The 68,197-nt window shown below is 33.3% G+C and overlaps 1 protein-coding gene across 1 annotated transcript; it reads right to left on the bottom strand.

Moving 5' to 3' along the window:
* Positions 1 to 29,053: 29,053 nt before the first annotated feature.
* LOC131064299 (MYB-like transcription factor EOBI) lies at positions 29,054 to 62,648 on the bottom strand. The gene is made up of 5 exons (XM_057998404.2): positions 62,558 to 62,648; positions 30,742 to 30,782; positions 30,535 to 30,643; positions 29,668 to 29,797; positions 29,054 to 29,576 (listed from the first exon to the last, which is right to left on the bottom strand). Exons 1-5 carry the CDS (start codon positions 62,646 to 62,648, stop codon positions 29,054 to 29,056), a joined length of 894 nt encoding a protein of 297 aa, XP_057854387.2.
* Positions 62,649 to 68,197: the final 5,549 nt, after the last annotated feature.

The following is a 68,197-nucleotide window of genomic DNA, read 5'->3' as shown; positions in this document are numbered from 1 at the left end:
ATACCCTTATCAGAATGAATAACCTAGTTAATATCAGAGTTATCCCTGATAATGTGCCTATCCCACTCCCCCCTGTCGGCTCTACATCATCCAAGCCAGAAAACTCTAGATCCAAGCGTTCCCATAGGCTAGGCAAGACAAGCTAAAGCTCCTTCGGATGGCATGTTTCGAGGTTTCTGTTGGGTTATCAAAGAACTTCCTTTTTTATTGTGAGTAGTAACAGAACTTTTCATATGGACAAATTTCACTTAGTTTATAAAACTCTGATAGATATATCTCATAAATATGGTTATGCTCGGCTAAGACTTTCTTGGTGATCTTCAGGCAGTATAGCCTTGTTGCCGCTTCTTAAGATTGTTATATTTTGAACATATATAGACATAAAGCCATATATCCATAATTCATATAGATATATGTATATATGCTTATATATTTAAAAATGTCCATCTTTCATATTTCTGTTTCAATGATGATCTTCTCTATTATTGACAGGTTTTCCATACTAGGCTAGCTTAGATGGCTCTTTTGTCATCCATGCTTTTTTGGGCATGGTAGGATCTCTGTTTAATTCAAAATCTATAATGAATGATAGCCCATTGCGCTATTTATGCTAGAAGGACTAAAGATCCCTCTGGAAGGTTAGCAGCTTGGTCTCTGCATTTGGGGATATTATGAGTAGTTTTGATCTTTCTTGATGTTTTGTCTATTGTTTTGTTCTTAAGAAGCTGTCAGGCTTTAATGTCTCTAGGTTGCTTTAACTTAGCTTCGTAATTTTGTTAAGTTGTCTATATGCTTTGCGTCATCCTCTTCCTTGTGTATGATCGGCCCTAGCCACCTTCAGGCTTTCTAGGCCTTCCATGGTAGCAATATATATATATATATATATATATATATATATATACACACACACACACACACATACATATATATATATATATATGATTATATATATGTATGTGTATATATATATATATATATTTGTATTTATATTTTAATATATATTTATCATCATTCACATTATATATTAGGATTTTGTTCAAACTCACATCTATGTAATCATATTCATATATAGTTTCCTATTTTCCTACCTGTTCTCTCAGTTTTAAGTTAAATCAGTCTCAGATGCATATGTCAATTTCTCCCTTTCTTCCCAGTAATCTCCAGCATCATATTATTAGATTAAGGGTTGACCTGATAAAATTTTATCTCACTTAAAGCTTTCCCATGACACTCAATTAGGGCCTGGAAGGCTCTCGAACCATATTCTTTAAGATGGTAGCTCCCCGCAATCTCTTTGCAGGAATATTTATGGAATTTTACTCATTAATATTTATTGAGTTTATGCTCTTCGATGTGTAATAACTCTCGCATTATGTTTCTGGAGATTTTTTTTAGACTAATATTTTGAGCTGTGTATCCTAACAGGGTGACCATCCAGGCAGGTATGATATATTGTATAAGTTGACTTATTCAGCTTTCCTTTTCCTAACATTCTGGTGAGAGATTTTCTCAAGATTTTGTGCAACATAAGGAGCAGAGCATGCTTAACCCTGTGTTTCAGGAATAGCAAGAACTGTCGCCCACAAATGGCAGCATCACCCCAAGAGATGGGTAATCTGTTGCTCAACTTTACACAGAGGATTTCTACATACAATCTTCATTATTTTGGACAAGTTCCCTTTGTGATCTTGTATCTCCATTTTGTATCACATTCTTAATTTTTTCTGATCCTTGAGGGATCTGGGCTAGACCGAAGGTTTTCTTCCCTCCATTCTTTCCTACCCATGCCCACATCGAATGGAGGTGTAAATGTAAATCTATCTATTTTTTAAATTAATAAAATTCTTTGGCCTCAGCCTTTTATCGATCAAAAAAAAATATTAAGCAAATTAGGAGACTCCAAAACAATGGTGAAATGTTTTCTCAAATGCTTTAATTTGATTTCTTCTAAAGTGCTTTTTTAATATGTCAATTGTAAAATTTGATGTATGTCAAATTGATTCATCAAGGTTCATTTTCATAATTTACTAAATTGAGTTTTGATCGACGTACATGTTATAGCATTGAACAAGCTCAAAACTCCATCCATCTATCTATCTATCTATCTACACATACTTTAATTCGATAAATAGAAAGATAATTTACAAATAAAAAAATGACATATCAATAAGCATATCATTTTTAGAAACCTTTTAAGCACAAACTAATTATAAAAAAATGTCTTTGTTTTCTATAGATGATACAACCTTGTCTAGAAAGCCAATTTATCTCAATGATAGATAACATTTTACTTGTCATTCTTTTTTGAATAAAATATAATTTTTAAAAATTTTAATATTTTTAATGATAAAATTATGGGTATCCATATTCAAACTCTTCAACAAGAAATGAACCTCGATTAATTAAATAAGATAACTAATTAAAAAAATAATTTAGACATATGAGTAGGGATTAGAATTAGCAAATAAAATTAATTGAATTTCAATAAATATTAAGCTATCTTTTGAAGATAATATAATTATGACAAAATGCCAAAAACTAATATGTATTAATACTTTAATTTCATTGTCCAATCTAAAAATATTTTAAAATTTATAAACTACTTATGTGTGTACTATATTTAGATATTGAAACATTCATAGAACTAATTATTGTGCATATATAAATTATTGAGCATATGCATACCTAAACTTTTAACCATGTGAATGGATTGAAATCTTTTTTGTGTATATATAGTAATGATTTTTATGAACAATTTTGGGGAATATATTAAATTGCAATATTCATTTTGTTCTAAGTTGGACCAACTTAATGGATTCTCAACAAGGATTGATAATAACAATTAGACATGCAATGAAAATTGGATGATGCAACTATTTGAAATAAGTGTTATTTGGTTATTCTTCTCTCTCCTTCTACATGTCCTACATTAATCTAGCATGATATTATGTGAATAGAAGAACGCATTTAAATATAACAATATGGCATACAAATCAATACAAACCAATGCATATATTACCAATGCATATCACCAGTGCATATATTTAATTTTGTCTATTTAAAAGACTGTAGCCTCAAATCTATAAATAAAAAAATACCCTAAAATGATCTAGGGTTTCATATGACTGATCCAGAAATAATGACCAATATATTGAGTTGAGTGATGATAGGAATAGGAAAGTATGATTTCATGAGTAAAAACGATGCAAAAATGAATCGATTCGGCACCAAAATAGCTTTGATGTGCAATCAAAGTACTATATGAGTCCATTGGAAAGTTAAATGAATCGTTAACATAAGAAGAGAATATTTGTCAAATATTGGGTAACCTGTATATTAATGTTCAAGGTGGATGTGATAGTAGAATTGTACAATGATAAATGTTATATTAAAATCATTTACCAAATTATGGGATGTGGTAAAAAAAAATTGTCATATTAAATATTAAGATTTAAATAATTAATCGATATATTTTATAGTGATATCATGAAATTGTATGTATTATATTTAAAGATTCTATTTATTTTCAATATAAAGTATCATAATATTTTTTTTCTCTATACATAATATTATAATATATATATATTAGTGAAATGATATATTCTAAAATATATTTATATAAAATTTATTGAATGTTTATATTTATTTTACATATTAAGAAGTCATATTATCATAATTTATATTAGTGAAAAATAAATAAATAAATTTTCTAAAACAATAAAATAGTTTTAAAGTAAATATAGTACTTTTTAGATAAATGCATGAATCTAAATAAATAATGTAAATGAATTAATTTTGAAACAAATAAAATAAAAAACATATTAAGTTAAATAATTTTTAAGTAAAATAAAATGTTTTGATTAATAAAAGTGGGATAAGCCCATGGCATTACATAGCTATAGCTACAGAGAGATAACAGAACCAACAAAGCAAAAGAGAGCTACACTAAAAGACCAACAAAACATAGAAGAACCAAACCAACCACAAAACTATGAATTGGTACACATATTTTTGAATTGGTACAAATATTACTTTCTAACTTTTTGTTGTTTAAGTAAACAAAAAAGTTAGAAAGTAATATTTGCACCAATTCAAAGACATGTGTATAACTTCATAGTTCTTAAAATATTATAACAACAATAAATGTAAAGGATCAATATGTTGAAACATGAATCAAATATAGTTTAATTTCAAATTGTATAGTTTTTCAATATATTATAGGTGTTCTATGTTGCCATGGAGGGATTTATAAGATTGTGGGAGAAACATGTAGCCAAACAAAGATGTAGACGTAGTAAACATAGGGAGTACGAATAGTTTATAAGAAAAAAATCATTCATAGAAAGAATCAATAAATGAGAATCCACTTACCTAGCTATTAAACATTTGCTTTCCTTTAAATACTCAATCTCACACAAATAAAACGAACTGGTAAAATAAAACCATGTGCTTCAAAATTATGAGAATACGGAACTATTGACTCCTTATTTAAGATTGGGCACTAAGTTTTCACTTTAGGAAATATCTTTTCTCAAATATTAGTTAATTATTCTATTTTTCCACACACGTAATATAGCTAACCTAACATTATAATACAACTTTACAAGTGCTCCCCAAACAATTATATATTGTGAGAAAACAAATTTCCTAAGTGTACTATAGCTAAATAATTATTTAATTGTAACATTATAATAAATCCATTTATGCAATAAATTTTTTTTGAGATAAAATAAAATAATTTTTAAATAAATTAATTAATTTGAAAGTTCATCATTATAATGTAAAATTGAATATGGCTAGCTTTGAGAAAAGAAGGATAATAAAAAGAATTGAATATATATAAATATATTGAAATTAAATAAGATTAAATTTGAGAAGAGGAAGATAAATAAAATGATTTAATATATACTAAAATTGAATAAAATGACAGATTAAAGTATACCATGGTGGTGGTCCCCCGCATATTGTTGAATTCAGTCCCACCACATGAAACACAATATCTCTGAAATCTTTTTGCCCCTGCACACTGAAAAGCATTTTTGCTTTTGATGTGATGTTGGGAAAAATCTTTGTGGCCCTCCACAATGAAAAGCATTTTTGCTTTTGATGGTGACGATGGGAAAAATCTTTGTGGCCCTCCACACTGAAAAAACTTTTTTGCTTTTGATGTGATGATGGGAAAAGCGATCATAAGCGACATCATGGAATTCAAATTTTGTTTGTTTCTTTTTTAAATCATTATCTTTCTTTTGTCAAAAAGAACAAGGAAAATGGTGATTAGTTCAACTATTGAGGGAATACCTTATCTTAGATTTCTAAATTTTATACGCCGTTAATTTGTTATCCCAGATTTCCTGTCTTCACGCTCAATCTCAATCGAACAATGAGTTATGAATGCCCAAACAAGTGAGTTAATTCAGTCTCTTTTTCTCTGTGAGTAATAGAGTATTCATTCTCCTTTTCTGTGTCATTCATATTTAGGATCCATAAGAAGAAGTTGGGAGATGAGTTCGAGATGGCCTGAGAAAGGGAATTTAAACAAAAAGCTATGGACATCTAAGGACGATAATCGTCTCCTACGTTATATTAAACTTCTTGATTGTCGCCTTTGGGACTCCCTAGCTAAGGCAGCTGTACTCCCTTCCTATTGCCAATATTTAGCCTATAGGCTTTAAGTGTGGGCTTTTGAGCTCGAAAAGTTCATTTTGTCGAAGTATTAGCCTGTTTGCTTGAGGCACCATTTGCAATGATTTGTTTTTTCCTTACATTTGTTTTTAGCCCCCTTCAGTTGAACTTTTTCTTGAGTTAATAATAAAGCACCAGGACTTCATTGTACATTACTGTTAACACTTTTACTTGGCATAGTTCCCACAAATTGTTGTTGCAAAACTCCATTCGTTTAAAAAATAAGAAGAGCACTTTCAATGCAAATGGAAAACAAAAAATCGTACATTTGGGGTTCGCAACATTACAACTAAAATAAGAGCTTCAATAACATTTCCAGCATCGCAAAGAAATTTGAGTAAATACTATCTGAAATCTAAGTAAAATCTATTTGATAAAAGTAGATAGACGTATATTGCTTAAAAGACACCTCTATCTTTTATGTGGGATCTGCAAAAGGCCAACTAAAATAAGAGCCTTAACAACACTCCCATCATTAAAATTAAATTGTACTAAAACTGGCTGATGAATGATAAGGCCTCTAACAACACTCTCATCAAAGAAATCTATGTTAAAAAAGGCTGGTAAAATGAGATAGATGTATATTGCTACAGAGGCACCTATTCACATGTATATGATACAAAACTAGAGATTTGGAAAAGGAAGAGATAGAACAACTCTTTTCTTTCCTGAGTTATAATTCAATACACTGGTAGCCATCATTATTTTTGCCATCATTCCATAAGACCAAAACATGTGAGTGTTAATTTCTCAACTAATTTTTATCATGGTTGAACAAGCCAACCAAACAACTATTTAAATAGTGATTGAAGCATGACAGAACATCATGTATTTCTCTACTCTCCCACTCTATGACAAGTAACAATGGAGTAAAATATATATATAATAAACATATGTGAATAGACAATCTCTCTCTCTATATATAATAAAACATATGTGAAAAGGGCACGCAAAGGTAAGTTACAGACAACACTGCCAATAAAAAATGATGTTGGGAGATTTGTAAATTTGGATTAAAAAGTTGGTTATTTATGCATACTGTCCTGATAGCACTGATTGCTTGGCTAACAATATTTCCCACTTATGTGTTGAAGGCATTCAATTTCTTTGAAATTCTTAAGCACAAATTTGGCCCTATGGTAGCTGCTGCAAGAATTAAAGGCCCTGTAGCTATGATCACCACGGTAAGCCTCCATCCCCTTATAAAAGCTGTCACAAATCTGTAGTTCTTTTGGAACACAAACAATAAAATCACATGCTGCTACAGAAAATATATATTCAATATAGATTTTGAAAATAGGAGATAAATAGAGACAATTACATAAAATAGAGTATGCATCATTGTTCTAACTTCTTTGCAACTCATTTTGCAACAAAATCCACTTAGAAATGTTCCACATAGTTGGAACATTTTACCAGCCTGCATGTATTCCTCGAAAAAAGGCACCATATCTATGTCCATAAAATGGCAGGGGATAAGTAAGGTCATAACACAGCTCTGCATTCTCTACTAGAAGAGAGAAATGATGAGCAAAGAATCAGAGCTCAACAACATGGTTTATTTGTAACTTTATGTTACAGGTATAAAATCTGTAATAATATGTGCTTTGTTTTGTAGATCTTCAAGAGCATTTAAAAACCCAAACCCTTCTTTTATTCAAAATTAAACAAAAATACAAGGATCCCTTTGGCCAACCTACCCTTTTTCCAACCACTTCACGAACATTTAGAAAGTCATCAGACATGGTTTCTATCGTCTCCTCGCCGAAATTTGTGTGTCCAAGAAGGATATGTCTTGGTGTTTGTTGGCAGTTACTGTTGGTTATTTGTCAGATTCTTTTTCTTTGTAGTTCCTTTGAGTCTATTACTTTCATTCATATCCTCAGGGAATGGAATAGTGTGGCTGATTGTGTTGCTAAGTGGGCTTCTGTCTTTATGGAGGGCTGGTCTATTGAGGATAGAGGACAACTTTCTCCGGAATTGGCTCATCAGTTGGATCAACTTGTTGATCAGGACAAGTCTTTGTAATCCTCTCTTTGCTGGGCTTTTCCTTTCTATTGTTGTATTTCTTCTGTTTTGAATAAATTCTTACCACTCTTTATTGTCTTGGTGAACAAGAAGCTTAAATATGACATGATTTCTATCATCTCCCCACTCGAAATTTGTATGTCAAGAAAGATATGTCTCAGTGTAACAAGGAGCTTAATATGTATGCCGCATTCTAGCTATCTATCTCTCTACTGTTACCCTCCCACATGCAACATCTGAAATCATATCAAATAGAAATATATACCTACCGAGCCGTCAAAAAAAAAAAAAGCATGCTTACAACTACTGCACGTACATGCACTATTGCATGCTACACAACAACAACCTCCTATGGCCACCACCGAGGAAATGATTGGTAATTACACGGACTTTATTCCGTTGTTTGTGCATTAAATTCATTTGTAGACATTCATGTTCTCAAACACGATATTTCGTATGTCGCTAACTTCACTTGGTATGCTATTAACTACAGATACACAAAACCTCTTGTTGACACAAATACTACAACCAATATGAAGGAAACAATTGGGTAATTACACAGACTTTATTCCATTGTTTGTACATTAAATTCATCTGTAAATATTCTTGTTCTCAAACACAACATTCCATGTGTGGCTAACTTCACTTGGTATACTGTTTATTACAGATACGTAAAACCTCAAGTAGGCTCAGATCACAACTTTGCACTATGAAGACCCTCAGTTGTACAATAATCATAATCACTATACTGATCGACATGATTCATAACTATAATATAGTTATTACATGTGATCATTATGATTCATAATTGTAATATAGTTATTACATGTTGAATCTATTACCATTACTCTAACTTTCTATGATATTTGACATTGAACTTCTCAAAAACTTCCCAGATTTCTAGAAATGAAATTTCAGATTGCAGACTTTAAAGCTTACTACCATTTCTCTTGATTGGATTAGATCAATGTTATTAAATCTATGGGTCACCCTTTTTACCATTATTTTCAACTACATTGATTGCAACCTTGTTTCAACTTTACCATCATGAATATCAATTTGGTTTAACTGATTCTATTGCTTATTCCAACTGGAACAACTGTACCATACAAATATGCTTTGATTTAAAGTAGTTTTTGCAATGTATGAAATTTGCAAACTGCATCTTAGTCTCTTTTTATGTTTCAACTTTACCATGCTGAATATCAATTTGTTTTAATTGATTCTATTGCTTATTACAATTTTGCATGTTTATCACTAGCATTTAACTAACAATGACTCAATTTTGCATACAAAGTTCAAGGTCTCATAATTTTCATCTTTGAAAGTGTTTCTCTGTGTCTGAAGTTATTACATTTATAGCAGGTGATATCATGTTGCAGAGTATGACAATTTCTCCTTATTTTGGTTCTACAATCCATAGCCCTATGATGAAAGTTTTTGCATATATAGTAGTGGGTACAAAAGGAATGAGAGATCATGGAATTATGTTTAGGAGGGATAAATGATTTCTTTCTCATTTAACTCTTTCTTTTTTCTTTCCTTCTACAATCAATAGTTTTATGACCAAACTTATTGTAATTGTACCAATGACCTTCAAAGGATTGATAATACTTGGGAGCAACAAATTGTCTAGGAGGAGGTCTCCTGAGATCTTTCTTCTAGTTACTGACATTTATGAAGTTATTCTTATTTCCTCCTGTCTTCTTAGGTTCCCCAGTATATGCCTTTTATTTATTGTTCTCAATCTTGTCTTTAGGAATATTTGTCTTTGAGCTCTCCGATTTTTCAAATCCAAGAACATCATTATCCTTTGGAGGTTTTTGACATCCAATTATCTCATCAAGAATATTGGTGCTCTTCTTGAAATGTACATTTTTGTCAACCAAACCCTTGCCTTTCTGTATTTTTTTCTTCAAGCTTAGTGCATTCAGTAGATTTGTCATTCAGCTTGGTATTCAAGAATTTTGCAACTTTCTTGCCTTCTTCAACTTGAACTTTCTAGTTGACAATTGTATCTTTTTCTCTTTGAGTTTGTTCTTATACTCTTTGCATTCTTTCCTTGGAACATTTGTGTTCTTATACTCTTTTGCATTCTTTCCTTCAGATACAACCATCCAACACTTCTGTCTAGTACAATCAACTGCAAATTTTTGGTGCCATGTTCGTGCCATGTTCCTTGTACAATCAACTACAATTTTTAGTGCCATATCATGTTCTTTTTTTTGTGATGTCATTCCAAATATAGCTTACTACTTTTGTTTAGCAACAAGGGAATTAGGACCTAAGTACCCAGGTCTTCCTTGAGGACAGTAGGCAGGTCTATTGTTATTCTAATGTCATGAAGGATTTGAGATCTGTAGGTTGTATTGATTAATCATACGATCTCATTTTCTCCAGAATATATTTATTTAATATTTTCATTTGACATGGAATAAATTAGATTTTCCTAAGTAACTTATCAAATTGTAGTTTCCTTAGAGATTTTAGAATCTATTTAAACCTTTTCCACATGCTAGTTTCTTAGGACAATTTGTACATGCTAGCTTCTTAGGACAATTTTATACAAATGTAATTGATTTTTTTGGTGGTTGATACAAGAGATAAGGAATTAATGGGGAATATACATTGTGGTAGAAATAATATATGATCATACATAGTTTGCTTGCAAAATATAATAAATAGAAACTCAAGATGAATGAATAATTAAATACATTAAAAGTATAATATTAATCAAATCGAAAATTAATGTTCACCGGCTCTTCACGAGAGGGCAAGAGTCCTTTTCTTTATGCATATTGATTGCCTCTTCGCTTCCGAAAGGACAAAGAGTCTTTTTCCTTCTGAAAGGCAGCGCACATCACACAGATATGTTGAATCAAGACAATTTTATTCAATAAAGAAGAAAATGCAATATGACTAGATGTTCCAAAGCATTACATCAGATTCACAATGTGAAATGGACATAAACTGAGGGTTCCAATACGGGAGGACCTAAATGGATTCCGAATTGTTATAAACAAAGTAAATAGTTATAAAATATAAATAAAACAGTTCTTAATCAAAATTTAAAATTTATTCATTTACATCTATTTCCAATAAATAATATATTGTAAATTTATATACAATAAATAATAAAGAATATAATTTAGTATGAAAAAAGATAAAACATATAAATATATGTTACATTTAAAACAAAACATATACATATATTTTCATTAAAGCAGTTGTGCAACTTTATTGGTAGTCATAGTGGGCATTTGTTAAGAAGTATTGGTTATTATTGAGGTGGTTGTAGTCTATAGTTCTTGAGGCATCTTTAAATAGTTATTTGGTGACACTTTGAAATGATCACTTTTGGATCCTTGCATGTTATGCATAACAGATCTCACAACAGGTGTAGTTTCTATAGAGAAGACAAAAACACAACAAAATTAGGTCACATACCTAGACAACCAAAAAATTTAAGAAAATCTGATATACCATTTAAAATTTATGAATGATCAAAATTAACTTCAACAACTAGAGACTCCTTCAGCTATTATATAAAAAATCCTGTTTTACTACAAGAATATTGCGTAAAGCAGTCCAGGAAGATTATGAAATAAGAGTTATTTTAATTGGCATTCATATCGGTTGCCAGCTAAGGATAAGGTTAAAATTCCTGAAAGTATTTGAATCCATTCTCATAAGGGAGGGCCACCAAGATTCATCCAGGCTGTTTGATTTTCTGCAATGATTTTTTTTGTTGTATGTGGCGGCAGTAAACACAGTAAGGCAATGGTATGGTGGGGATCGTCTCTCTTTTGTCAATTCTATTTGTATTTATAGGTTTAGTCTGTGTTTATCAAAGAGAATGACTTGACGAGGAAACAAAATTCGAATTCCCTGTGTCTGAAAACGGAGATAATTGGCGTTATTAGGCATAACAACATAAGAAAAGAATAAATATGGTTTCCAGTGTGGAGGGCCACCAAGATTCGTCCAGGCTATTTCATTTTCACCAAAGATTTTTTTTGTATGGTGCCGATCATCTGCAGGGTACACTTCAACCTTATCTTTTGTCAATTTTATTTATTTCCAGTTTTGCTCTATATTCATCTTTCTTCAATCTCTTCCATGTATCTTCTTTTGTTTATATACAATAAAATTAGATTTAAAAATAGATCAAATAATGTACATAAAATTGAACTCCAATATTCATCTATATCATTTATTTTCCTTTATCATGTTTCACATATCTATTTGTTTTTCTTTAATTATATAGACTTAAAATAAATTAAAAAATGCATCTAAGGATAATAAATTGAGTGAAAAAGAATGGTGAAATTTTAAATATTTATTTTTTTATTCTTTTTGATTAAATAAAAAGATTTTCTGAAAGGATTGTAGCCATTTTACAAAGCAACAAAAAATGGAGAAACAACAATCAACAATAGCGAGGGCAAAGGGGATCGCATGATAGGACCCATGAAAGGGTTTTCATAACATCAAAGTTAGAGAGTAGGGTCAAATCATACCTAGAGAGGGGATGGAGATAGGACACGCTAAAGTAGGAGCATGAACCTGATGTGTAAATTGGATTGGTTACAATTTACGATGTTGTAAGATTTGCATGGATCCTTGATGAAAATCCTCTCCCTCATTTTTGGAAGATTAGTTTTGATTAGGATATCTTCCATCTTTGGAAGAAGTATCCTTAGTGAGGATCTCATCTTTACGTGGTAGTCTGTTTCCCTACTGAGGACCCCATTCCCCTTGTTTGAAAAATGTATTCCTTACGAGGATATCGATCTTGTCCATAGGATACTAGAAAAAAAAATAGCCTAACATCTTTAAGGGGTCATAAGGCCTCCCTTTATTCGATTTATCATTAATGTGCATATTGAGTGGTGGTGTTGTGCTGCATAAAGCCCCCTTAGACGTGGTTATCCAAATCTATCTTTTGCAATTTTCATGATATATAAATCAACTAGAATAATACACCTTCCTACCAATGGCATTCAATGACTTAACTTGGCCACCTAGTATAATGTAGCTTACTAGTTTGATCATTGTTATTTATTCTCCTTGAGGTGTTGATCACCTAGTGTTGTGCGACATTCTCATTTAATCATTGATTTTGTTTACGCACCCTAAGATTTTAATTACCTAGTATTTCATGTCTTTCTAGTTTGATCATTATTGTTTCTTACAGTCCACGAGGCATTGATCACACAATATATTGTGGTTGGCTAGTTGTGATCATTTCGTTGTGATACATAGATTACCCAACATAACAAAAAATGTTGACTAGTGGAATTTATGTCATACATGTATCACACAACATAATATAACTCATTGGCCAATGGGCTCTATATCATATACATGAATCACCCATGATAAGATAATTTATAGGAAAGTAGTATTTGTATATCTTGAAATCTTCATTGACACCAAGCATAATATAACTTTCTATTTTTTGGACCATAGAACCTAATTTGAATGTTGTATACTCTTGTCACTCTCTAGAGGTCTTCTTATGTGTTTTCAATAATGTAGCATCCTAAAATTGAAACCCTTTGAAATTTTGACTACATTTGGGTCCTTGCCTTAGTGTTTACACCCCTTGGCCTATTGGGACCTAATTATGCTCATGCCCCTTCCATATTGCACCCCTTTTTGTATTTTGCACCCATTTTGTACTTGATCTATACCTAAAAAATAGTGGAGGACCAAGGTGTGGCACCCTAGTCCTTACTAGGACCATGGTGTGACATCATAGTCCCCCTCATTTTTGGGCCCCCTCTACCCATATTGGCATTTCAAATTTTAGCAGGATCCCCTTTTTCTTGTTGGGTCATTTCAAAAAATTAATCAGTTTTCCCGATGGGCAAATATATAAGGAGGATTTCCCCTCTAATTTGACATCCATCAATTAGAAAAGAGAACACATATGACATCAAGCAATCAAGAATTTTAGCATTAAGTAGTCTTCTTTCAATCCTTGGAGCAGCAATAAAGTCAAAATTTAAGCATTGAAGAACACATCATTCATCCATTTTTTTTTTTTGACTTCATAAAACCTAATTCCCTATGGTGGCAAGCAAAACTTCACAAGGGGGTATCACCATTCAATTTTCAGTCATAATTTAGCATTTCTCTTAAAAGGAGAATGTTTCATTATAGTCATTTCAATTATCTTTATTTCAATTTCATGGTTAATTCCAAAACTGGGGTTTGACCTAAGGCTATTCCCAACTTATTTCTCCTTCTTTTTATGTGCATGAAACATACATACAAAGCTGCGATCTTTAGAATATGCATTATTTGCTTAGACGATTCAACCCTTTTTGGCATGTGAAAAAGTAGGAGGGCCATGGTGCCCACCACTATGGTCCTGACATTTTTGGAGCTTTTTCGAGGATCAAATCCAAATTTGCATATACTACTCACATCCAAGTGCATGCAAAAAATCGCACGTTTGTAGCTCACTATTTTCTCAGTTTTACCTTCATTTTTCAGCACTTTACCTAATTTCAGCAATTCAATTTACCAAAGAGGATAAAATTATCACAAAATTAACCAAAAATCATTTCAATTTTCTCTCCTTGTCTGATTTGTGACTGAATCTAGTGGATTTCCTTTGCTCTTTTAAATTTCATATTCCCCAAGTGAAAAATTAGGGGTTTTCATCTCTCTTGGGTGGAAACCCTAAATTTTTCCATATTACAGGTGACACGATGTGAAGCATCCTTAATTCTTATTTATGTTTTCTGACTTGAGTGTCTATGCAATTTAAAATTCAAATTTTCATTTACAAGTTTGATTTCCTTGCAATTGTTTTAAATAATTATATGTTAATTTCACTAAAACCCTAATTTTTAAATTCAAAATTAATCTTATGAATTTCCTAATTTGGAGTAATTATTTCAGATTTGAGTGTTTTATTCAATTTAAAAATTCAAATTTTCATAGTAGTGGGCACAAAAGGACTGAGAGATCATGGAATTATGTTTAGGAGGGATAAATGATTTATTTCTCATTTAACTCTTTCTTTTTTCTTTCCTTCTACAATCAGTAGCTTTATGACCAAACTTATTGTAATTGTACCAATGACCTTCAAAGGATTGATAATACTTGGGAGCAACAAACTGTCTAGGAGGAGGTCTCTTGAGATCTTTCTTCTAGTTACTGACATTTATGAAATCAATCTTCTTTCCTCCTGTCTTCTTAGGTTACCCAGTATATGCCTTTTATTTATTGTTCTCAATCTTGTCTTTAGGAATATTTGTCTTTGAGCTCTCCGATTTTTCAAATCCAAGAACACCATTATTCTTTGGAGGTTTTTGGCATCCAATTATCTCATCAAGAATATTGGTGCCCTTCTTGAAATGTACGTTTTTGTCAACCAAACCCTTGCCTTTCTGTATTTTTTTCTTCAAGCTTAGTGCATTCAGTAGATTTGTCATTCAGCTTGGTATTCAAGAATTTTGCAACTTTCTTGCCTTCTTCAACATGAACTTTCTGGTTGACAATTGTATCTTTTTCCCTTTGAGTTTGTTCTTATACTCTTTGCAATCTTTCCTTGGAACATTTGTGTTCTTATACTCTTTTGCATTCTTTCCTTTAGATACAACCATCCAACACTTCTGTCTAGTACAATCAACTGCAAATTTTTGGTGCCATGTTCGTGCCATGTTCCTTGTACAATCAACTACAATTTTTAGTGCCATATCATGTTCTTTTTTTTGTGATGTCATTCCAAATATAGCTTACTACTTTTGTTTAGCAACAAGGGAATTAGGACCTAAGTACCCAGGTCTTCCTTGAGGATAGTAGGCAGGTCTATTTTTATTCTAATGTCATGAAGGATTTGAGATCTGTAGGTTGTATTGATTAATCATAGGATCTCATTTTCTCTAGAATATATTTATTTAATATTTTCATCTGACATGGAATAAATTAGATTTTCCTAAGTAACTTATCAAATTGTAGTTTCCTTAGAGATTTTAGAAATCTATTTAAACCTTTTCCACATGCTAGTTTCTTAGGAAAATTTGTACATGCTAGCTTCTTAGGACAATTTTATACAAATGTAATTGATTTTTTTGGTGGTTCATACAAGAGATAAGGAATTAATGGGGAATATACATTGTGGTAGAAATAATATATGATCATACATAGTTTGCTTGCAAAATATAATAAATAGAAACTCAGGATGAATGAATAATTAAATACATTAAAAGTATAATATTAATCAAATCGAAAAGAAAAATGTATGCAAAAAATCAAATATTCTAATTTGTAAATTGTAAATGAAATAAAATTCTAATGCATGATTTGTATAATTTCAGGTTCTATGTTTTTCATCGATATAAAACTTTTAGAAATTAAAATATGAAAAATATGAAAAATATATTTATAAATTTTTTAATTTCAAGTTAAATGTAAGGTTAGGAAATGACAGTAATCTAAACTTGCACATTAAAAACATAATGGTAAATTTAGAAATAAAGATTTTAATTGTTGTTTTTTATGAGCTGAAAATCAATGTTCACCAGCTCTTCACGAGAGGGCAAGTGTTTTTCCTTCTGAAAGGCAGCGCACATCACGCAGATATGTTGAATCAAGACAATTTTATTCAAGAAAGAAGAAAATGCAATATGACTAGATGTTCCAAAGCATTACATCAGATTCACAATGTGAAATGGACATAAACTGAGGGTTCCAATACGGGAGGACCTAAATGGATTCCGAATTGTTATAAACAAAGTAAATAGTTATAAAATATAAATAAAACAGTTCTTAAACAAAATTTAAAATTTATTCATTTACATCTATTTCCAATAAATAATATATTGTAAATTTATATACAATAAATAATAAAGAATATAATTTAGTATGAAAAAAGATAAAACATATAAACATATGTTACATTTAAAACAAAACATATACATATATTTTCATTAAAGCAGTTGTGCAACTTTATTGGTAGTCATAGTGGGCATTTGTTAAGAAGTATTGGTTATTATTGAGGTGGTTGTAGTCTATAGTTCTTGAGGCATCTTTAAATAGTTATTTGGTGACACTTTGAAATGATCACTTTTGGATCCTTGCATGTTATGCATAACAGATCTCACAACAGGTGTAGTTTCTATAGAGAAGACAAAAACACAACAAAATTAGGTCACATACCTAGACAACCAAAAAATTTAAGAAAATCTGATATACCATTTAGAATTTATGAATGATCAAAATTAACTTCAACAACTAGAGACTCCTTCAGCTATTATATAAAAAATCCTGTTTTACTACAAGAATATTGCGTAAAGCAGTCCAGGAAGATTATGAAATAAGAGTTATTTTAATTGGCATTCATATCGGTTGCCAGCTAAGGATAAGGTTAAAATTCCTGAAAGTATTTGAATCCATTCTCATAAGGGAGGGCCACCAAGATTCATCCAGGCTGTTTGATTTTCTGCAATGATTTTTTTTTGTTGTATGTGGCGGCAGTAAACACAGTAAGGCAATGGTATGGTGGGGATCGTCTCTCTTTTGTCAATTCTATTTGTATTTATAGTTTTAGTCTGCGTTTATCAAAGAGAATGACTTGACGAGGAAACAAAATTCGAATTCCCTGTGTCTGAAAACGGAGATAATTGGCCTTATTAGGCATAACAACATAAGAAAAGAATAAATATGGTTTCCAGTGTGTAGGGCCACCAAAATTCATCCAGGCTATTTCATTGTCACCAAAGATATTTTTTGTTCCATGTAGCAGCAATGGTATGGTGCCGATCATCTGCAGGGTACACTTCAACCTTATCTTTTGTCAATTTTATTTATTTCCAGTTTTGCTCTATATTCATCTTTCTTAAATCTCTTCCATGTATCTTCTTTTGTTTATATACAAACAAATTAGATTTAAAAATAGATCAAATAATGTACATAAAATTGAACTCCAATATTCATCTATATCATTTATTTTCCTTTATCATGTTTCACATATCTATTTGTTTTTCTTTAATTATATAGACTTAAAATAAATTTAAAAATGCATCTAATGATAATAAATTGAGTGAAAAATAATGGTGAAATTTTAAATATTTATTTTTTTATTCTTTTTGATTAAATAAAAAGATTTTTTGAAAGGATTGTAGCCATTTTACAAAGCAACAAAAAATGGAGAAACAACAATCAACAATAGCGAGGGCGGAGGGGATCGCATGATAGGACCCACGAAAGGGTTTTCATAACATCAAAGTTAGAGAGTAGGGTCAAATCATACCTAGAGAGGGGATGGAGATAGGACACGCTAAAGTAGGAGCATGAACCTGATGTGTAAATTGGATTGGTTACAATTTACGATGTTGTATGATGTACATGGATCCTTGATGAAAATCCTCTCCCTCATTTTTGGAAGATTAGTTTTGATTAGGATATCTTCCATCTTTGGAAGAAGTATCCTTAGTGAGGATCTCATCTTTGCGTGGTAGTGTGTTTCCCTAATGAGGACCCCCTTCCCCTTGTTTGAAAAATGTATCCCTTAAGAGGATATCAATCTTGTCCATAGGATACTAGAAAAAAAAATAGCCTAACATCTTTAAGGAGTCATAAGGCCTCCCTTTATTCGATTTATCATTAATGTGCATATTGAGTGGTGGTGTTGTGCTGCATAAAGCCCCCTTAGACGTGGTTATCCAAATCTATCTTTTGCAATTTTCATGATATATAAATCAACTAGAATAATACACCTTCCTACCAATGGCATTCAATGACTTAACTTGGCCACCTAGTATAATGTAGCTTACTGGTTTGATCATTGTTATTTATTCTCCTTGAGGTGTTGATCACCTAGTGTTGTGCGACATTCTCATTTAATCATTGATTTTGTTTACGCACCCTAAGATTTTAATTACCTAGTATTTCATGTCTTTCTAGTTTGATCATTATTGTTTCTTACAGTCCACAAGGCATTGATCACACAATATATTGTGGCTAGCTAGTTGTGATCATTTCGTTGTGATACATAGATTACCCAACATAACAAAAAATGTTGACTAGTGGAATTTATGTCATACATGTATCACACAACATAATATAACTCATTGGCCAATGGGCTCTATATCATATACATGAATCACCCATGATAAGATAATTTATAGGAAAGTAGTATTTGTATATCTTGAAATCTTCATTGACACCAAGCATAATATAACTTTCTATTTTTTGGACCATAGAACCTAATTTGAATGTTGTATACTCTTGTCACTCTCTAGAGGTCTTCTTATGTGTTTTCAATAATGTAGCATCCTAAAATTGAAACCCTTTGAAATTTTGACTACATTTGGGTCCTTGCCTTAGTGTTTACACCCCTTGGCCTATTGGGACCTAATTATGCTCATGCCCCTTCCATATTGCACCCCTTTTTGTATTTTGCACCCATTTTGTACTTGATCTATACCTAAAAAATAGTGGAGGACCAGGGTGTGGCACCCTAGTCCTTACTAGGACCATGGTGCGACATCATAGTCCCCCTCATTTTTGGGCCCCCTCTACCCATATTTGCATTTCAAATTTTAGCAGGATCCCCTTTTTCTTGTTGGGTCATGTCAAAAAATTAATCAATTTTCCCGATGGGCAAATATACAAGGAGGATTTCCCCTCTAATTTGACATCCATCAATTAGAAAAGAGAACACATATGACATCAAGCAATCAATAATTTTAGCATTAATCAGTCTTCCTTCAATCCTTGGAGTAGCAATAAAGTCAAAATTTAAGCATTGAAGAACACATCATTCATCCCCCCTTTTTTAAGACTTCATAAAACCTAATTCCTTATGGTGGCAAGAAAAACTTCACAAGGGGGTATCACCATTCAATTTTTAGTCATAATTTAGCATTTCTCTTAAAAGGAGAATGTTTCATTATAGTCATTTCAATTATCTTTATTTCAATTTCATGGTTAATTCCAAAACTGGGGTTTGACCTAAGGCTATTCCCAACTTATTTCTCCTTCTTTTTGTGTTCATGAAACATACATACAAAGCTGCGATCTACAGAATATGCATTATTTGCTTAGACGAATCAACCCTTTTTGGCATGTGAAAAGTAGGAGGGCCATGGTGCCCACCACTATGGTCTTGACATTTTTGGAGCTTTTTCGAGGATCAAATCCAAATCTGCATATAATACTCACATCCAAGTGCATGCAAAAAATCGCACATTTGTAGCTCACTATTTTCTCAGTTTTACCTTCATTTTTCAGCACTTTACCTAATTTCAGCAATTCAATTTACCAAAGAGGAATAAAATTATCACAAAATTAACCAAAAATCATTTCAATTTTCTGTCCTTGTCTGATTTGTGACTGAATCTAGTGGATTTCCTTTGCTCTTTTAAATATAATATTCCCCAAGTGAAAAATTAGGGGTTTTCATCTCTCTTGGGTGGAAACCCTAAATTTTTCCACATTACAGGTGACACGACGTGAAACATCCTTAATTCTGATTTATGTTTTCTGACTTGAGTGTCTATGCAATTTAAAATTCAAATTTTCATTTACAAGTTTGATTTCCTTGCAATTGTTTTAAATAATTAGATGTTAATTTCACTAAAACCCTAATTTTTAAATTCAAAATTAATCTTATGAATTTCTTAATTTGGAGTAATTATTTCAGATTTGAGTGTTTTTTTCAATTTAAAAATTCAAATTTTCATCTAGAATTTTATTTTCAAATTCAAATTTTAAAATTAAGTAGTTAATTTCAAAAACCCCAATTTTTAAATTGAGCTTGTGGGTTGTTTAAATTTTGAATTTCCCATTTTATAAATTTAACTAGAAGAACCCTAATTTTTTAAATTTAAATTAATGTTATGCATTTCCCAATTTTGCATTAATTATTTCAATTTTTAAAATTTCAACCTTAGATCTACTTTTAAATTTAAATTTTAAAATTAAGAGGTTCTTTATACAAAGCCCTAATTTTAATTTTAAATTTCTTTTGGATGGTTTTAAATTTAAAATTTATAATTAAGAGGTAATTTTCACACAACCCTAATTTTTAATTTCTTGTGGATGATTTCAAATTTAAATTTCCTAGAGGGTAATTTTAAATTTAAATTAAGAGGTTATTTTAGCAAAACCCTAATTTAAAATTTAAATTTCCTAGGGAGTTACATTATTGTTCTTTATTCTTTCAATCAATTTTTTCATTGAATAATCATTTTTCTAAAATTTTGCATTATTAAATTAGTTTTCAAGTTTCAAAGTTAGAATCCAAATTTCAAAATTCAAAATTCAATATTCAAATTTCAAATTTCAAATTTCAAGTTTCAAGTTTCAAATTTCTAATTTCCCTCTCTTAGTGCATGAGTTTTACTACTATTAGTCCAACCTATAATATCCCCATGAGAAGAAGTTGCAGAATTAAGGCTTCTCAATGTTTAATTACCGAGGAGATGGAGCCTAATTTGGATAACTTGTTCCATGAGGATGTTGGAGGTTCTTCCAATTCTACAAATAATATCTCTATTTATCCTCATTCTTTAAATACTTTTCATGATGTGGATGAATCACTAACTAGGGTTTTCATCGACTAATTGGCAAAGATTGACAATCAATTTTAAGATCTTCAACAATGGTTGAGTCAAAAATACCCAAAAAGTGAGGCTCTACCATTGACTTATGGATTAAAAAGAATGGTTCAAAGTGATAAACTCAGTGTTGATATCTTGTGTGGTGTTTCTCATATTTTTGTTCAACACTAATATTATGTCTATGAAGAGTTGTGTCAAAGTCCTTGGTTATATGCAACCTTCTAGTTAAGAAAATCAATCCATTCATATGACAACCCCTATGGCTAGTGGTCCCACTTTCACATTCAACATCATGGGTACCTCTACACAAAATGTCTACCTACAAGTGTTAGTCAAGGATGCAACTCCTCTAATAATAATTCTTTCATCCCTCCTCAAGTGAGTCTTCCATTTGTTACCCAATCATCTCCAATACCTAAATACAATAGTGTTCCACCTCCTTATTCTTAAGCTCCTCCATCCTTCAACAATGTTACTCCTTCTTCAATCAAGAATGCTACCCCTCCTCAATTCAACATCTCCAATTTCAATCATTCTACCAAAGCTATAATCAATAGTCTGGCTCAAACAATGTCTTCATTACAACAATAAATAAGTTCGATGATCCAATCTAAGTATAATTGGCCCACATTCAATGTAGCGAACCCATTATCCAATGACATTGTTCATGTTGTTTCTCCTAAACATGCAGAAGTCCCTCAATTGGAGATTTATAATGGAAAAGGTGATCCTTTGACTCGCGTTAAAACATTCCAAACTTTCTGTAGTGACTTTGCTCTTGATCAAAGATTGTTGGCTAAATTGTTTACTAGAACACTAAGGGATAAAGCTTTGCGATGGTATTGCTTTTTGCCTGCTTATTCTATTTTCTTTTCAACAACTGGTCAATTTTTTCATTCAACAATTTCACAAAAATATTGGTCCTAAGATTACTTTGATTGATGTGATGCATTGTAAGCAAGGTGTTAAAGAAAAAGTGACTGATTTTATTAGTAGATATAAACATCTAAATTCTCAAATTTCTTTTCTTATGACTGATTAAGATATTCAAATAATTTTCATTGCTAATTTGCAAAATGACATTAGGGATAAACTTATTTTTTCTGACTATACTTCCTTTACATAGTTGTGTGCAATACTTCACAATTATCACCTTATCGTGAGTCAATTGGAACAATCCTCTTCAATGGCTCATAATGAAAGAAGTGAAAGTGGTTAACAACCTTTTGTGAAGTTTAAATAGAACAAGGGATTCATCAAATTCAATGATAACAACAACACTTGAGTAGTAGCCGCAACTGGTGTGCCTCCTTTTTCAAGGTAATTTAGAAAATAATTCACTCCTCTTAATGAATCTTTGCATAGTATTATGTCACAATTGTTACGAAGGAATGTGTTGAAACTTATCCCTATTAAACCAATTGATACAACTAATCCTTTGAGACCTTTTTATGATGTCCAAGCCTTTTACCAATACCATCGTCAACCTAGTCATGACATTAAAAAATGTTATTCATTAAGAAGTAAGATTCAAGACTTGATTAATAACAATAACATATATATGACTAGTGTGAATGATAAAGGAAACAAATTAGTATCTCCTCAAAATCAAAACCTTCAAATTTTCATTGATCCTTTACCTTCCCATTCCACCAATGTGATTGAGAGCGATCATCTTGCATTCTCCCCTGATGATCTTGGCCTTGAGTCTAATAATGTAGTGAACCTTATAGATCAAATTGAACCTCCTCAATACATATGTATTACATTTGATCCTAGTGAGACTATTGAAGCACCTGATGGCCCACTTTACATCACTATGAAAATCAAAGGCATACCCTCTTGAGGAGTGCTTATTGATCTAGATTATATGGTTAATGTGATAACTGAAGAATTTCTTTATACTTTAAAACTATATCAAGTGAAATATGATGAAACTAATGTGATAGTTAGAGTTTTTTATGGCCTCTCTTGTCCTTCTATTGTTTCTATCACACTTCCTATTGATTTTGGCACTGAATCCTTAGATGTTTCTTTATCTATTATTCCTACATCTAATCAATTTCATGTGAAGATGAGACATCCTTGGCTCTCTTCCATGCAAGCAATCACTTCTACTATTCATAATTGTTTGAAATTTCCTCATGACGATACTATCATAGATATTAATCATAGCATGTATCACCCTATGGTGAGGCATGTAGATGTTTGTCTTGATTATTTTTGGTTCCAACAATTCCAACATCTTCAACCTAGAAGTGACGCTCTCTTTAAATCATATCAAAAATGGAAAAATGTGATGATTTTATCCTTGAGTAGACCTAGAAATCCAACACTTAGTCTTCCTAATGATGATCATATGCCTCTTCTTATGGATAATTCTATTCTTCCTTCTAAGGATAGATATATTATTTCTCCTAAGGAAGAATATATTCCTTCTCTAAAGGATAGACAATATCTTCCTCCTAAGTGTTAATCTATTCCTCCTAAATCTAAGGATAAACATATTATTCCTCCTAAGGGTAGACCTATTCCTCCTCATGATGAACCTGGTCTCCTTCCTTAACCTTCTATTCTTCCTTTATATGGTGTGATTCTACCTCCTGCATCTTAAAAAGAGAAGCACCCAACATCTCCTATTGTTGCACCAAAAAGGCATTCTCCTATGCATCCTTCCTTAAAAGAGGAAATTAATCCTACACATGATAAACCTAAACTTTCACAACCTTTAGCTAAAACTAAATGAAATCATTATATGAGAGAGCACTGACAGAGATGTTGTGCTAGAGCTCATGAACTTGCTTCTCAAACACCTTCCCCGAAGACACCAACTTTTGACATAATTTCATTTGTTCAACCTTCGCTTAACCAAGATGTTCAACCTAATTTTCCAAGATGCCAAATGCTTAAGACAAATGATGGTTTAAGTTCTATTCCTATTTGATCTCCTATTTTTTTTAATCTTGATGAAGAAATATGTGAGAATGTTGCTAATGATGAAAATGTTGATCCTAATATTTCACATGATGAATATGAATATGTTGATGTTGATAATGGTTTATCTAAACATTTTTTAAAATAATTAATCCTAGCTCCTAGTAATAGACAAAGTGACTCATCATTAGAGAATGGTCCTTGTTTGGAACTTGCGATAGCTCCATTTATTGTGCTTGATGTTGCTCCTCTTGTGTGTTGTCCACCTTCCTGAAACAATGATGAGCAAGTTTGGGGGCAGATGACGTGCTTGCTTAGCTTCATTAGCATCATAGATTCTCTCTCCTATCATTCTTGTTTGTGACCTTCTTCTATTTCTTTCTCCATTCTTCTATTTATTATCCCTAGTTTTGTCTACTTGAGGACAATCTAAAGCATTGAGTTCTCTTTTAGTCTCTCCTATATTGACTCAAAAGACACAAGTGCCCTTTTCCCATGGTGGTTTTCCTTTCCTTGGAGGATGAGGAAAATTCTATGCAGATATATACACATGATATACATTGATTATCATAAAAAGCATACTGACATCAAATTTAAGCGAAACCACCCCATTCTTTTTGTTTTGTGATCATTATCCTTTGATTTGTCCTCTCTTGAAGGCTTATTATTGTGATAATGTCCTTTTCTTTTTAGGTGTATCCTACCTTAAAGTGATTTCTCCTAATAAGACACATGCAATCGCTTTAACAAGGGGGCATACACTCCACTCAATGATTCTCTTGCATATCTTGATACTTATCTTACTTAGTGTACTTATTCTTTTGCTTTGTAATCTTGGTATTTTCCTTTTCATGACTTATAGTAGGATAACCTTACTAGTTTGCAATCATGGTTCTCTCTTTCTCTTTTTCATGATGTCCCTTTTATCTTGTTATCAAATTTGTAAGATCCTAAAGTCCATTGGAGGATTGGTATATCTTGCCTCCTTGATGACTTGGTGAAAGTTATTTAATGTGAACCCTTTGTACTTTATCGAGAGTATGATTGACTTCATATTCCCACTAATATGGGGGCTAAATGTAGAGTGATAAAATTGCACCCCTTTGCAATTTTGACCACATTTGGGTCCTCACCTTAGTGTTTACACCTCTTGGTCTATTGAGACCTGATTATGGTCATGCTCGTTCCATATTGAACCCCTTTTTGCATTTTGCACCCATTTTGCACTTGATTATGACCTAAAAATAGGGTAGGACCATGACATGGTGCCCTGGTCCTCACTAGGACCATGGTGCTATGCCATAGTCCCCCTGATTTTTGGGTCCCCTAAAACCCATTTTGGCATTTCAAATTTAAGATGGATCCCCCTTTCTGTGTTGGCTCATGTGGAAAAATTAATCAATTTTCTTAACGACCAAGTATAAAATGAGGATTTCCCCTCTCATTTGATATCCATCAATTGGAAATGAGCACATATACAACATCAAGCAATCAACAATTCAAGCATTTGAACATTAATAAATTTTCCTTCAAGCCTTGGACCATCAATAAAGTCAAGATTCAAGCATTGAAGAAGACATCATTCATCCAATTTTGTTGAAGGCCTCATTAACCCTAATTCCCCATGGAGACAAGCAAAGCATCACAAGGAGGTATCATCATTCAATTTTCAGTCATAATCTAGCATCTCACTTAGAAGGAGAATCTTTCATTATAATCATTTCAATTATCTTTAATTCAATTTCATGGTTAGTTCCAAAACCAGGGCTTGACCTAAGGCAAGCCCCTATTACCAACCTATTTCCCTTTCTTTTTCTATGGAGGAAACAAGTACGAAGCTACGATCTTCAAAATAAGTATTATTTGCAGATACAAACACCCCTTTTTGGTGTGCTAAAAAATAGTAGGACTAGGGCGCCCACCACCCTAGTCCTGACATTTTTGGATACTTTTTGAGAATTAGATCCGAATCTGCATATACTACTTAAATCTAGGTGCATGCAAAAATCTTGTGTTTGTAGCACATTGTTTTCTCATTTTTACTTTCATTTTTCAGCACTTTACCTAATTTTAGCAATTCGATTTACAAATGAGGAATAAAATTATCACATAATTAACCCCAAATCCATTTAGTATTCAGTCCTTGTTTGATTTGTGACTGAATCTAGTGGATTCTCATTCCTCTTTTGAATGTAATGTTCCCTAAGTGAAAAATTAGGGGTTTTCATCTCTCTTGAGTGGAAACCTTAAACTTTTCCAAATTACAAATATTACTTCAATGTGATGATACTTAGTAATTGAGACAACCTTAACATTGAGGTCTCTTCATCTAGTTGACCTTGAAGCTTTTTTTTCCTTAGTAATAACATTACTATATGTGTGCATTTTCATTTGTGTTATGCATTTCATGTTTTCTTCTTGTCTTGTGTGTGTGATTTCTATCTTTTATGTTCGTTGACTGACTTAAGTGTTTCCAACATGTTTACTCTATGTCTTTTTCCTAAATATTTATGCTTTGTGTTCCTTCTTTTATTCTTCACATGTGTATAAATTGTATTTTATTTTTGCATAAGGGTTGATAGGATCGTACGGCTGGGGGCTTTCATATTCCTCAACTTAGTGTCATCCTATGTTCCTTGATTTTGATATGTTTTCTCTTTATCATGGGTATGTATGTAAGTTTATATTGTCACTATAGTGGGGGCTAAATGTAGTGTTGTAAATTTTTAACCCCAACAATTTCACGCTCTATGTTTTCACCTGTCTTAGTGTGGTTTCCCCTATTTTATTTTTTAGACCTTTTATGCTCTATGAAACCCTAAACTTTACTAATGTTCATACACTTAATTGTCATCAAACATGAAATTTGAGACTAGGTCCTTTATCAAGGACCCTAATACTTGACTCTTTGTTTGATAGACCCCTTTTTGGGTGGATCTAGGAACCTAAGGCCCCAATCTCATCAAGTGGGGTTCAAATTTGGGGTGTTGTGAGTGTTATCCTTTACTTTTCATGATCCATTCTCAATCTTTACAATCAACAATGATATTATGACCTATAATTAAAATAACCTTCTAATCCATACACAACAAACACCTTTTGTCTTGCATAAAATCTAGCGGTACAATCTAATTCAATCTAGATAAACCAAGGAATGAGCTATCAATCTATAAAGCACTAGGCTAGAAGCACTCTACACTATCAAGCTATAAAGTATCAATTTATGCTTATCACTTTTTGTTGTTATTTTCTTGTTGCACTAATATTTATAGGACTTGCAAAATAGCATTGCATCACCACCCTTATGTGGAGCTCCTTGATTGAGTTTCATATCTAAGGTAATGTTTTCATTTACTTAGCCCCTATCTCAATGGAGATAATCTCTCTTTTCATTATTCATTGTTGTTGAGGCAAGGACACTACTGATATGGGGTTTAGGTTAGGTAAGCCTCTATACATCACAACTATTTTTCCTCATTTTTTGTGTGTGGGTCGAGATCTAATAGTGGGAAATTTTAAAACGAGAAGAGAAGACATTGATCGACATTGCTAGACTTTGAACAAACAAAAGTTCCTACACTAGGGCACGCCAAAAATCTTTGTCCTGCATAGATTTTTAGGAGATAGGTGTGCAAAGATTCTTGGTTCCATTTTTTCTTTTTTTTTGAGCCCTATCACCTTTAGATACAAGCATCCAACACTTTTGTCCAATACGTTTAACTTTGGTTGCCAATGCTCGGTTCTTGTCTATGTTGTCATTCAAAATATACCTTATTGCTTTTGTTTCTCATTTTGTATGTATTGTATTCTATTTGATTTAGTTATTTCGCCATTACTAACCTAATCCACTCACGAACACTTCACTATATCAATATATATAGAATTTTTTTAAAGTAACATATTTTAAATATGAAAATTGCATTTATAAATTTGTAATTGCAAGCTTAAACACAAGGTTAGGAAATGATTAGACTGTACACTTGCACATTTATATTTAAAAATAGTAGTTGAATTTTTTATTATTTAACTATTACTATTGAATAATTGTTGAGATTGTTTGTACACTATGGGGCCTTACCACACTCTTTAACAAAATATCTTTATTATATTTTTTATCTATTAAAAATACCATAATGAAATGATGACAAATCACTTGTGTAATGGTTTTTATTTTCATCTATTTTTATTATATGATATTTTTTAAATAGAAAAAAAAAATTGGCACTCCTATATACAAAAAGAACATATAGACGTTTTTTTCTAACTTTTTGTGATCTCAAGACCTTAACAAAATAGTGTAAAAAATAATAATAATAAATTGTTCAATAAATAATTTTATGACCAGCGTCATTAATCCTTTGTTTAGTTTTCATCTATGTTCAAACATGATACAAAATAATAACAATAAAATATCGTAGTTTGTATCAGATAAAAATCAAACCCGAACCTATATCATTGTGGGTCGCTATTCAGAAACTAGTGAATGTTATTAAACGAGATTGTCTATGACCATTACCTTATGCAGAGACATTCAAATTCTTTATGTAGCTGTTTAGTAAACTCAATTGTATTTTTACCTATATAAATGTTGACTGGCTTTTCACGAGAGGCTGGAATTTATTCATGTCCATTGGCTCTTCGGAAAGGGCAACAGTCTTTTTCTTTGAATAAAGAGAGGCGTACACCATGCAGATATGTAACCGCCTTCCTGAAAAACCAGGCGTACGTAGAGAAAATGAATCAAGACAATTCGGTTTTTTCAATAAAGAGAGGCGTCTATATACAATGTAGAAGAAAATGCATAGCTAGATGCCTAAATATGGCTAAATGTTCCAAAGCAACACATCTGACTCTGAATCAGATTCATAGTTAAATGTGGGACACATTAACTCAGGATTAGCAGAGCAGGAAGCTTCATATACTTGTGTTGCATGACTTTCTAGTGGAATTTCCCAAACAAAGGTGTAGGCCATTTTAGAAAGTTCAACTGCATCATGTCCCGTTGTACCCATATCATTCTGAATGCTTCCTACTCCTTCACTACTTCCATCAACTTGTACTTGCACTTTCTCTATATCTCTAATAACTTCTTCTATTGTAAACTTATCCATTGGAGTTTCCGTGTTGAACATGGTATGATTATAATTAATCTCATACAAAAGAGGAGTTTTAACTGCGTCGCCTGTGGAAACCTCGAGGCTTTGTCGTGGGAGCACTACTTGTTTACCTTGAGGACTACAATTATAATGTGCCGAATTTTGAAGCTTCTTTTTCAGATGGGTCCTGCAGTAGTTTTTAATCTCGTTGTCCGTTCGCCCCGGAATCCTTTCTGCTATCTGCGACCATCTACAGAAAAACACCATAAATCTATTCAATACTAAACATATAATGGAACCTTTTTCATACTGAAAGAAATAAAGATTAAACCAATCACAACCTGGTACCCCAGCGGGCATGAAGGTCAAATATAAGGCGTTCTTCTTCTGAAGTGATATTGCTGCGCTTCAAGTCGGGACGGAGATGGTTTACCCACCTCAATCTGCAACTCTTTCCGCTTCTCTGCAGCCCTGTACAATGTGAAATGGACTTAAACTGAGGGTTCCAATACGTCGGGACTAAACTAAGTAACATTCCGAATTGTGAAATAATAAAATAGAATTCTCCAACTTTTTTCTCGCAACCTGAGCTCCTGGTAGTTCTTCATGTTTCTCATCCCCTGATTTTATACAGCTATATAGAATATACACAGCGGTGGTACAAATCAGAACAGGTTTTTTTAACAATTACATTCATTGCTGTGACTTTTTGATTTTTTGTTTGAAAATATTCCTAGTCTTTACTTATTTTTTGTTTGAAAAGAATTAAAATAAAATAAAAGTCCTGTTTTACTCTAAGAGTGGGGAGAGAATTGAAAAAAAGAGGAACCAGAGTATCTACTAAAGTAGTTGAGGAAGACGATGAGATAAGAGTGATTTTAATAACCTAGGTAATAAAATTATCGCTTCTTCGTAAAGTGCACTGGTATTTGAATGTCCGGTCCATATATTTAAATAAGATTCCTGTCATTATTTGTTAATTTTCCAGACCATATATTTATATAAGATTCATGTCATTATTTGTTATCTAAAATAAACAACAGAGATGAGCTGCGTGGCTCAGAACATAACAATGATAATGCTATAGAAATAATAACACAAATCATAACAGTGATGTTTATAACGAGAGAGATATTAAATGAACAATAAGAATAACGATAAGAAGCTAGTAACAGTTGCCTTGGCTAAAGTGTTCCAGTGGCGATCACCATGTAGTTTAATATAGCGTAGGAGACGAATATCCTCCTCAATAGTCCATAGCCTCTTCTTTATCTTTGCTTTCGCCCCACACTCAGACCATCTCGAACTCATCGCCTTCTGAATTGGAATGTCAAAGCAAAATGGGTTGAACTAAACCTCCACCGGACTCTCAAGTTCTTCAATATTCATACGTTCGAGAGAGAGAAATAACTCACTCGTTTAGGTATTTCCAAGTGCAGGTTCAAACTGCAACTGCCTGTTCAGAAATATAAGATAACAAATTCAGGCAGTGTATAAATAGAAATGAAGGCGTAGATAATTGTAGAAGTAATTAGTTAACAAGATAAGAAAACTTGCTTTTCATTGTGGAGAACCACCAAGATTCATCCAGGCTGTTTGATTTTGTCCACTGATTTTTTTTTTCTATGTGGCGGCATTAAATTAGGGCCGTGGTATGGTGGGGATTTTAATCAGTATTTATCTATGAGAATGGCTTGACAAGGAAGCACATGTCTCTGAAAGCGGAGATAATTGGCCTTATTAGGCATAACAATATAAGAAGAGAAGACACATGGTTTTCAGTGTGGAGGGCCACCAAGATTCATCCAGGCTGTTTCATTTTCACCAAAGATTTTTTGTTCCATGTATGGTGGGGATCATCTCTAGTGTACACTTCAACCTTACCTTTTGTCAATTCTACTTTTATTTCCATTTTGGTCGATATTCCTTTCCCTTTCTATCTTCCTCTATATAACTTCTTTTGTTTATATACACACAAATTAGATTTAAAAATAGATCAAACAATGTACATAGATTGAACTCCACTTTTGATTTCTATCAATTTTTTTCTTTTTCTTTTTCTAAATATTTATTTGATTTTCTTTAATTATATAGACTTAAAATAAATTTAAAGATATATCTTATGGTAATAAATTGAGTAAAAAATAATGATCAAATTTAAAATATTTATTTTAATTCTTTTTCATTAAATATTTTTTTTTTGATTGGATTCTAGCGATTTTACAAAGCGACAAAAAATGGCAGAAACAACAATCAACGATTGAACAATGGTATAATTGGAGCGAAGTTGCCACTATAAATTGTTTCTAACATAATAAGCTATATAATTCTACATTATATCATATGTTATTTGTGTTTAAATTTGTAAACTTAAAAATAATTTTGGAAAGAGCTATGATAGCATATTCAAAAATATATGAAAGACCCAAAACCTTGTGTTTATATTTTATTGAATAAAGTCAATTTGTATCTACTTTCTCTAGATAAGATTATTGGATAAAAAATGATTAATATTGAAAGCATCAAATATTCCATATACACAAAATATATTTCTATTTTTCTTCCTAAAATATAGCATAGTGCACCCTTTTATTTATTTTTTTGCATCCAATATTAGAAATTGTTTTAATTTTATTCTCATTTCTAATTTTATTGAATAGTTATCTTTATATTTTTTAAAAGTACATGCATCTTAAAATTTGCATCATTGAACATGCCCATCATATAACATGCATAAAAAATAATTGAAAATATACTCTTTTAAAAGTGTGTAATGATGAAGTGCAAGAAAAATTATATAATTGTGTTAAAATTTAAAGAAGTGGATCAAAATTTATAAAGAAAAATCAATGCATATGTATATAAGAAATGCATAAGCATTAACATACTGGAAATTGCTTGTGATTACAATGATAGGCTTGTCTCGGTAGTGGCACTCCCACTGGGCACCCAAACAAACCATTTTGTTGAGGCAAGTGTGGCCTACATTGGGATTAAAATGGCTCTTCATGGAGGGTTCAAGAAGGTTCGGTTGGCAAGTGATTCGCTAAACATAATCAACTATTTGATTAAAAAGACAACCCCCAACTGGACGATTAGTCATATAATGCAGGAGTGCTTTAAAATGATTTCCAAGCTTGAAGAAAATCAAATCTCACACATTTTTAAGGAGGGAAACATGCCTGCAGACCACCTGGAAAGTCTTGGTGTTGCTAAGGATGATGAAAAATGGTGGTGGGAAGGGGAATCCTTTCCATTTCATTTATGAAAACTGGCACAGAAGGACACTTTGATAGAGCATTAATGATGACCTCTTTTCACATTTGTAAATCCATTCCTAGAAAGAAGTGGCGGTGACCTTCCAAATTTTCCTTGTGGGTCTCATTTTTTATCGCTTGTTTGAAGCCTAATTTTAGAGTAAACACAAAAAATTATAGAGGTAACATTTATATGGGGTGAGAGAAGAATAGAATGGAACCATCCTCATGTGAGCTATGGGAGAAAAAATGAAGAGGTATGGAGGGAATTTGTGGATGGTGGTCTAAAACCATATATTAGAAAACTCCATGACCAAAACCACAAGCTCACGAAAATGTTTGTTAAAAACTAGAACAATGCGGTGCTAAGTGTTTATGGTGTTGAATTCAGGGTATACAAACCATTCATAGCTGAGATTATTGGGCTAAGTATGGAGGGTAAAAAATTCTACAAATAAAGAAAAAACTCAGAAGAAGCCCTTTCTATTTTTTATGAAAAAAAGAGCGAGAGAAGAAGAGCTAGGAAGAAACCAGATGAAAGATATAACTGAAAGGATCTTCTGAAGCTTTGGGTGGATATAGTGGAGTTCATTATGAGGTACATAACCTTGGATGGTCGATTTTATAGTATTTTTAATGATCATTTCACTATTCTGAATCACTTTAGGCATGATAAAAGAATTTTGATGCCATTTTATTTATAGTCTTCTCTCGAGCATTCTTTTTATAAGCATTGTGAAAATGAGGAAAATTCAGTTTTGCATGAGGAGTTAATCCTCCTGGTTATGGAGTATGCTAAGGCTCATGAGGTTAAACCCTCCCCTATTTTGACAAACCCCAAACCCTTAGCTAGCCAGGATGTGCATAATATTTTAGATACAAAACTTTGTGAGGAGGAGGGTGGGATTGCCATGAGCTAGAATGACATCCATGTATCATATGATTTTGAATATAAACCCCTCAGAGGATGAGGGCCCCCCAAAGAAGCCCACTCCTGGTACTACTAGTAGTAGGAAAAATAAAAATCCACCTAGATGGGCAGCGAAAAAGTTGAAAACCCCTGCTTCTCAATCCCAAAATTTGGGCTTGCAAAATATTAAAAAGAAGAAGATTGGGAAAATAACAAGGAATCAAGAAAAGGGGAGGATGAAATGAAACTCAATATTCCTGTTATTATGGACCCGAATGAGCGTAAAAGAGATGAAATGGATGTTGAGAGGCTCTTAAGTAATTCATTTTCCAACCAGGGGAAATGTTTTCGTTGGGTTTTTGGTGATTTTTTTTTGAAATAGGGGATGAAGGATATTATAGACACTTTCACTAAGAATCTGACACCTGATATAACTGATAAACTCCTTAAGTTGACCCAAAAAATTACATAATATATCAAGGTCATGAGAACAAAGCATGAGGCTAGGATTGAAACGCTGGAGAATGATATTCAATTTTTAAAGGGCAAAATCAAGGGTTTGGTGGAGATAAGTAAGGAGGCAATGTATAGTAGTAAGGAAGGACTCAAAAGACTGAACAAGAAAATTGCCATTCATGTAGCTCAACTGATCAAATCAGACCTATCCTTTGACATCAACTTGGACAAGAAGAACCAGGATGTGCAGACCTCCACGGGGTCGTCTACCATGACCAAGAGCAAAAAACTAGAAAGGGGCAATTCAAGATTTATCATGGAAGAACTCCAACAGATCAACAATAGGGCGATCCAAAAGAATGTTCAGGTCATGAAAGATCTCAGTTAGTTTTTTTTGGCTTGTGCTTTTTGCTTGCACTGTGTTTTTTGTGGTTATTCTCTTTGGGGTGCTTCCCCTTTTTCTGTTGTTGTTTAGTGGTTGTTTAGACTCTGGTTTAACTCTGCTTATTTTTTTATGGATTTGAGTTTCGATTCCCTATAAAAACCCGTTTATCTTAAAAAAAAGCATACCAAAATTTTCTTCTCATCTTCAACCCTTCATGCCCCCAAAAAATTAATTTGGCTCCATGCACGCAAGTGTATGTGACCCTAGTAGAGCTAAGGCCACTAAAGGTTTTGTGTTTTTTCCTACTACGTGTGATTGTTGCCTACTACGTGTGATTGTTGCCTTATTCTTAATGGGAAGGCTCAGCAGGATGTTGGTGGCTCAATCAAGTTTTAGGAACCCTTAGTGCATGCCACCTCAAGCCATTTGGATTCCAAACATACTGGATATTACAAGTCATATATGGTGATTTAGCCTCAAAAACTTTGTCTCTTGACCTAACAATAAACATGGATAGACCTTATTTGCAAGTTCATGAATATATGGCCAAAACTTTGTGATGTCTACTCTACAGTTATAAAGTATTAAAATGATGGTGTGCAAAAATGAATCAATATTTTCCCTTGTGCCAAGGGGTTTTCCATCATCATATTTGAGTCCTTTGAGGATAAAGAGTTGGTGATTAAGACTATTTCTTGGTGTTTAATCCCCATCCTTGATTCTTCAATGATATTTTTCTATGCTTGAAACCATGAATCCCCTATTTCAATCCGAGGACAAACAATTTCTCCTCATCATTTTTAAGGTGTTTTTAGCGCTCCTCTAAAATTTTAGGAAATAAAGAGCCTTTGAGCTATTGGTAATAGCTTAGATAATTTTTATTGTATTTAAAAATAAATAATTAATTATGATATTTCTACATGTTCTCTTACTTGTGCCAAAATGGATCTATCTAGTGGTATCCTACCCAAAACTTCTCTAAAAGTACATAATAGGTTCTGGAGACAACTTGTTTATAGTGAAAAATTTCAACTCACATGTAATATATTGTAACACTCCATCTTACATATATCTAATATAATCCCAAACTACTATATAATTTTCTTCAATAGATGATTAGAAATATTAGGGGATTATAAATTAGATGATTGTATGACAATATAATTTACATTCCCTTGTTAACATGATGGAAAGATTGATAGCAAATAATTTGAACTATTATTGTGGTCTAACTATTCTTTTGAATGTGTTTTCTATGTATGAGAAAGTGATGAGGGCTATGGGAGAAATACTTATTCCAACTCAATATCCTAGATACGATAAGTTATAAGTTTAAGTATTGTCGACGTAGAAGGAAATGGGGCTTTATTATTTGATAAAGATGTGTTTATGAGGTTTATTTTTGTGGGTGTATAATGAGTGTTTCGAGTCAATTGATATGTTTAAATTACAAAAATAGACCCAAAAATTATATATCGTTGACGTCAGGGCCTTTTGGAAATGCAATAAAAGCCCTAGCACTTGATTTAAGTCTTCAAAATTCTTTATTAAGATGAGGGACAAATTTAGAGGGTAGATGAGTTCAGGATACCAACCCCACCATGCCACACCTAATTTATTAGGGAAGACTTTGGAATGGGGTGTCCTAATTTATATCCCCTCTTAAATGAGAAATAGACCTCATGGAGGAGAGATGGGAAGGTGACAAATCCAAGTCTCCACTAATGAAATTTCTATTCCAACTATTGTACCCTCTAACATTTTAACAACTTTTTCCTGCATGTGTGTACAAGTATATATATATATATATATATATATATATATATATATGCAGTAAATTGATTATTTAATAGTATCAGTCATTGATGACAATATTCCTCTATTAATTTTGTTTGTTGAAATTTACCCTCTTCTTCATTCCTTTCTTTGGATTATTACCATTTAAAAATATTAAAATTTTAAAAATATTTAAGGTTTCACAAAATTATGACATCTCACAAACTTTGTCTTCAATATTGCTCAGTGTAAAAATCTTTCACATAATTATATTGGACAAATTCATTATTTGGGTACTTCAGTGAATGAAAATCATGTATGGTAAAAAATATTTTTGTAAATTTACAAAAGATAGTGTTAGTACAACCTTGCATTAGTGAATATACATCTACCTATGCATACACTAACCTTTTGGCAATTATTTAATCATTGATAGCTGCATTCTTATTCACAACTTTTTAATGAGCTCACATTAGTTATGTGGTGTCGAAATACATCTATATTTATGACAATAAATTATAAAAGAATGAGATAAATGATTTTTCATAGTATACTCATGTATATACATATAAAGAATCATGATCTAAAATTGTAACTCGGTCTAAATATAATAAATAAATGTATATGATTTTTTTCTTGTGCACAATGTTTCCCAAATAAGAAAGATGACTTGTCCATTAAAATTCAATATTTATTTATCAATGTGTACTAAAAAATTTAGAAACATCTATAGAAATAAATAAATTATTATGTTCATTGTAGTCTATTAGAGGTTAGCCACAAGTCAAAACAAACTCAACTAAGAATTTCTTGTCATTTTTAATTCATCCATTATTTTTTGCAAATTGAAGTTCAATTATAGTATTCTTCTTCTTTTTACATCTTATTACTAGTTTTTCTATTTTTCTCCATGATTTATTTTTCATAAACATTACCAACATGTATCTATATAGTATTAATATTTAACAATAACTTTCTTTCCCTACCACATTCTTAACTACAAATGTTACACTTAAAGTTTATGGGGTTCATTTTTATTTTTATTTCCCCAAATTTAGTGAACAATTTCTCTGACTTCTAATCAATAATTTTTTTCTTATCCATCCAAATCAGAGACTTTTTTTGTTCTATTTTTAAATTTATGTAGGATTTATAAATTTATCACCACTTGTTGAAGTGACCTTATTAGTATTAGGGCACATCAAGAAGTGATGATGAACTCAATACCTTATTCAAACTCCTAAGGCTAATTGCAATAAATTTGGTCATAAGGCTAATCAATGTAGCAGTAGAGTAATGAACAATAACTTCATGAATGATAATAATTTTATTACTACTCAATATTTCTATGGTTAGTGTTACACATTCAACAAGTTTAGTCAGAGTTTCTAATTTTAGATCTAATATGAGAAGAACTAGAAATGGTCCATAGCATGACACTACATGCTATAACTACAATAAAATAGGACACATTACTAAGTATTGTATGGGGAATTACATGAAAACTTCTTCTCCATATAAGAGGATTGATCAAGAAAAGAAAAATATGAAGGAGATGTGAAAAATTTAGATGATGTAGTAAAAGGATCTAAGCTTTTTCCCAATGCACAAGTACCCTTTGGAACTTGAAAATAAATATTAGAGTCAGGGGAGTTCTTCATTGGATATATTTTTATCACCCTAAATTTTATGTCTTATTCTTGGAAATTTAAGTACCTATTAGGTGCAGATCTTCTTTGAAGAAATGATGGAAACAAGGATACAAATAAAAAATTTCAGAGCAAATTTAGAGGTGATTATATTGCTTCATATAGTAGTTGTCCTAGATGAAATAAAAAAAGAGAATGATTCAAATAATGTTGCAAACCTTAGTATGAAATTTACTAATTTTTTGGTTGTCCTAACAATTAGGATAAAATGTAGAATAATGTATGAATGTACATTGTTGATTACTTTTCAAGGGGAGAAGGTAATTGTATTGTTGCTAATAGGGGAAGCATGTGTAAGGGAAAGAAAATGCAGTACAAAAGATTTTCATATTATTAAGAGGAGATAAAAGTGTAGAGTAATAATGATTTAATAATACATAATCAAGTGAAGGCCCTTGTACATTTTGTCAAGGAGGGAGAGAATGCATAGTTGGTTGTTTTATCAAAAGAGGGGAGAGTAGTGAAAGGGGGAACTAAAAGTATACAAGGAAACAAAGTGAAGATATATTAATATAGGTCCTTTGTCCTTGATTTCAAAACCTTGAAGGGAAAGTATTATGTTGTGTGAGTGTTGCATTCAATGACGAAGGAAGAGTTTGTTGGTAATTATTGTTATTCTTGACTTGTTGTTGTCATTGCTGTCAACTCTCAACTTGCTTATTGTCATTGATCAAATTCTTTCATGGAACATATAGAAGCATATGTTGTTGATGTGTTGTATGTATTGAAGGAAGCATAGGTTTCTAATATTTGGTGACTATTGGAATACATGTTGAAGGTTATTTTACAAGATGTCTCTTGTACTATAGTGTTGTTGTCGACTAGTATTAAAATTTAATGTCGTAAGTGTCGATGTTGTCATTAACAAACAATACAAAATTATTTTATGCAAATGATTCATGATTGATTTCCACCCTCTGGGTGTTGATATCCATTGTCAGTATGTTGCAATAGTTGATTGTTTTGGTATCATGCATAATGATGATGATGCCCCTCAAGATAAATGTTGGCATTCCTTGTTGTGGGTGTACACCTTCTAGGTCTTGATGTTTACACTTGATATGCTCTAGAGACAATTGGTCTTGATCCATTATCTTACATAATAATTATATTGATAGTTGTTTTATCAAATATTTTGATAGTGATATTGCTGCTTAGACATGTTACTGATGATGCTCATAGTTGGATTGCCTAATGATGTTGATCAAATATGTAGTTGTATAGAGATGTTGTTGATGTTTTTCTTGGCTGGATGTCCACCATTAGTTTAGTGTTGATATCTTACCATTAATAATAACATCTAAGAGCAATGTCAATAAATATGTTTATATGAAGCTTTCTCTTGTATAAGGTAGTGATGTTGCTAATACTAAAAGAACAATAACACTTCTACTGATGTTTCTTTTTATAATATGATGATTGGAAGAATTAATATGAGGATTAGAATCATTAAGATGAGGATGGGAAATATCAAGATGAGAATTGAAAGGATTAAGACGAGATTTGAGAAATAGTTTTTTGAGTGTTAGTCAGATGTCCAATAAAGGTTACGAAGTTTCATTCAATAAGACCAGATGTGTGATTAGAAAAGGAAGAACTATAAGAATGATATTATAAAATATTAGAACAAATGGAAATATTTATTTCATAAAAGACAAGAGTAGAAGTATATGTTTTTGGACACAGAGAAATTATATTTGGTTATGGCATAAAAGGATGGGACATGTTAACTCCGACAACATGATAAAGATCAATAATACTAAATAAGTGAGAGATTTACCAAATATTATCAATCATACTGATACTATGTGTAGCAAATGTCATTTAGGAAAAAATGTTAGGATAACTAGTGAACAACTGAGAGGAGGGGGGGGGGGGAATCAGTTGTTAACAGATTACAACAATTAATCCACAATACAACCTTAAACCAGAGCACATAACATTTGAATACCGGTAAACAATGCAACACAATAATAAACCATTTAATCAGCACAATGCAACCATACCACATAACACCATAATTTGTACGTGGAAAACTCAGTAAAGGGAAAAAACACTATGGGAAGCCTACCCACAGTCAGATGATACTTCTGCAGAAAGTATGTGATACAATGAGGAGCCTGCACATGCAAGAAGTCACACTACCTAAAGCACACTACTCATTACAAAAGAGTCTCACTGACTACAGAGAGGTTAAAACCACCTCAATATAATGGACAACAATCTAGTAGAGTGAATTGCTAGAGATAGCATCTACCATGCCTACTTAAAGTCCCGGTTAAGCTCAACACCGATGGCCTTTGACCACTTCCTTAATCCTAACTCAATCCTCAATGATCAACCAAAACTCCTTCACATATGATATTACAGTTCATGACCACGATACGACATGATACCCTGATCTACAATAAGATCTTACATCACTTTATACCAACCCTAAGGCCTAAACCAATTAGGCCAGCCACCTAAAAGATATTACAATAAGATCATTACATAAATCTATATTACAATAATATGCTATGCCAGCTTTAGACCAAAATAATATTAACCAATCCATATATCATCCTGGTAACGTGTAGAGAACATGTTATCATGATACCGGTCCATAACCTAGATAGGCATTAGACCTATTATGGGTCCACCATGCCAAAGTGACATCTCCAACTCGTTGAAGCATGACTAGAGATATCTTCAGCATCCTGAAAGCCACACCAACACGACTTATGCATCTTGTCAAGAATTCCCAATAAAAGTTCTGCTGCTAAAACCTTAAACCTATACCAGTAACCAAAACCTATATGTCGGTAATAGCTATTTCTGGTAGCCAGCCATAACAACTAGTGTTGACATCAATGAGAAAAAATCAATGCAACACATAATCAATTCCTCCAAAATGCCAACAATCTCCCCCTTTGGCATTGATGGCAACACTAGATGTGAAAACATCTAAGTACTAAGAAATGCCAAACAAGTCTCCCCCAATGGAAGATAACCAACAAACTCCCCCTTTATATAATATCTCTGTAAAGTTCTGAAGTTTCCTTTTTCATATCAATATCTCTCCCCCTTTGACATCAATGCCAAAGATATGACAAAAATATCAAAGCAATGATATATTTCCCTGAATCTCATAGCCAACTACTCCCCCTAAATAGTAGCACCACTTCATCAGTACCAAAATGAATAGTATCTATGATAATGCATGTCGGACTAATGCCAAACTGCATCAATCAAGTCTCTACCAGAGGGGAAAAATCGCCAACCTCTCTCTCAAATACTCAAATGATTCTTTAGACAATGATTTAATGAAAATATTTGTAATCTGCTCTTTAGTGTTCAGATAAACCAGTTTGACTTCCTTTTTCTCTACCTTGTCCTTCAAAAAGTTATACTTTATTGATATATGCTTAGTCTTAGAGTAAAATACCGGATTCTTAGACATGTCAATAGTTGTAGAGTTATCACAATTGATAACTACCAGTTCACAAGACCTGAGTACAATTAGTTATTGCTGCAACATATTCAGCTTCTGCAATAGATAAAGAAATGCATGACTATTTTTTGCTAATCCATGAAACCAGTTTCTTTCTAAGAAAGAAAGCTCCACCAGAAGTGCTCTTCCTGTCATTAGTATCTCCTGTCCAATATGAATCTGTATGTGCACATAAAGTGAAGTTATCATCCCTAGAATACAATAAGACATATTCAGTTGTGCCTTGTAGATACTGAAATATCCTCTTTAATGCACATTCATGATTTTCTTGATTACTTTTATATCTTGAAACAATACTCACAACATTCATAATACTTTGTCTAGTCTGAGTTAGATATAACAAGCCACCAATCATAGACTTATACCTTGTTGGATTTACCGGTGTAGATGTATCATTGATAGATAATTTCTCACTTGTCACCATAGGGGTACTTACTGGTTTGGAATTATCCATACCAAGCTTTTTCAACAATTCCCTTAGATACTTTGTTTGACAGATAAATATACCTTTGTCAGTCTGAGTAATCTACAAACCTAAGAAAAAATTCATTTCACCAATCATGGTGTTGGCATATGTGCAAAGTTTGATGACATGATGGGATTGTATGTTGTCATTGATGTCAATATGCAGAAGTATGAACCAGTATATTGAAGAAAGCAAACTGGCAAGAGAACCGGTATGATGGTATGAAGTAAACCGGTATGATGATGTGACTTGGTATATGCGAAAAGGTGAACTGGTATGTTGGAATGTGAACCGGTATATCCAAAGTTTGTATCGGGGTTTCATTTGATATGACTACCGATTGGTAGTCTTGGCTTCAGGGTTTCTGGTTGATGCATTCCAAGTTTGTGTGATTCGACCGATGATATCAATTGATGAGTTAGAATTGAAATGAAGATCATATTGTGTTGTCATGCCAGCCTTGTGCACTTGAAGGATTTCCTTGAGGATCTTGCATGAAGAATATTGATTCTATCTACCTCGGGAATGTGCAAAATATTAGTAAACAGTGGAGAGCACGTGATGGGTTATCAGCTTCCTGAAGCGGTAAAGAACGGACGATGGAGAAAGTCTTGAGATTTGTTCAAGATTGTTTTACCCTATGTAATGTGATTAAATGGTCAAGATTGGACCAACTGTATTGTTAACCTAGATGCTTCAGGTTTTAGGTTTTGGCTACCGACCTAATCGTTGTCTATAAGGTCGATGATGATTCTTATTTTGAAGTTATTCGCAAATGAATGTGTGTGAAGTGATTCTTTCCAGACCAGACCAGTGAGTAGAGATCTGTAGAGTGTGATTGCAGATGTAAAGGAACTGAAGTGGATCTGCCTTGGCATTGAGTGTTGTTATCAAATCACTGTATTACCTGTTGACTTCTAACCATTTTAGCAGTTGAAAAATCCCTTTACCGGGTAGCTTTAACAAACTCTTTGTAAATCCTTTAATAGGGTGACTCAAAATCATTGAATTATTTAAATCCTCTTACAAGGTAACCATTAACAGGATTTTAACCTCTAACCAGGTATTTATCCATCCCTTAACTGCGTGATCCCTAGAAGAATTGGTTCCTAGCAGAACTTGTTGTAAAGTCTTTAACCGGACTAGGCTCCTAACAAAGTGAACTTTAGAAGAGTTCAAGAACAACTTGTGGGTATTCATCCCCACCGTGGTTTTTCCCAATTGGGTTTCCACGTGAAAAATAATTGTGTCATGTGTGATTCTTTTTCATGTGATGTTTTAGTGTTTTGTGTTAAGTGGTAATGCAAGCTAATCTAGTGGTCATTATATTTCTTATGTATTACTTGTTTAAGCATATGGGTGAAGTGGAAATGAGATATTAGGTTTTGTGAAGATCTAAGTGTTACCGTTTTATGACTTTTAGAGTCACTGTGTTTTACTGGTATTGCCTTGATTTAGATCGGTGATGTTGTTTTCCAGTTAGTGCAGTCTTTGCAGTTTAAGTTGTTTAAGAAGTTTTTGTGTGTATTGATTCACCCCCCCTCTCAGTACCTGTTGGGTATTTACTGTTCATCATTATTCATCACATGGACATCTCAAATTCATTTTTCATGTTTTTAGCAAATTCCATTCACAATTTGTCTTCTCCTAAAAAAAATAATATCATCAGCAAATACTTTAATAATTAAAATATCATCATCAATAATTTTATAATATAAATTATAGTCAACACTACCTTTAGTAAAACCAAGCTTCAAAATATATTTATCCAACCTTGCATACCAAGCTCTAGGAGCTTGTTTCAATCCATATATTGCTTTATTTAACCTACAAACCATATCCTTATCATCTGTTAGTGACAAACCATTAGGTTGATCAATGTATACCTCTTCTTCAAGTTCACCATTAAAAAATGCACATTTAGCAACCATTTGATAAACCTTATAGTTCTTATAAGCTGCATAGGCAAGAAATAGTCTAACAACTTCAATTATAGCTACACATGCAAAAGTCTCACCATAATCAATTTCTTTCTTTTGAGAATATCCTTTACAAACCAGTCTAGCTTTGTTTCATATAACTTGACCATCCTCATTTATTTTATTTCTAAAAACTTATTTATTTCCAATAACATTCTTATTTTTAGGCCGGGGAACTAAAGTCCAAGTTTCATTCTATTCTATCTGATCTAATTTGTCTTCCATAGCCTTTAACCAATATTTATCTTTACAAGCTTCAATAACAGTTGTCAGTTCAAATTGAGAAATAAGACATACCTCTTCATTTGCCAGTCTCCTTCTAGTCATAACTCCCTTGTTCCTATCTCTAATGATTTGATCTTTTGAGTGGTTTAATCTTACATACCTTAGAGTCTTCTGAACTTCAATTCATTGATCTGATCATCAGTCATAGTTGAGTTTTTTGAATGTGCTAGTGTAACAATTTCAGTGTCATATACCAAGTGATGTATTTCTGGTTCAGTTATGATCATTTCCACTGCTAGTTCCCTGTCATATGATATAGATTGATTTTTGTATTGCTCATCCACTTTCACATTTGCATTTTCCACAATTTTCAGCAATCTTTTGTTATAAAATCTTTATGCTTTGCTTTGATTAGAATAACCCAAAAATATTCCTTCATCACATCTAGGATCAAACTTTCCAATTGAATCATCCCTTTTGATATAACATTTACTTCCGAAAATTCTGAAATATTTAACAGTAGGTGTATGTTCAAACCATAATTCATAAGGAGTCTTACTGGTTTCACCTTGGATGTTAACTCTATTGAATGTGTAGACTATTGTACTCACTGCTTCTCTCCAGTAGATATGAGGTAATTGGGCGTCCATCACCATGGTTCTTGCTACATCCAAAATGGTTTTGTTCTTTCTTTCCACCACTCCATTCTGCTGAGAATTCTTAGGTACAGATAATTGTCTCCTAATTCTATTTGTCTCACAATAATTGTTAAATTCATGAGAAGTGAACTCACTGCCTTGATCGATCTTAGACATTTGATATTCAGTCTAGTTTTAGTTTCTACTTTTTCTTTAAAGATCTTGAATTTATCAAAAGCTTCAGACTTCTCCCTAAGAAAAGTTACCCACATCATTCTAGAATAATCATCAATTACCAGCATGAAGTATCTATCACCTTGAAAGCTTCTAATCCTTGATGGACCACATAAGTCAGTATGAACCAAATCAAGAACATCATTAGATTTATCTTGTATGCTTTTAAAAGTAGTTCTCACTTCCTTTCTAAATTGACATTCCTTACACGCCGGATTATGAGGCTTCATAATCTTAGGTATATATCTAACTGCCTTTGTTGAGCTAGTCTTGACAATGCAATCAAAATTATCATGACACAACCTCTTGTGCCATAACCAAATCTCATCAATATGAGAAATCAAACATGTCTTATAACCAATGTTCAGGTGAAAGATGTTACCTCCAGTCTGAGTACTAGTAGAAATCTCCAAACCAATCTTGTTAATGATTTTGTATTTTTTATCCTTGAATTGAAGTTGGAATCCCTTGTCCACCAATTGACCAACACTCAAAAGATTATGCTTTAAACCTTCTACATAATAGACATTGTCAGTATTATGCCTACCATCCAGAGAAATAGTGCCTTTACCTCTAATCATACATACTTTGTCATCTCCAAATCTTACTTGACCGTCATTGTATGTTAGGCCCCAACGGCAATTGAGAGGGGGGGTGAATCAGTTGTCAATTAATTTCAACCCAAATATAACTTAATCAAACTTGATACTTAATACTAGTAAACCAAACTTAATGTCGGTTGACAGATTAGCAGTTAATCTTAATACTAGTGAAACTTAATGCATAAAACAGAAAGAGAAACAACATCCACAACACATAACACAAATATTTGTATGTGGAAACCATTTAAGGGGAAAAAACATGGTGGGAAACCTTACCCAAAATCAGATGATACTACTATAGATAGTATGTGTATACAAATGGGGTCTACACATGCAGAAAGGCCAGCCACTTAGAGCTCACTGCTCAATCACAAAATAGGAGTCACACAGACTACAATTGGATGATTAAATCCAATGATAATGTAATGCTCAAAGTAGCATCTCCAATGCTAGATTCAGTACAGGTTAAGCTTTGATAATCACCTTCAAACCTTCTTTGAACCTTCTCTATGGTCTTCTCATATGATCTTCAATATTTGCACATTCCATGCAACAATACCATAACCATATACCATCTCTCTCTCTCTCTCTCTCTCTCTCTCTCTCTCTCTCTCTCTCTCTCTCTCTCTCTCTCTCTCTCTCTCTCTCTCTCTCTCTCTCTCTCTCTCTCTCTTTTATCTCACAAATGAGATCTTACATATATACCAAAACCTAAGACCAAATGTGTAGGTCGGCTAACTAAGAATATTAAATCAATTACAAATAAGTCAAGATGTGATGCATCATGTTGGCTCAATAAATTTACAACAATGTCCAATTAATTAATCATCTCCATAACATGTCATACTGATTTGGAATAGATAATGCATGTCGGTCCATAACCTAGACCAATTTGCTGGTAACAATAAATATGTCAACCCGATTAGACCAATAACCAAAATACCAAAATCATTTGTCCAAACCATGTCTTTGACATAACCTAGTGATCTCCAGATGATAAAAAGTCATCTTCAATGCCGGTGAACAATATAATCTATCTGTGAACAATATAATCTGTTGGTGAACATATTGTGCCGGTTCAACATAACCAAAGATTTCCAGAAGGATAAGTGCTGATAAGTGTTGACATCAGTGACAAAACCAATGCAACACATCCATAATACCAACAATCTCCCCCTTTGGAATTGATGGCAACAAAATATGGAAAAATATCTATGTGCCAACACAAAATGCCAAAAACCAACAATCTTCAGAATAGATCAATACCAGAAATCAAAATACAAATGCAGAGAGTATATATCACTCCCCCAATGAATAATCTCTTCCCAAAGGATAATGTTTTTCCCATAGATATCTCTCCCCCTTTGACATCAAATTCCAAAGCAATACAAATACTAGATACAACCAATCAATAACCAACTACTCCCCCTGAGAAGTAGCTCTCCTCCTTCAAAGCTGTAAAAAAGGTTTCTGTGATAATTCTGTTGGTTTGACGTGAATCGCCAACTATTTAAGTCTCTACCGATGAGGGTATTACCCCAAGCTTCTCTCTGAGATATTCAAAAGTTTCCCTAGGCAAGGTCTTAGTAAAGATATCTGCAATCTGCTCTTTAGTATTCACATAAACCAATCTCACTTCTTTTGCTTCAACATTCTCTTTCAGAAAATTATATTTGATATAAACATGCTTAGTTTTAGAGTGAAATACCAGATTCTTAGATATATCAATTGCTGCTGAATTATCACAGTAAATTATTATAGGTTCTTTTCATTTTACCTTTATGTCCTTCAACATTTCCTTAATCCATAATACCCGAGTACAATTAGTTGTTGCTGCAACATATTTTGATTCGGCTATTGATAATGATGTACAACTCTGTTTCTTGCTCAACCATGAAATCAATATTCTACCAAGAAAGAATGCCCCTCTGGTGGTCCTCTTTCTCTAATATTCATCTCCTACCCAATTTCCATCAGTGTATGCACATAAATCAAAATTTTCATCTTTATGATACCATAAACACAGATTTATTGTGCCTTGTAGATACTGGAAAATCCTTTTCACTGTTGATTCATGATTTTCTCTAGAATTACTCTGAAATATTGAAATAAAACATATTGCATTCATTATATCAGGTCTTGTTTGTGTCAAATACAGTAAACCTCCAATCATAGATTTATATCTTGTCGGATTAATAGGAGTTGAATCATCCCTCAATGTCAATTTATCAGTTATAGTCAATCAGAGTACTTACCGGTTTAGAGTTTTCCATACCAAATTTCTTCAGTAGTTGCTTCAAGTACTTTGTTTGACATATGAATATACCTTTATCAGTCTATGAAATCTGCAATCCTAAAAAGAATTTTATCTCCCCAATCATAGACATTTCAAATTCTTCCTACATCTTATTAGCAAAGTCTTTACACAATCCATCTTCTCCTCCAAAAATGATATCATCAACAAAGATTTCAATAACCAAGATGTCTTTATTAGTAAATTTGAAATATAATTTGTTGTCAGTATTACCTTTAATGTAACCAAGCTTCAAAAGATATTTGTCCAATCTAGCATACCAAGCTCTAGGAGATTGCTTCAATCCATATAAATATTTCCTTAATATGAAAACCATATCTTTATCATTTGCCAATGAAAATCCATCAAGTTGTTCAATGTAAACTTCCTCTTCTAGATCACCATTCAGAAATGCACATTTTGCATCCACTTGATATACTTTATAGTTCTTGTGAGCTGCAAATGCAAGAAATAATCCAACTGCCTCAATTCTAGCTACCGGCGCAAAGGTTTCATTGTAATCAATTCCCTCTTTTTGTGAATATCCTTTACACACTAATCTTGCTTTATTTTTTATTACCTTACCATCTTCATTAATTTTAATTCTGAACACCCATTTAGTTCCAATTACATTTTTATCTTTAGGCCGGGGAACCAATGTCCATTTATTGTTCTTTTCAATTTGTTCTAATTCATCTTCCATAGCTTTAATCCAATGTTTATCTTCACATGCCTCAATAACAGATGCTGGTTCAATTTGAGAAACTAAACATACTTCTTCATTTTCCAGTCTCCCTCTTGTCAGAACACCTTGATATTTATTCCTAATTATCTGAGGTTTAGAGTGATTCAGTCTTACATACCTGGGTGTGTTTACTTGTTGTTCTTCAGTCATTTTGGAATTCTCTGATGATGTCAGTGCGACTGGATCCATATTCTATACCGGTGTACTTTGTATAGGTTCATTTATGATCATCTCAACTACCGGTTCAAAATCCATAGACCTTGAATTTCCTCTAAATTGTTCATTTATCTTCACATTTGCACTCTCAACGATTTTTTGCAAATTTTTATTAAAATATCTATATGCTTTGCTCTTAGATGAATAACCAAGAAATATTCCTTCATCACTTCTAGAATCAAATTTACCAATATACTCATCTCTCCTAATATAACATTTGCTTCCAAATATTTTGAAGTATTTAAGAGTAGGAGTATTACCAAACCGGTTTCACCTTTGATGTGAACTCCGTTAAAAGTGTAAACTGCTATATTTATTGCTTCTCTCCAATACACATGAGGTAGATTTGCTTCTAATATCATGCTTCTAGCTACATCTAGAATAGTTATGTTATTCCTTTCCACAACTCCATTTTGCTGAGGTGTCTGAGGTGCTGATAGTTGTCTTTTAATTCCATTCACTTCACAAAATGTACTAAATACCTTAGATGTAGATTCACCTCCTTGATCTGAAATTAAACATTTGATTTTCTTATCGGTTTCATTCTCTACTATTGCCTTGAATAGTTTGAATTTCCCAAAAGCTTCAGATTTCTCCTTGAGAAAAGTAACCCAACACATTATAGAATAATCATCAATGATTAGCATAAAGTATCTATCTCCTTGTAGACTTCTTGTTCTTGCCAGACCACACAAGTCAGTATGGATTAAATCAAGAACATTATTGGATTTCTTAGAAATACTCTTCAAAGTTGTTCTAACTTGCTTTCCCATTTGACATTCCTTACATACTGGATTAATAAGTTATACAATCTTAGGTAAATCACTTACTGCCTTAGTTGAACTAATCTTTATAACACGATCAAAATTCACATGACAAAGTCTTTTGTGCCATAACCAAATTTCATCAATATGTGAAATCAAGCATGTCTTTTGATTGTTAGTCAAATGAAAGATATTACCTCTAGTCTGATTACTGATTGCAATCTCCAAACCAATTCTATTCATGATTTTGCATTTACCATTCTTGAACTATAACTGAAATCCCTTTTCAACTAATTGATCAACACTCAAAAGATTATGCTTCAAACCTTCAACATAGTAAATGTCATCAGTATTGAGCTTATCATCAAAATATATAGTGCCTTTTCCTCTGACTAAACAAGCTTTATCATCCCCAAATCTTACTAGACCTCCATTGTAATCTTGAAAACATAAGAATTTACTTTTATCACCAGTCATATGATGTGAACATCCGGAATCTAGAATCCATTCATCATTTTCTTCAATTTTAGCTGCTAGGGCCTGCTCTACCAATGGAACAATAGGTGTTGGTTGATCTTCTTTTATTGCAACAAAAGCCCATCCATTGTCTGTCGGTTCTTCATCAGAACCATCAGTAACTCCTTCATCAACATAGTAACATGATTTGCCTTTGTTCTTCTTAAATATGTATCTCTGATATTCAGAGTTAGGCTTATATGTCCTTTTAGGTTCTTCTCTCAATCTTGCATGTCTATCAGGACATCTAGATGCCATATGACCAACTTTATTGCAGTTAAAACATTTAAATGGTGCTTTACCTTCACACTTACTTCCAATAGGACCTTTAGGCATTTTCCTTTCAAATAGTGCTTCAAGTTCCTCCAATTCTTCATTTTCCCTCTTGATATCTTCAAGTTCCTTTGCATAAAGTGCTTTCAAATCAGATTTGTCAGATGATGATGTAGATGATGATTCTTTGAAGACTAAATCTCTCTTAATTGTAGCAACAAGACCAAATTCCTGAAGCTCAAATGCTAAAAGTTTTCCAACTAGGGTATCTCTAGATAGTGATGTATTAGGTATAGATAATGCATGCCAGTCCATAACCTAGACCAATTTGCTGGTAACAACAAATATGTCAACCCAATTAGACCAATAACCAAAATACCAAAATCAAGTGTCCAAACCATGTCTTCAACATAACAAAGTGATCTCCAAATGATAACAAGTCATCCTCAGTGCTGATGAACAATATAACCTATTGGTGAATAATATAACCTGTCGGTGAACAATATAACATGTCGATGAACAATATAACCTACAAGTGAACATAATTTGTTGACTCAACATAACCAAAGATCTCCAGAAGTATAAGTGTGTATAAGTGTTGACATCAATGACAAAACCAATGCAACGCATCTATAATACCAACATTGTATTCATGTAGGGACAAAAATTTTCTTTTATCTACAGTCATATGATGTTAGCATCCACTATCAATTACCCATTCATCCTTATCTTCAACTTTTGCTTCCAAGGCCTTCTCTTCATTCATGATAGCCATTTCTGGTTCATCTTCTTTTAGGGCATAGAACACCCATTCCTTTCCATTATCAGATCTACTAGCAGAGTCTTCTGTCGGTTCATCCTCAGAGTCATCAATTACTCCTTTCTCATACACTATGAAGCATTGTTTGTTTCTCTTGAATTTGTATTTGTTCCGATTAGGCTTAAAATATTTCTTAACTCTTTCCTCAAATCTTGCATTCTTTTCAAGACATCTAGATGCAAAATGACCAATCTTATGACATGCAAAATATTTAAAAGGTGCTTTTCCTTCATACTTACATCCTGTCGGTCCTTTAGATACTGTTATAGTAAATAAGGCTTCAAGTTTGTCAAATTCTTCATCTTCTTTCCTCATGTCTTCCAATTCCTTTGCATATAGGGCTTTCCAATAATTCTTGTCGGTAGGTGATGATGATGATGCATGAAAAGATGGTTTAGATTTTGCAGCTCTAGAAGGCCCAAATTATTCAAACTCAAAAGCAGATAACTTCCCAATCCGAATGTCTCTATTAACTAAGGTGTTTTCCATTGTTCTAAACTCATTAATTGCAGTTGAATTCATCTTGTAAGTCAGTGGAAGGGCACTCAAGACTTTGGAAACTATTTCATCTTCACTCAAAGATCCTCCACAACATTGAATTCCCATGACAATCTCATTTACTCTCTCCATAAATGTAGTAATTCTTTCATTGTCATCCATCTTCAATTTTTTGTATCTCACCCGGTAGCCATCAAGTTTAGTAATCTTGATAGTAGTGTCAACTTCATTCAAATTTTACAATTTATCCCACATAACCTTTGTAGATGATTTATCAGTCAATGCCATCATCTGTTGATCAGTAAGTGCACACAAGAGGACTTCTCTAGGTCTGCAATCATTCTCAATATTTTTATCCAAGTCTGCATGAACAGGATTGGCAGATGTCAGATCGTAAGGTGTGAAACCTTTCTCAGTGATCTCACAAATATCCTTGCCAAGACATCTAAGATGAGTCTCCATTCAGATCTTCCATATCCCATAATTTGTTCCATCAAGCTTAGTGATTTCTCTTCTGAAGATAGCTGCTAGTGGATTAGTTGCCATAGGATCTACCTCAAATAGTTATGCTTCTACAAAAGAGGACCAAATCTCTGATACCAATGGTTAGGATAATCGGTGAACAACTGAGAAGGGGGGGGGGGGGGGTGAATCAGTTGTTAATAGATTACAACAATTAATCCATAATACAACCTTAAACTAGAGCACACAACATTTGAATATCGGTAAAGAAGAAATAGATACCGGTAGATACAGATACCGATAAACAATGCAATACAATAATAAACCAAATAATCAACACAATGCAATTATACCACATAAAAACATAATTTGTACGTGAAAAACCCATTAAAGAGAAAAACCATGGTGGGAAGCCTACCCATAGTCAGATGATACATTTGCAGAAACTATGTGATACAATGAGGGGCCTGCACACTACCTAGAGTACACAACTCATTACAAAATAGTCTCATTGACTACAGAGAGGTTAAAACCACCTCAAGATAATGGACAACAATCCAATAGAGTGAACTGCCAGAGATAGCATCTACCATGCCTAATTATAGTCCTAGTTAAGCTCAACACCGGTGGCCTTTGACCACTTCCTAAATCCTAACTCGATCCTCAATGATCAACCAAAACTCCTTTGCATATGATATTACAATTCATGACCACGATACCGCATGATACCTCGGTCTACAATGAGATCTTACATCAATTTATACCAACCCTAAGGCCTAGACCAATTAGGTTGGCCACCTAAAATATATTACAATAAGATCATTACATAAATCCATATTACAATGATATGCCATGTTGGCTTTAGACCATAACAATATTAACCAATCCATAAATCATCCTAGGAACATGTAGAGAACACGTTATCATGATACCAGTCCATAACCTAGATAGGTACCAGATGTATTCTAGGTCCACCATGCCAAAATGATGTCTCCAACTAGTTGAAGAATGATCAGAGAATATCTTCAGCATCCTGAAAACCGCACCAACACCACTTATGCATCCTGTCAATAATTCCCAATGAAATTTCTGCCGGTAGAACCTTAAACCTATATTGGTAACTAAAACTTGTCTACCGGTAACAGCTAGTACCAATAGCCAACCATAACAACTAGTGTTAACATCAATGACCAAACATCAATGCAAGACATAATCAATTCCTTAAAAATGCCAACAAAGAAGACAAAGAGGAGTTTCTAGAAAAGGAGTATTCCACTTTAGGACCCTTAGACATGGTTCATATAGATTTTTTAGGCCTACAAAGATAAAATAAATTCATGGAGAAAGGTACTCATGTTACTTATTGATGATTAATCTAGAATGACATGGGTTACATTTTTCAAAGAGAAATTTGAAGCTTTTGAAATATTTAAAAGTGTTCAAATCAATCCAGTAGAGAATCAAGTTGATGCTAAAATCAAGTGTTTAAGATTTTATATAGGTGGAGAATTTACTTCAACTAAATTTGATAATTTTTTTGACAAATATAGTATTAGAAGAAACTTTTATGCTTCGATAACTGCTCAATACAATGGTGTGGTAGAGAGGAAGAATAAGAGTGTTATTGCGATGGCCAAAAATATGATGAAGGATGCTATCTTGGGTAATGCATATTCAAAATAAGTCGTGCATATCGTTTCTTACATCATTAATAGGGTGTTAGAAATACTTGTCTTAGTTGTCATTGATGTCAAACCCAATGATCTAGATTGGTCTAGATATGTTGTTGAAAAGTGGAAGATAGGTATGTATGATATTTTGCAGAATACTAGATGATATGTATGTATGATGTAAATTACATATCCTAGTTGTTGCTGATATATTCCCAACATTTATTGCTCCAAAAATATATATTATCCATGTAAGAATACATTTACCTTGATATGAGAGATTTGGTGTTGATTGTGATAATTAGTTTCATGCTTCAATCATTCATGCAGTCTGGCAGTATGCAGTTGACATATCTTAGAGGTGCAGTCCTCTACATTTGTGTCTTGATGCAGTGCAATTTTGATATGATTCTTGTCATTATTTGAAATCACTGTATTCATGGTATTGGTAGTCGAAAAGTTGTTCTTCATATGTTGTGCTCCAAAAGTGTATTTGTAATACCCTAAAAATGGTCATCTAAACCATGAGCCCCTAATCTTGACAACATCACCAAGGTCCTAACCAAAGGTAATTAAATCAATCTTGAGGCCACAATTAATTCTTTAATCATCAAATGTCACATGGCAAAATCAATCACTCAATATTAATTAAATATTCATTTAATTAATAGATCATTCCAAGTAAATCATTTTAAACAATTATCTAATTTATTTTAATTGAATATCCTTGCATATTTAATTAAATAAATCAATTTTCCATTAAATCATTAAAAAAAAGAGGAATTTAATTAAGTGAATTGAGCACAAATTTTCAAAAATGGAAATAAATCAATTAATTGACCAAAAATGAATTAAAAATTTGAAAAAAGAAATCAATTGGAGACAATCTTGAAAAATAAATTAAAAATTGATGAATAATCTCAAAGAAAACATTTAAAACAATTAAATCTCACAATTGAATGAAATAGAGAATAAATCGGTTTTTTCTTATTTTAATCTTAATTTTAGTTCAACTTCTTTTAAAAATGAGAAAAGCATCCAATCACATCAATTCACCTGGATTGTGCTTCCTCTTGGAAAATCTTGACCATTCATCATCATTTGATCTCAACCGTTGGTTTCTTTTTGAATTTTCAATAAATTCAGGCTCATCTCTTATTCAAAAGAGGCTGGAGAATATATTGTTATTATACTATTTTTTCTCTAGGTTCATTGAGAATATTGCATACATATTTAGATCATTTATCTCATTTATTCCTTAAATCTTGTTGGATTAATATTGCATCCATCTAGCATTAATATCATGCTCATATAGATTAAATCATTCATCTTGGTGCAGTCTAGTCACGGGTATTGCTTATAATCTGAGAGCAATCATATACTCACATCTTTTAGAAGGCAATGGGTCGATTTGTTATGGTTTTGTTTTTCATATTTATATCTGTCTAACCATTCATGTAATGACTTAATTGAAGTGTTGTGCTTACAGATACAGTTCCACTCTTCACACACATTTTTCTAGTGCCCACCGTGGGGCAGAAAACTACTTTTTCGGTCTCAAAATCATTTTTGTTTATCTGCAGGTCTCGTTCGTACAACCTCTGCGAAATATCATACGAGCAGTTTCACTGTATCGTATGACATTATATTGACGCCTGCAGTTTTTCATACGAAACAAGATCATATCCTTTACATTGTTGTACGAATCAGAATATGCACTCGTACGACATACTGATTCTTTTATACTCTATCGTTCTATGTTGATTTCTAACTCATATGACACACTGCTTATGCTATCTTTTGTCGTTATGTATTAATTTCTAACTCATACGATAAAAGTGTTATGTCATTCTATTTTATGAATATTGTCGTATGATTCAATTTTCTAATAGATTAAAAATAGATTACCTTTCAAGATTTTTCGCTTAAATTTTGATTATGCTAACGCTGACCCTGAAGTGTCTTCTGTCTGCCTGAGACTTTTTTACAGCCTAACCAATTTCTTGCAAGACGCTTGTCAAAGAATCTATCAATCAAACATATGTCTGCCAAAGAATAAAAACAACATGACTACTGATGCGTTGTTTTTGCAGGTTGCCTAAAGAGAAAATCGACCAAATATTGTGTATTCTTTAAATACATTTTTAGGCACTTAAAATTGCTATCTAGTTAATGAATAAATATGTCTTTCGTGTTTTCAGAAAAATCTAAGAGGTAGGAGAGTATGCTCTTGTCTTTTACAGACAATCAAAAATCTAGACCCTTGAAGCTTTTTTCTAAGTTTTGAGATTTGTGTACCTTTAGCGGGCCTGTCACAGTGGGAAAAAGTAATCACCCTATGAGAATGAACCAAGTGAGTATAGCTGGACTTGAGCATTCCAACTCACTATAATAAATACGTCTCTCATGATTAATGTCTGAGATGATGGGATTATTTGAGTTTTCTCTTTGAGATCTCTCATATTGGGCATTTTGTAGGGCCTCATGCTCTCAATCACGTTTACATGACTACAACATGTTTCGGTACCTTGTTGGGCTATAGGCCTCAATCATGCTTGCGTGACTTCAAGGGGTAATTTCAAATGGAATTCTTGATTAAGAACTATAAATGAGAAGCTACCTGATTCACCTCCAAAAGCTTGATAATCTTTGTGCAAGAGAGATAGTAACTCTCCAAAGACACTTGTCATATTGTGCCCCCATTAGCAGTTGGAGTTAGCTAATATAGTGTTTAGAATCCATTGCGTGAGACTCAATGACCGTATTCTAATTAGCTATTGGTTGTGTACCTAAGTCAGCAAGCAAAGGTTTTCTTCTCTAAGCCAACTTCCATAGGGTTAGCGTACTGTAATTGAATTATTATATATCTTGCGTGTTTTCTTTGTTTTCATCCCTGAAACTAAAAATGAAATACTAAAACTGGAGAAAACAAATGAAACAATATCAAACAACTCAATGATAAACTCTATCTCTGTCACAAACTAGTCCATCCAAGAATTGGTTATACTTAGTTATCATACTCAGCCATTGAAAAACTCAGAATTTTAGTCTATTCTCTGTGAATAGTCATATGAGTTTGGTAAATTGTTGTCCTACATCAAATCCTGTGTCATACGATTATACTAAATTATCTTCCTAAGCTCAATCTTGGGTCATATGAAAGCCAGCAGTCTATCGTTTAAAGCTAAATCCTATGTCATACGAAACATAATTGCTCAGAATCATTTGTCATTCAGGATCTACCCATTTGTCATACAACACTAGGCAAGAACTCGTACGAAACAAAATTGTTGTCATCCTAAACCTGTTATACTATCATATGGTCTCAAAAATATAGTCGTACGAGTCTCTGATTTTGCTAGTCCAGAACAGTCAAACCTGTCCAAAACAGTTTACAACGAGCATAAAACTGGTTATCATCCTCCTGAGCATAAACAACCTTGATAGTGTACCTCTGTCATTGCGTTGCACGATTTTGTCGATCATCTTTAAGCTAGTTCAAACAAACATCTTATCAACCCTAAGTTAACTTAGATAATGTCTTACACAAGATAGATCATTCCTGAAACCAGACCAGATCTTAGTTACTTCTCTCAATCACTATGTTAAATGAACTACTAGCTACAATTTGATCTTGAATTCTACAATACATCTCGCTCTCGGTCCTGTCGGTTAAAAATGCTTGTTCAAACCAAAAGCTCTTCTAATTTTTTTGACAAAAGTAAGAATCTCCTAGATACCTTAGCTCCAATTCCCATGGCTACCTATGCTCAAATGCTTCAAGATATAAAGGAATAAATATATGACATGGAAATCCAACAAAATAAATCAATGAGTCCATTTGAAAAACAAATGTATGATATCAAGTGTGAGAAACTTCAAGAAGTGCTAGAATGATTATGTGATTTGACGATCAAATACCAGCAAATAATTGACAATCAAAAGCCAAATCTCAAACAAGCTCATGAGACACCTTCATCAAGACAAAAAGACATCTATTCCCTAGATAGACAGTTTACACCTTTGGGGCAATCTATTGAGTTAGCTTTGGAAGAGTTTATTAAGAACAATCTTATCATATTGCCTAAAAAGACCACATGGGGATGTGCAATTTTGAGTAGTTATTGTGTATATCATAGGCATAACAAACAAAAGACTTCAATATGTATGGAATTAAAACATAAGATTCAAGATCTCCTTGATGATAGTGTCAATGAAATTGAAGATCCTAATGACTCACCTAAATAAAAAGAAGGAACTACTTCTAAGCATAATCAAAATCATGAACCTATGTCTAGCAAGGCTCCATATGTAGCCTCCATCCCTTCCATGATGCCTTCATCTCCTAAAACTTCTCAGCAACAATCCATACCATCTCCTTCAAACATTGAAACTTTTCAGGTTGACCTTCAAGGGCTATCTCCAATGGAAATCCAAATTAATGCCAATATTGATACAAGTTCCTCTAAAGATTTAAAAATCCTAGATCCTATGCCATCACACACTTCAATTCCAAACATACCCACTCCAAAGAGTCCCACTCAAAACGCTTCCCCATCATGCCAAAATATGGAGACCTTCCAAAAATCCCCTACGCCTATGCAAAATCCTATCCCTTCCTTAGAAGTGACTCGATGTCAAGAGGATAATCTAAAAAATAAAGAAACAAGTCCTATCCTAAACCAAGATCAAGACACCAAAACTCCTCAATCCCATCTAATGATTGAAACAGATCCTATTTCACTAGAATCGTATGATGATCCCATTATACCTTTCCATTTCTTCCAAGAAGATCCCCTTCCATTTTGAGATCAAAGCATTCTTCCAAATCCCATTCCTAATCCACTTCCTAAGAAAGATCATGATGCCTCTTCCACCTTTTCAAATGATCCTATTCAAAATGAAGAGTCAAACACCCTTCCTATTCTATCCAATGGTCCTCTTCCATGTCAAGATCAAAGTATCCCTTCATCTTCTTGTCATAATCCTCCATGTTCATCTCAAGGATCCATCATGCCTATAAAGCCCTCTCGCAATCCTATTATTCCTTGCAAGACACCTCCACCTCAAAATGAACTTGCCTCTAGCATCAAAAGTAAGAAGAAACCCTTTGTTGAAAATATCTTTCAAAGCATGCATTATCAAAGAAAAGGGTTAGACATTCATGAATGAGATATATTAGAACCCCCTGCTATTAAATAAAATATTAAAGGTCATGGCCTCAGGGAAATTTCTCAAGATGTTGGTATCTCTCATAAATCCTACATTTCTCTAGTTAAATCCAAATACATGCCTTCTCCTTCACACCTTCCATCCATTCTAGGTCCCTATATTCCTCCATCCCTTATGCGAGATCAACAAAGGCACACATCTTTGAGTACCTTCCATCCATCTAAAAGACATCCATATCATTCCTATCTATCCACACATCTCCCTCCAAGCAATTTGGATGCCAAGCATAAAAGTCATAAGTCAAGCAATCCACATGTATTCAAGGATCAACATGTCCCATCTAATCGACATGTCAAAATAAAGCAAAGTATGATCCAAAAAGAAAAAGAAAAATACAAAGTGCCACAAAGGCCCTAGAAAGAAAGAAGAAAAGTCAAAAGTTATATGGGTTCCTAAGGCACTTGTATAAGAAATGTGCTCTAAGGAACTACAAAAGCATAAAAAAATTAAAAACCATGTGGATCCCTAAGTGGCTACTTGAAGCACAAAATTCTAAAGAAAAATCAAAGTCGACATCTAAAATTATTGTTTCTCCATCCAAACCTTCTGAGTTTATTCCTCCATCACCTCCGTCATCCATTTTGGGTTCTTATGCCCCAAAATCTGTAACCTTTCCTCCATCCAAATCTAAAAATTTGAGATTCACTTCTCCTCCATATGTCCACCATCCCTCAAGGCATGTGCCAATGTTGATCTTTCTAGCATTTCCATCTAGCCATACATAATTCTCCCAACATCCCATCCATTATCCAACACCTCTTTTTCACCCTTCCATCCCTCTTATCCAATCCTTTGCATAAATCCTTGCCCTAGTTTCATTTCATTATCCTACCAACATCTTTGAGCATACCTTCATAGCCATGGTCTATTGCAACTCATATTATAAGGGTACCATCCAAAGCAGTGAGACATTGTGGTCCTTCTTCTATCCCCTATCATGCCTCCAATATCTTTCAAAAAGAAAAAAAAATGATGAAAAAGTGAAAAAAAAAATCAAAAAGAAAAAAGTAAAGAGAAATAAATTTGACCTTGTGTGTAAACCACTTCTTGTGGCGCCTTGGGCAAGTACCATGATGAAAACCTGGCAAACATGCATCATGCGTAATCCATTATCCTTTTGCACTTTACACTAGGGGCAAGTTCCATCCATGTACATCCATCTATTATCCTTCTTCCTCCATTATCCTTCATCCTCCATTATCCCTCATTCACTCTATCTACATTCATATCCCTTTTCCACCTGTGATCTTGACAAGTTTATGGATCTTTATAGACTTCATGTGTCCTATCTATTACACTTGATCCACACCCTTTAGCTCCTATCCATTGCTCGCTTACATCCTTCATTACCACCTTTGATCTTGATTATCCTATTTGTCCCCTATCGAGATCTTGATCAACACCATGGACAAAATGCAAAAACATGCTTTTTACAAACCTCTTAACATGGCCACTTCTTTGGAGCATATGGCTTCACTACACTATATCCTTGCTTCATTGCTCTATATCCTTTCTTTACATTGCTAAAATCATTGCTTTACATTGCTATATCTAGACCCTGTGCTTGGATTAACGTTGTGAGATAGTCCTTGAAAATGTGCACCATCATTCACTTATTCATTCATGTACTCAAAATCCCTTTTGCCTTGCTAGACACTAGGGGCAAACATTAAAATCCTAAAAATTAGAAAAAGTCGTGAAAAAAATCCTAAAAATTATAAAAAGACCTGAAGAAATTCAAAAAAAAGAAAAAAAAAGAAAAAAAAGAAAAGAAGAAAAAAAGAAAAAAAAATAGAGAAAATGCTCTGGCGAAAACCTAGTAAACAGGCACCTCGTTAAAAAAAAAAAATGAATCTCTGCCAAGCAGGTGAAAACCTGGTAAATAGGTGCCTCTTGTACTCAAGCGCTCCATCTATCAACACAATGTTGGCATTCCCACTTTCAAGCATCTTTTCTTTTGCTTGTACATATTTCAGTCACTTTTGTGACATCCTAGTTCGCTAGAACCCTCATGGCTTGAAACCTATCATTGTCATAGTCTTAGGTTAATCAACAAGAGCACATTACATGTCCTAAGAAGTGTCAGCCAAGTCAATCTTACGTCAGTGAAACCTAGTCATCCACTCTGAGTCAGTTACCTGTCTCCTAACTACTGAAGAGTTTTATCACCGAGTTAACAAGCAAAACAACATAACAGAAAATAATCACTAAACAGTTTGAGCTATGCATGGAAATTTTCTTTGTGTGTTGTCTTTTATATTGGGTTTTGATTATTATCCCTCTAAGTAGCTCAAGGAAGTCTATCTTGACTAAGAGGAGCAAGGATTGGGGGCATAATATTTTCTTTGTTTTCTGCTTGAAGGAATGATCCCAATGATCTGGAAACATCTAAATTAGCTAGGTGTCTATGATAAGAGCCTTCACATCAAGGTGGAATCGCCTCACATACCTCGACTCCGCTTATTTGAATGCTATAGGGAGGTCCATATCATTTCTTTGTCTGGTTTGAGGGAATTTCTTTATCATGCAATTCGAGTCCCTGCGAAATCTGTCCAAGGATATGAACGAAAAAAGGCTCATTGCGGACAAGATCATTAATATTGCATATACAAAGAAATGAACTCTACCCTGCCTGCTATAATTGTAAAAACACTCAATGATGATAATTAAGCTTTTCAAAGTCCAGTGACTAGGTTTAGGTTGCATCTCATTTTGCATCTCATTTTGCATTTCATTCTGCATTTTGTGCATTTAGAGTGATTTCGATATAGTAACAATGCTTTCTATAATCTTCTGCACGAGAGTCAGGAGCGTCATCATTTCTTCACTAAGTGCTCTCTTTTTCATCATCATTTCTCCGATCGAGTACTTGTGCATTGAGATGTTAGCTGCATACATGAGCATTTAATATAGATTCATACATTCACTATCACTCATTTACATCCATCTTATTGCACAAAAAAATGAAGAAAAATTGCATTACTCATTCTAGTTACTCATTTATATCATCATTTATTTGCATATGAAAAGAAACAAAAATAAGCATTCATATTCCATTTGCATTCATACATTCATGCTGAAAAGAAATGCATACATATAGAATAAAGCATATAAAAGACATCTCATAAACGAATCAACACAAGTACGATGAAGTCAAATCGGATCTCATATATATATATATATATCATGTCAAGTCTACAAGTACAAACTGATGTCAAACGACATATACAAACTCCCATCAGAGCAAGAATCATATAGGCTACAAAAAATGGGTGTGTCTACAAAAAATATCCAAGCTACAAAAATAAATAATCTAACTAGCACCCTCTCCCTCATCACCTGGTGGAGGAGGAGGAGCCTAATGCCCAAGATCCTGACGAGGTGCCACGCTCCCTCTGATCGTACCATGTACTGTGAGTAGGGTATCACCTACTGCGCAATAGGAACTACAACACTATATGTGGCCACGTAATAAGCTACCCTACTACTCTGGAGAAGGACCTCCTGTAATAGAGCCTCTATCTCTACTCTTGAATCTTCCCTCAAAGACATGATCTGGCGATCCCGCTTGGCCCTCACCTCAGCAATCTGGCGATCCCACTTGGCCCTCACCTCGACAAGCTATCGATCTCACTCTGCTAGCTGAGTCTGAGCCACTGCCAACTGTGACTGCAGCTCTGTAAGACGTGCCCTCATCGACCATCTAGCGTCTGTCCCCTACTCTCTCATAGGCTCTCCATCCCCATCTCCACTTGTTGGTCCACCCTACTCCTCCCTCTGCTGCTGAACATGTCTAGGAGCTGCTTGCTCCTCCTCAGTCCCACCCACTCCTCCAAGGGATCCACCCTCACCCCTCTGTTGTCCACCCTCAATAGGCACCCTACTACTGCTAGCACCAGGATGACCACCTGTCCACCATGGACCCTCAGCTCTCTGTGCCTGTCCCTACCTGTGACCCTGCCTGTGGTCCTGTCCATGTCCCTATGCTGGTGCGGGGGCATTATCCTCAACATCCTCAATATGAGGAGCCTTCTCACCTGGATCTATAAATCATGGGAACAGCTGCTATTGAAAATGATCTCTATACTGGGGAAATACCCTCGCATCCACTACATCGTCCATGTAATCCCACCTTAGATGGTGTAACCCTGTCAACTCCTGCATCACCAAAGCGTATGATAACCATGAAGACCATCCCTGTCTCTCCTCATCTGCATACTGACCATAAGTTGTGTACTCTTGTGAGATCCCCTGAGGCCGGCCATACTGCCTCATCACTCGAGATACGACGAATCACTCCACAATGGTCTGTGACCTCTCGATCATTGGGCGTGTAACAAATAGGTCCCTACAGACTAACCGCCAATCATCCCATGGCTCCAAACCTCTGTATGGTCTCCACATGACGGCTATCAAGTCATCAAGATGCCATCTCCAAAAATCTATCTTGCCCAGATGGGGCTATGTAATAAAACCAACATACCTATAAATGATCAGCTGCCCAAGCTCTCTGCTATCAGCTACTATCGGTCAACAAATGGGAAGGTGCTCCCAAGCTCACACCTGCAAAATATATACCCTGACGGCCATGCTCCGCCCATCTCTATATACGATCTCATGCATCTCTCGATACATGTGGGCCAATAAACAAGAGTCGCAACCAAGTCTTTGAGGGGTCTCTATCAACCTCTCTAACATTTGGCCCCATCCACACTGGAAGCCCTACTTCCCTCTGTCTGGCATAAGAAAATAGCCTATGAATCCTACTAGGATGCATGCCAGAGGATACTCCTCGCTGTACTTGCTCATAAGAATATCCCAACTCATGGACTGAGTCAAAATGTCAGGATCACCGAAGACATGCCTGACTGCCTGCAATCCTGGAAGGTGCCTTGAATCATAATCCACCTTATCCCCAACAAAAAGGATACAAAGGATCCTGTATCCTCATGAGTGATGGTCAATTCCCCCACCAACAGATGAAATGTGTTATGCTTTGAATGAAACCACTCTACCAACGTCATGATCATCTCGTGGTTCACACAGATATCGGGTACTCTCAACAAATGAGTCAAGCCATACAAGTCAATATGAGCTTTCTCAACCTCAGATAAATCTCGCAGTAATGTCATCGTGGGAGGATACACGCATCTAAATAATAGAGGAGGTAATCAAACCTACAAAAAACCCAACAACAAAGCATCAAAAAATATTCCAAATGAGTCTACAAGAGAAGTAAAACATCACGCAAATCCAACTAAGTCAAATGGCAAATCAAAATTTCATGTTTACACCCTAAAAAATGCTTACTATTTCTCGAATGACAAAACACAGAAAAACATCATTTCGTACGAGTGAGGAATAGCTCTAGTACGACAAACCAAGCTCAAACGACAAACTTTTAGACCCCGCATGACAAAATGGTCTTTTTACAGACCTGTCGTATGACACATGGGTGGCCCTAGAATGACAAAACTAATGGCCTTAAATCACAAAAGAAAATTTACCAGTTTCTCGTACGAAATAGGATCCTGTCTTGCACAATAAAACATGATGCCCGACACCAAACATGCGTAAAACTTGAAAATGAACAAAAAAATTCAAATTTGGAAACACAAACAGGCTTAAGATCGATCACTTACCATTGGCTCATAGTTTCGAGGTCGATTATGTCTTCTCTGGCACTCAAATCGATGCTGACGAGTAGGGACCACCATTTTCTTCATAGAAGGCTTTTTCAATTTTCAAACTTGGAGGGTTAAAATGAATTGAAAATGACACTTTTATCCCATATAGAGCCAAAAACCTAATTTTTCAACTTCCTCCGATGGATATGAAAATTTAACCCTTAGCTAATTTGACTATCCTGAGTCCATTTTCAGGATCAAAATCAAAGTTCGAGATCATTTTTCTAGTCAATTTCAGAATTTGGACCACTTAGCGCTTTTTCATCAAAAGCTCATTCCTTCTTCAGATTGCGCTCAATTTCTCATGAATCAACGCTGAATCTCAATTTAATTTCTACAATCAACTTTGTGCTCAATTTCTTATCAATCAACCAAAATTTTAAAAATTCCTCTGAATCAATTTGTGCTCAAATCATAATTATCGCTCAAAATTGCCTATCATCATGTACCCTCGCTATCTTTCGATTTTTCTCCCGAGGGGGCATACTCGTGACCTTATGACCTCACATCTTCAAATAAAGAGCAAAAAAAAATTTCAACTAAAGAAAATCAATCAAATCCCCATTGCTAGGGGCATATCAACTTCATCGATTTGTATCAAGTTGAGATATCTCGATCATCTGAATCAAATCAATTTCTAGGGGCATATGAGTTTCATCGCTTCAAATCAAACTGATATTTGTCTTTTATCTAAATCAATCTCTTAACATTAATCAGTTTCATCGCTTTTCATCAAGCTGATTATTCGTTTAAACTCAATCAAGGGTTTAAGAGTATCTTTGATCACACTCAATATAAGCAGGTGTTCAGTATTCATTGCTTTGGATCAAGCTGAAAAATTTATCTTCATCGTATCTTGATCAATCAAGTTCAAGATCGATTTTTATCATCACTCACTGTGTCTAGATCAATCAAGTTTTAGATCAGTAAGCTCCGCTTCTTGATCAATCAAGTTCAAGTTCGGTAACTTTTGTTTTCTGTCATTGCTAAGTTCAATCAATTTCAGGAATGGTATCGCTTTAATCAAACTTCATTCAGCTTCATCGCTTCGAATCAAGCTAAACATCTCGCTTTTCATCTAGTTCGTGATCAATCAAGTTCAAAACTGGCATCTCCTAGACATTAACTATTCTTTGAACCAACGTGTTGCTCGCACATTAATTCAAAGAGGGGCAAATGTAATACCCTAAAAATAGTCATCTAAACCATGAGCCCCTAATCTCAACAACATCACCAAGGTCCTAACCGGAGGCAATTAAATCAATCTTGAGCACACAATTAATTTTTTAATCATCAAATGTCACATGGCAAATTAATCACTCAATATTAATTAAATATTTATTTAATTAATAGATCATTCAAAGTAAATCATTTAAAACAATTATCTTATTTATTTTAATTGAATATCCTTGCATATTTAATTAAATAAATCAATTTTCCATTAAATCATCAAAAAAAGAGGAATTAAATTAATAAATTGAGCACAAATCTTCAAAAATAGAACTAAATAAAAAAAGCAATTAATTGACCAAAAATTGAGAAAAGAAATCAATTGGAAACAATCTTGACAAACAAATTAAAAATTGAAAAATAATCTCAAAGAAAGCAATTAAAACAATTAAATATCAAAATTGAATGAAAGAGAGAATAAATCAGTTTTTTCTGATTTTAATCTTAAATTTATTTCAATTTCCTTTAAAACTGAGAAAAGCATCCAATCACATCAATTCACCTAGATTGTGGTTCCTCTTGGAAAATCTGGACCATTCATCATCATTTGATCTCAACCGTTGGTTTCTTTCTAAATTTTCTATAAATTCAGGCTCATCTCTCATTCAAAAGAGGCTAGAGAATATATTATTATTAAATTGTTTTTGCTCTAGGTTCATTGAGAATATTGCATACATATTTAGATCATTTATCTCATTTATTAATTAAATCTTTTTAGATTAATATTGCATCCATCTAGCATTAATATCATGTCCATATAGATTAAATCCTTCGTCTTGGTGTAGTCTAGTCTTTGGTATTGCTTATAATCTGAGAGCAATCTTATACTCACATCTTTTAGAAGGCAATGGGTTGATTTGTTATGGTTTTCATATTCATATTTATATGTGTCTAACTATACATGTAATGACTTAATTGAAGTGTTCTATATTGTTGATACAGCTATAGGTCCACTTTTCACACACACATTTCTCCGATGGACATGAAAATTGTACCCTTAGCTAGTTTGAACGTTCTGAGTCTATTTTCAGGATTAAAATCGAAATTCGAGATCATTTTGCTAGTCAATTTCAGAATTTGGACCACTTAGCGCTTTTTTCATCAAAAGCTCATTCCTATTTCAGATTGTGCTCAATTTCTCATGAATCAACGCTGAATCTCAATTTAATTTCTACAATCAACCGAATTTTCAAAAATTCCTCTGCATCAATTTGTGCTCAAATCATTATCATTGCTCAAAATCTCCTATCATCATGTACCCTCACTATCTTTTGATTTCACTCCCGAGGGGGCATACTCGCGACCTTATGACCTCACATCTTCAAATGTCGAGGAATATTTTCAAATCTTTGTAGACAATTAAAAATAATTATTTTAATTATTTTTAATTCCTCACATAATTAACTAATTAATTATGTTAATTTAAATTATTCTCAATATTAATTAAATATAATTAATATTGTCACTATAGCATATGATTTATTTAATAAATCAATCCCTTTCTTTATTGTTCTAAAAAATCAAATCCTCACAAATCTTCCTCTTAGCTAATTAATTTCAATTAATTAGTTAACCTACATGATTCCTACAAATCATCTTCTTAATTCATCATTATCCTAATAAAATCTTCTAGAAACTCCCTAAACTCACTTAACATTATTCTTCTACTTTTTTATTCCCTCCACTCATTCTCTCTCCTATGTCAAATTCTCCTACAAATATAAATCCCACCTAACATTTCCTGTAATCCCCCTCCTAATGAGTCGTTAGTGGCTAATCATCATGATTAGCCACAAAGTCAACTCTTTGTCCTTTCATCCAGCCACTAGCTTTAAATGCTCTTTTTCTAGATGAATATAAGATTTTCGAAATCTCACATTCCTCTAGGCATTTCCCTCTCCTAAGGAATTTTTAATTCCATTTTATTCTTCTAATCCCCATAATATTCATTTTCGGAGAATTTTTAATTCCTCCAATGCATCTTGTAGAGTGTCGAGATACAAAATGCCTTTAGGGCATATTTCTTGGTCTCCACACCCGCTCTTGGAGCTTGTGTGAGCTCACAAGTAAATCATAGCCCTTCATCTCGAATTCATCCTAGCCATTCATTTTCCTCTCCTCTTCCTATAAAATAGGTTTCCATCCCTTCATTCAAAACATCTTGAAATCCAGTAAGCTTATGCTGCCCTTTTGAGCCCAAGAAATCATCTTAGCAACTTGATCATCTCATCCTTATCATTTATCCTAATCATTTGTGCACAATATTGGAGAGTCATCCACATCCAGCAATCAAAGGAGCACATCAAGTGGAGCATTATCAAGGGGCGCCTTCACT

This window comes from Cryptomeria japonica, chromosome 3 (assembly GCF_030272615.1).
Source record: "Cryptomeria japonica chromosome 3, Sugi_1.0, whole genome shotgun sequence".
NCBI classification, from domain to species: Eukaryota; Viridiplantae; Streptophyta; class Pinopsida; order Cupressales; family Cupressaceae; genus Cryptomeria; species Cryptomeria japonica.
This window is presented reverse-complemented; position numbering and strand designations above follow the sequence as displayed.

Excerpts from the sequence above, each read along its gene's own strand:
- LOC131064299 (XM_057998404.2), bottom strand. The coding sequence starts at position 62,648 with ATGGTCGATGAGGGCACGTCTTACAGAGCTGCAGTCACAGTTGGCAGT. Across the intron at positions 30,783-62,557 it reads GAGATCGATAGCTTGTCGAG|GCAGTTGCAGTTTGAACCTG; the intron begins GTGAGGGCCAAG and ends ATTTCTGAACAG. Across the intron at positions 30,644-30,741 it reads ACTTGGAAATACCTAAACGA|AAGGCGATGAGTTCGAGATG; the intron begins GTGAGTTATTTC and ends ATTCCAATTCAG.